This window comes from Polypterus senegalus, chromosome 1, assembly GCF_016835505.1.
Source record: "Polypterus senegalus isolate Bchr_013 chromosome 1, ASM1683550v1, whole genome shotgun sequence".
NCBI lineage: Eukaryota > Metazoa > Chordata > Cladistia > Polypteriformes > Polypteridae > Polypterus > Polypterus senegalus.
Window position 1 is genome coordinate 102900254 of NC_053154.1, and position 56324 is coordinate 102956577.

The 56324-nt window shown below is 39.7% G+C and overlaps 3 protein-coding genes across 9 annotated transcripts in view; 2 read left to right on the forward strand and 1 right to left on the reverse strand.

Moving 5' to 3' along the window:
* The first annotated feature begins 622 nt into the window (after positions 1 to 622).
* Positions 623 to 27432, forward strand: acp2 (acid phosphatase 2, lysosomal). The gene is made up of 11 exons (XM_039754911.1): positions 623 to 780; positions 18898 to 18993; positions 19112 to 19198; positions 22310 to 22462; positions 23217 to 23315; positions 23744 to 23833; positions 24513 to 24645; positions 24741 to 24829; positions 24959 to 25065; positions 26542 to 26717; positions 26898 to 27432. The coding sequence occupies exons 1-11, from the start codon at positions 679 to 681 to the stop codon at positions 27032 to 27034; spliced, it is 1269 nt and encodes a 422-aa protein (XP_039610845.1). The 5' UTR covers positions 623 to 678; the 3' UTR covers positions 27035 to 27432.
* A 456-nt stretch (positions 27433 to 27888) lies between these two features.
* Positions 27889 to 40802, reverse strand: ddb2 (damage-specific DNA binding protein 2). Of its 4 annotated transcripts, none has more exons than XM_039754882.1 (11): positions 40598 to 40802; positions 33937 to 34131; positions 33661 to 33788; positions 32977 to 33168; positions 31343 to 31485; positions 31095 to 31194; positions 30407 to 30584; positions 30181 to 30326; positions 29859 to 30014; positions 28551 to 28596; positions 27889 to 28268 (listed from the first exon to the last, which is right to left on the reverse strand). In XM_039754882.1, exons 2-11 carry the CDS (start codon positions 34058 to 34060, stop codon positions 28042 to 28044), a joined length of 1440 nt encoding a protein of 479 aa, XP_039610816.1. In that variant the 5' UTR covers positions 34061 to 34131; positions 40598 to 40802; the 3' UTR covers positions 27889 to 28041. The 4 variants fall into 4 exon arrangements, with proteins under 4 accessions (XP_039610816.1, XP_039610825.1, XP_039610808.1 ...); XM_039754891.1 differs by lacking the exon at positions 40598 to 40802 and adding an exon at positions 38664 to 38830 and having other exon boundaries at positions 33937 to 34084; XM_039754874.1 differs by lacking the exon at positions 40598 to 40802 and adding an exon at positions 38664 to 38829.
* Positions 40803 to 45838: 5036 nt separating this feature from the next.
* The window catches only part of pacsin3 (protein kinase C and casein kinase substrate in neurons 3), an 18189-nt gene continuing 7703 nt past the window's right edge, over positions 45839 to 56324 (forward strand). The window contains exons 1-8 of one of the 4 annotated variants that reach the window (XM_039754913.1): positions 45839 to 46255; positions 50084 to 50128; positions 52974 to 53074; positions 53732 to 53888; positions 54019 to 54254; positions 54641 to 54796; positions 55011 to 55186; positions 55477 to 55597. In XM_039754913.1, coding sequence (XP_039610847.1) covers positions 53021 to 53074; positions 53732 to 53888; positions 54019 to 54254; positions 54641 to 54796; positions 55011 to 55186; positions 55477 to 55597 — 900 coding nt within the window. In that variant the 5' untranslated portion in view covers positions 45839 to 46255; positions 50084 to 50128; positions 52974 to 53020. Of the gene's footprint in view, positions 46256 to 46280; positions 46756 to 50083; positions 50129 to 51487; positions 53075 to 53731; positions 53889 to 54018; positions 54255 to 54640; positions 54797 to 55010; positions 55187 to 55476; positions 55598 to 56324 lie in introns of those variants that run through there. The other 3 variants (XM_039754916.1, XM_039754914.1, XM_039754915.1) reach the window with 3 other exon arrangements.

A 56324-nucleotide genomic window follows, 5' to 3' on the forward strand; every position in this document is an offset into this window, starting at 1 on the left:
TGATGCTGGAGTAGTTGCAGGCTTTCAGCATTCAGTATTATTTACCCGGTTGTCCAATTTGTTGTTAATAGCCATTATTAGGATATGTTCAAGGGTGCAAAATGCACAGAAAAAGTCAAGTGAATAGGAAAACAACAACAACAAAAAAAAAAAAAAGCTAAGCATTTAATACTGTAACAACAATATATAATTCTCTGTGTTTTATAATTGTACAACTCACACTTCTGTCCTTTTCAAGGGAGGGAGGGAGAGAGAGAGAAAAGACCAGCACATTAAATGCAACCAATTATTGAAAATGACACACTGTTTATGAAATTGTTTGGAACAAACACTCCAGTCACCTTAGGCCCCAGAAACTGAGCTTGAGAAACTCTGGTTCTCATACTTCCTCGTCACTTTAACCAATGTTATTTGTGAACATGCATTAACATTTTTTTTTTTATCAGCGCACTGGCATGTGTACCATAACATTTTAAGTGCACCTACCAAAAGAGTACCTGGATGGGCGCTGTCGGTCAGAATTGTATGATAACCTTTAATCATAATCTAAGGTATAGCGAGAACTGTGACCTTACCAATATGGCCGCGAGGAAACTCTTTTCACGTACAAATCTCCCGACCTTTTTCCGGTGCGTCATAGCTGCTTTGGCAAGCATCAGGAATAACCAGCTTAGGACGATGGGTGCCGGTTTTGTTCGTAAACTGATATTTGCGCTCTTCTTGTGTTCAGCATTTGTAGGACCATGTGCCGAGTCCCGCCAGCTGCGTTTTGTTTCTCTGGTAGGTAGACATGCAATCTTTATCGTTTTCACTGTTCAGTAATGCGTCCACATCAAACTGACTGCAGGTCTAGGCAGTGTCCCTTACCGAGGAGTTCGACCTATACCTGCCTACCTCAGCGTGCTTGTCAGTGGCTCATAGACTCTAAACTGCAGCCTGTACAGTTTCTTCTGTAATTAACTTTGTAGTAGAGATGAGGGTATTGAGTGGGCATCGGGGTTATTGTTCAGGAGTGGCGCCAATGTTTAACTAGATAGTTCAAGAACTGCTTAGCTATGGCATTTGCGAGATTGTATTGTCCTCGCTGATAGAAAACTTAAAATAATGATGCTGTTGATACTGAATTGGATTTCGCATGTGTGTAGTTCATTTTTGGACATTTAATGTTTTTTTTTACAGTTAAAACATCCCGACTCTTTCACAAATGCAAATCCTAAGTCCCGGAACACTTGAAATTCATGTTGACTGGTAGTCAGCACGGGTGATTGACTAGCTATTTATGCAACTATTTAGAATCAAAATTCTAGTCGTCGATCGGTTTGTTTGGGAGTTGTTAGGTGGATTACCCTTGGTGAGCATAATTAGTGAAGGTGGTGTTCATGTAAGCTTATTGTATTTGAATATTCGAAGCCACGATGCCAGTATGCTAATATTAGGTAGTATTATACTTTGGCCTTAGGATCAGGATTAGGTACTGAAACTATGTGCAGTCCTTTATTGAGCAATAGCGGCCGTCCCGTTTTTTGTATTGCCAAACCACATGACTTCTCCTTTTTCAAATGATAAAAATCTGAGGCAAAAGGTCCTGAAGAGGAGATCAGTCAGTTGTACAAAGTGAGTACTTGCAGGAAACATATTTTGTAACAAGATATGTTTAGAGAAGCCCTACTGCCTTTGCCTGTCTAGAGGTTAGCAGCTTTATGGGCAAATTTTAAGTTGCAGTTGCGTTTTATTTCTCTTATATTTTTTTGTTCCCTTGTTTGCTTTACAGCATGTCATTAAGCTGGTTAAATAGAGACCTTAAAAGCTATCCTAAAATGCACATACATTGATCTGCACTTTGCATTGCAATGGTCTGTTCAGTGTTAGCACCATATGTATAGCCCATAGCTTTAAAAAGATATGCAGGTAGCAATTGATTCTGTAAATTCAGGAAAGAATGAGCAAGACTGATGATCTAGAAAGATCTAAAAGTGGCAAGTTGGAGCGTGCCAGACATACTGGTTCATTAAATGTTTTAGAAATTTGCGATCCTGCTAAGGCTTTACACATGAGACAGACATGGCATTCAAAATCTCAAGTTCCACTTCTGTCACTGAAAGCCAAAAATGTATATATACAGTGGATTAAGGAACACAAACATTTGTCACTGCCCTATTAAGAAGAAATCATGTGATTTGATGGAACTGCTGATTCGTGCTAATGGAAAAACAAGGACTTGTCAAAATCTTCTTGTCAAAGGATTAATCCTGCCTGATAGAAACTGTGTGGGCAAGTGGTGGGGATGTGTCTGCAAATCATTACTGATTAGGTATATACTTTCATGTCACTAGCGCACCCATGTGCAAATGAGCTTTTTCATCAAGGTAATATCTCATGTTGAAAGTTGATTAAAGTAATAACATTTTTCTAGAAGAATAGGAATGAATTTTGCATATTTGTTTTCAAGTATCACATTTCTACAGTTTTCACCTCATTTTTTAAACAACTGTGCATGAGTGATAAGTTTATTTTACAGATGCACCATAAGGAAAAAAGTGAAATATTAATAGTAATACATTTTGAGAAATCATGTTGTACTAATGTGTATGTTTAATCTATGTTCTTTTATATTTGAGTGTATACATATTTCTAATAAGACCAGTATTCAAATCTTAAATGTGGCTAATTTGACAGATTTCTATTAAGACATGTATTCAAATCTTAAATGTGGCTAATTTGACAGATTTCTAATAAGACGTATTCAAATCTTAAATGTGGCTAATTTGACAGCCCTGCTTAAAGCATCATTTGTCGTGTATTAAGAGTCAAAATTGAAATCTAAAATAAGTTTGAACATTATTGTCACAACACCTGGTGCGTTCTGACACTCAGTTTGGAAAGTTCAGATCAATGAGATGCAATAAAAGGAACTTTTTAGAGTATAGAACCACCATTGGCTAATTTGTACACTATCATTCTTTTGCTGTGCTTTTCTTATCTTGTTGAGCCTATTGTCTTAGTAAATGTAGGCTATTCAGAGTGCAAATCTGGGATTAAACACTGTTGGCCTCTGTTTGTGTGTCTTTTATTCTCAATTTGGTCCACAAGAGGCTGTATGTTTTCACTGTATACAACCTCCTAATCTGAGGCTAATTCCTGTGTTTTGTTGAACCTGGTATTTATTTAGGTTTTCCTCTTCAAAAGTTTAGACTGGGGATTCTGAGTTAGGTAACAGTTTTCAATATAATCGCAAAACAGAAATGAATCCATTGGAGAGAAGGCCTGTACTGGCCCACTGCTATTTGTGTTACCTGGCTTTGTCTGAAAATTTGTTTAAGACAATGGAACTCGGTTAAAATGTTGTTGGTTAATGGAGTGTAATAGAACTGCTACTGTATGTAACCAGTTGCTTTTCTTTATACAGTATTTGTAGTTTTTTAGCCAAGGGCTAATATTATTGGCAGGCAGTACGGTGTAGTGATTAAGGCTTTGGACTAGGACTTCAAATCATGAAGTTTTGGGTTCACTTTATGCTGCTGACATTTTTGTGACAATGAGCAAGTCACTTCATCTAGTGGTGCTCTAATTGGAAAAACAAAAGAAATGTATCTCAGATATCGTAGAGCGCCTTGAATAAATTCATCAGTCAAATAATAATAAGTAATAATATTACTGTATAGACTTGCGTTTGAGTTCTCCCATGGATGAGTCGGGGATTGATTTTACTATATTATTTCCGATATTTCATAATGTAGGTTGTATAAGTCGAATGTGAAAACAGAGATTATGATATGTTAATGCCCGCCAGAGAGAGTAGCCACGGCGCACACTGCCTTTTTTTCTATGTATTGTTCCTATGTGACCACACAGTAATACCCAAACTATTCCGAAACGACGTTTGTACTAATTTGTGTTTTTTGTATCACACCCTCATACACCATTATTGTAAGAGCATGCCTTATCAACGATGGAGTGTTCGATCAGAAGAAAATATGAAGCTGGTTTTAAATTAAAAGTCATTGAAGCGGTGAAAGAAATTGGTAACTGCGCAGCTGCAACAAAATTCGATGTGTCTGAGAAACTGATGCGAGATTGGAGGAAGCAAGAAGATGTAAAAGAAAAAAAACTAAGTGTCGTATTTTTGAATGGATGTTTCAAGACCCGACTTCTACATGAATATATACGGTATTAGGTCATTAGAGTTGCTCACTGTATTGTTGAACATGCTCTATATATTATCATTTTTAAATGTTTACAACTTTCATTGGTTTCTGTTGTACAGTAATTTTACAGTATTTTCGTGTTTCATGTAAATTACAGTAATTTTCATGTTTTTTGTCAGTTGTATGTCATCCCCCTGTAAAGGCCGCAGATCCAAATGTATATGGAAAGCAGTGCGTAAAGTTGATAAACTTACCGAGGGGGAAATAAGTATTGAATGCATCAACATTGTATTTTTCAGTAAATTTATTTCTAATGAGGCTATTTACAAGAAATTCTCACCAGACGTTGCTATTAACTCAAGATATCTACACATATAAAGAACTCACAATATTAAAGGCCATAAATAAAGGCATGTGTAATAAAGTGGAACAACACCAGGAAAAAGTATTGAACACATTAATTTAATACTTAGTGGAGAAGCCTTTGTTTGTAATAAAAGCTTCAATATGCTTCCTGCATGAAGAAACCAGTCGCCTGCAGTGCTCAGGCGTGACTTTGACCCATTCTTCTGAAGTGATTGTCTTTAAATCATGATGATTCTGGGGGATTCTCTTGTGAACTTTGATTTTTAGTTCCTTCCACAAATGTTCAATTTGATTTAAGTCAGGTTGATTGACTGGGCCATTCTAACAACTTGCTTTTCTTTCTCTAAAACCAATTGAGAGATTTCTTCGCTGTATGTTTTGGATTGTTGTCCTGTTGGAAGGTCCACCCACATCTCATCCTCCTCATCCTGGTGCATGGCAGCAGGTTCATTTCAAGAAGCTCTCGGTAAATGGCCCCATTCATTGTTCCTTCAATTACATAAACCTCCAAACATCACTACTGGTATAGTGTTTCTCCCCCAAACCTAGTATGTAGTATGGCAGCCAAAAAGTTCAACTTTGGTTTCATCTGACCAGATAACATTCTCCCAGTATTTCATAGGCTTGTCCAAAAGTTGTGTAGTAAACTTTAAACAACCCTTAACATGCCTTTTCTTCAGTAATAGAGTTTTATGGGGTGAGTGTGCATGTTGCCTGTTTTCTCTGTAACATTTTTACCTGCTGCTCCTGTGCTTGGCCAGGTGATGATGGAGTGATGTTCCTCTCACTTGCAGCTAATGGTTCTAGTGGTGCTTACTGGAAGTTTCAGAAGTTTTGAATTATGTCTGTAACCAGTTCCATTGATGTGGTTTACAACATTCGGGTTGCAAAGGTCTTGGGAGAGCTCTTTACTTTTGCCCATCATGAGATGTTTCTTATGTGACATCTTGGGAGCAAAACACCTTTTTATAGACCATCAATATGTACTAACCCAGCAGACATCAATTTTCAGATAGGAGGTGGAATTACTTTCTGACTACTTGCGACTTTCAGTTGGTTCCTTACCTTTCCTTGCCCTGCCTTTTCATAATGTGTTCGATACTTTTTCCTTGTTTCATTCCACTTTATTATTCATACCTTTATTTATGGCATTTTTTTGTTCTTTATTTTGCTTTATACAATTACTTGTATTAGGAATTGTAGTTTTTGCATATCTCTTGGGGGTCATGGCGCAGGGTCAGCCATTGGAGCAAGTGTGGGTTAAGGGCCTTGCTCAGGGGCCCAGCAGAGTAGGATATCTTTTGGCAGTAACAGGGATTTGACCCGCCAACCTGCCGGATATTGGCACAGATCCTTAGCCTCAGAGCCACCACTGACTTCTTTATATTTGTGGATTTCTTGAGTTAATATCAATGTCTGGTGAGAATTTCATGTAGTTTTCAGTGTTATGACTAGTGGCTGGAGGTCTACATAGCAGGACAAATATCCAAGACGAACGCCCGTATGTATCTAAGAGTGCTGGTAATCTACAGCAAAAAACAGAGCATGCCAACCATTGAGCTTTGCAAAACTTTCTTTTTCTTGTCCAGGATACCGCCCTGTCCTCTGTCCACCCTATTGGATAGTGGTGCTACTCAAGAAGCCCATCAGTCACTTCAGCTGCATGCTTCGTTTGCATAAATCCCCCCTGTATGTTAGCATAATATTGATAAATAAAACATTTATCAATACATAAAGTGTGTGAGCTATTTTTTTTTTTTTTTTTACAATGTCACTAAATCAAATTAGTCAAAGTGTTTTTAAACGCTTTTATTTAACTTGACTGCTCTGTCTGTCTGGGTATAATCTTGCAACTGACTTTAAACCCACTTTTGGCGAAGCGAATTTCTTCCAATTTTGCATACATGTTTAGTATCGAGGAAAATACAATAATCCGTCGAAACAAATTTTGCCATAATTAATGGTTATGCGATTCCAAATAATGCACACACAACAATGATGGAGAGAGAATATAGTGAGATATAGGAACATACAAGTGAGAGACGCATCGGGTTGCCCCCACTTGCCTCTTCCAGTGAGTGAAGTGAGTAAATATGTGTGCCGACTTGTTTACTCGTGTGAAGGAGTAGCCTTGATGATCATGGTGAGGAAGTATTGCTGTAAGCTTGCCGTTCTGTCGTTGATATTTTGTTTTCACATCAACCAAGCGCTAATCCCATAAGAGCCTAAACAGAAAAATAGAGAGCAAAAATGATACATAAAAAATGTTTAAAGTATAACGATTTTAATTACTTTACTTATAAATGCACTAAAAAGCAAAAAATATTGTTTCTTTAACCACAGTTTTCATGATTATATGTGACTAAATAAAATCATGGGACGCACATAAATTAATTCATTCAATCAATTGATTAATAAAAATCACTACTTTCATTGTAAAATATATTTAAAAAAACAAAAAAACATAGTGTTGTTTTAGCATTGTGTCCCCACCATGCTAAACAAGTTTAAAAAATAGTTTGAATCGATTAAGTGCGCCCCATGATTTTATTTAGTCACATATAACCACGAAAATTGTGGTTAAAGAAATTTTTTTTTTTTTGCTTTTTAGTGCATTTATAACTAAAGTAAATAAAATCATTTTAATAAAATATATATTTTATTTAAGATTTTGGGGTGTTTTGTTTTTCTGTTGTTTTGTTGATCAGGGCTTGAAGTGGGTAGATACACTTCTGGCTTAATTCTGTTTTCCTGTGGCTGTGTAGTGGCACCTCCTGCTGTGACCTACAAGGGGGCACCCCATTTGTGCCGCCGTTGGATTTAATGTATGCATATTATTCACATCAAAGTCCTTTAGATTAAGAACTAATGAAAAATGTACAACACAACTGGCGAAGGACCAAGAGTATTGGTGGTTGTTTGTTTCCACTGCAGGCACTGGGAAGAGCACAAGTTTAAATTAACAGTGGAGTTCAGTTGTACAGTATCTAAGAATTAGCCTCAGATTTTGAGGTTAAATAGCCTTGCACTACGACCATATTACTCTTTGAAGAAAACTCTATGCTAATTGATTTTCTTTTTCACAGGAAGCTGTTCTCTTTTTAATTTCAATCATGAAAACGGATTTCTTATCACTTTTTTCCTAGTCCTTAGTGTGTAAAGGATGCCAATCAAAAGCACTAGTTTTCTGTCAGTTTAGCTTTAGGGATCACTAGTGAATGCAATCCCTTCCACAATTCTTAGGGCTCAGTCTTAGAAGGGATAGACCTTTGTTTTGGGCTTGGGTTTTACTGAGGATCACCTAGGGTACTTTCCTCATTACATGTACAAGGCACGTCCCAAAGTGAGGAGATTCTGGATACATTGGAAGCATTTAAGTTTTCACCTTCTTGGGAGTGGCCAGTAGGAGCTAGAAGCTATTTCTTGGAATAGAGAAGGCTAGTTTGACCTGTTCAACTTGTTGCAACTACCAACCTTACCCGGAGAAGTAGGTGAAATGTGAATAAGCACAGGAGTAAGGAGTTGTTAAGTATTTAATGCAGCAGAAAAATCCATCAATCCACTATCAAACTCGCTGAATCCGTTCAGCTTTTTGTGATCTAGGGCCAGATACAAGTCAGGAAACAACTCTACAAGGATTGTCAGTCTATATCAGTACAACATTTTTTTGATCTTGGAGATTTTTGTATTTTTAAATTGTCATGCATAACTATTCTATATGCCAAAGAGAAGCTTTGAAATCATATACAATATAATTTTCTAATGGTTAATTTTACAAGAAAAAGAGTTTAAACTGAATCATAGATTTTTTTCACCTACGATTCACATGACTAGTGAAGCCACAGTCATTAAGTAAACCACAGGCTGCCTTGGCAATGCCACTGTGGCGGAAGTGGGTGTACTATGTCCCTTGAGGTTTTCAATACTTGTGCACCTGGAAAGACATACTGTACATAGTGTAGATCTGGGCGCTGCTTGGCTGCTTTCAATTTTTTTTTCTTAAGCTACAGGTTCTGCTTATTCAACTGATGTGGTATGTAACTGAAAGTTCGAGAGATGTAGTTCATAGCCACATCCTTTTTCCATTAAGCTCTTTGGTATAAGCTGTCTTAACTATTTCCACATTACAATTTTCATATTGGGGCAGCACAGTGGCTCAGTGGGTAGCGCTGCTGCCTCACAGTTAGGAGACCTGGGTTCACTTCCTGGGTCCTCCCTGCGTGGAGTTTGCCTGTTCTCCCCATGTCTGCGTGGGTTTCCTCCCACAGTCCAAAGACATGCAGGTTAGGTGCATTGACAATTCTAAATTGTCCTTGGCGTGTGTGTGTGTGTGTGTGTGTGTGTGTGTGTGTGTGTGTGCCCTGCGGTGGGCCTTACGCCCTGTGTTGGCTGAGATTGGCTCCAGCAGACCCCCGTGACCCTGTAGTTAGGATATAGGGGGTTGGATAATGGATGGATGGAATACTCATATTAAAATATTTAAACTTGTGCCTCTTCTGTTGTGATAAAGATAATAGTAATCCTCGGACAACAAGATAAACTAAGAAATAAAATGACAATAAGTAAACATCACCTCATGCAAATGTTAAAATTGGTATCTGTTCTCATTGATATTTAATTTAGAAATTAGAAATATGTGATTGTGATTACAACTGTGGGAGTAACCCCGAGGAAGACAGGAATTGTTCAGTCTTTATTCAGGCACTGGTGAGTACATGGATTCATGCGTTGCAAGGCAGAAGAGCACAGATTTCTCTTTTCAGTCTGCTTATATTTCTTTCCTCCCTCCCCTTTTTCAAAAAGCATAACAGCGTTTACCAATGCATTTCATCTTGTATTACACAACACAGAAACGGATGCCCGATTTGCGCATGTGTCAGATGGGGCCCTAAAGATGGAAAGGTCATTTTTCCTATGTCAAAAAGACGCGTTCCTAAAGAGAAAGTTGCCCTAGGTCAGCTTACTGCACCCTGTCACATGACAGACACTGATATGAATAACCTGCCATTACAGAAAAACAGCTTTGTCAGCTTTTAATCCTTAGTAGTTTACATTTTCCTTGACACAATTGATGCATGCTTTCAGCCAAACGCTAGCAGATGTGCTCCTAAAGCTGTACTTTAATATTTGCCAGTAGGAGTAATACATTAGAAATATTTAATGGTTAGATTAGAGAGTATTGCCAGTGTCTTCCTGTGTGTCTCTTTGACTTTTTTGTTTTAAAGCATAATTCCAGCAAACCTTCCAAGTAACATTTCATTCACATGTACTGTAAGAGGCAGTTTCCATTGCAAAAGTCTGTCCTACAGTTACTTGTTACCAGCTTGGCACTAAAACCGATCCTCATCCTTCACCTTTAGGTTGGTAAGTCCTCATGGAATGTCAATAAGCTTTTTCTGGCTGAGCTTGAGTAGGCCATGAGTGGCCCCCAGGCACTTTCTAGAAACACTGCTACTAGACTTGGTTCCAGGAGTGCACCCAGTATCCCAGTTCCAGGTGAGGTTCTATTCAATTTAATTGAGGGCCTTATTATGGATTGATTTTTCCACTGTGTGTCCACTTCCTTTACACTGGCTCGTGTGGTTATCCCACTTGGGTGTGGTTTGCAGCTGAGACTGATGTGGTTTAGATTCGCACCTCCAAATCTGAGGTTATGGTCTTCTCCTGGAAGAGAATGTAATGATTTTTACAAGTAAAATTTGAGCACCTACCCCAAATGGAGAAGTTCAGTTATTTTGCTGTCTTAGTCATAAGTGAGGTGGATGTGATCATGACATTTAAGAAGAAGTTGAAGCAGTGGCAGCAATTTTGGAAACGTCTAATTGGAGTTTCGTGATGAAGCAGGAACTAATTATGACAACCATTCAGTCTACATCCCCAACTTTCTCTATTGCCATTAGCTCTTTACAGTAACTGGAAAAAATGAAATCACAAGAAATAAAAAAAAGATTCTTAGAAAGAATTTCTGGGGCTTGTTAATGCAGGAGGGTCTCAGAAGTAGAACCGCTATATGTATCCCACAGAAGGTGAACTAGGCACAACCCACAGAGAGAAGACCTTGGGGCAGACCTAGGACATGCTGTAGGGATTCCATCTCCTGATTGTCGTTGGATCATTTGTATATTTCCCAGGAATGTGTGGAAAAAGTTTCTGGGGATGAAGAGGCCTGTGGAGTATTTCATGAAGCATGCTTCTGAAAGTAAGACATAGCTACATACAGCTTACTTGATTAAGGTTCAGTTTACAAACAAGACTCAATAAGTTCCATAAACGCAAAGTGTTTTTTGTTAATTAAACACAGGATTTAGCAAACCCTGATTAAGCACGCGTTTGAAATATTTAAGCAGTCTCTAGACACGACAGTTAAGATGTTTGGGAATCCTAAAGAACATTATCTAGTGTCATTGATACAACTTTGAGAACTGCATTTTACCTCAAGTGGATTCACTTATCCCCAAAACAAAAGCCTCCTTGATTTCATGAAAACAGCTTTAGCTTAAGGGATACTCCGTGAACCTCCCAACACACCAGTGTCTTTTGAAGATTTTTTGTCTAACCAACACTGGACAGAAAAGCTCCAAATAAAAAGAAAAACAAATTGATGCAAATCATTTTTTCAGTGACCAGGCTCTTGATGCTGTGAGTTTACATCACAGTGAGTGGCTTCAAGTAATTGCATATAAAGTTGTTTATTTGTAAATCTTTAGTATTTGAAAATAATAAGGGGTATGTGCTGTCTTTTAATATTTTTTTGAACAATCTGAGTTCCCTCATTCATTGGATGTTCAAAGAAAGGGCACTGCATGGGTGATCCTACAGGGTTGTTGAAAACAAACATTTAGTTTTAAATCTTCAATATTAGTACCAGACCCCACACATGCATTTTTATAATGAGTCTTTCTATTTTTCTAGACGTGCAACTAAATCTGTGGAATATGTTACTCTTTGTTATTATGATATATAAGGGCGGCATGGTGGCGCAGTGGTAGCGCTGCTGCCTCGCAGTTAGGAGACCCGGATTCGCTTCCCGGGTCCGCCTTGCGTGGAGTTTGCATGTTCTCCCGTTTCTGCGTGGGTTTCCTCCCACAGTCCAAAGACATGCAGGTTAGGTGGATTGGCGATTCTAAATTGTCCTGTGTGTGTGCTTGGTGTATGGGTGTGGGTGTGTGTGTCCTGCAGTGGGGTGAAGTGAGTAAATATGTGTGCCGACTTGTTTACTCGTGTGGATGATGCCTCAAGGAAGGAGTTCCTCAAGGAATTTAATGAGTGTCCATTCTCTCCTCTCTTTGCTTCTTTCCACTTCTTACTTTGAGAAGTCGGGTGCATGTGGTTTTAAAGGAAGGTAGAACTTTCTTCTGATTGGATCAAATTCACTTCTACTTACAAACTCAGTGTTTTTTAATAGGTGGGTTCTTCTGTCCATCTTATTTGTAAGCCCTTGAATTATAGGTCTTTGTCCTTAGTTTGAGTTCATTTTGTGCCTTCTGGCTCAAGGGGTCTGCAGGGGGCTGGACTTGCACTTTTGTTATCAGATGAAGCCCAGGCAGATCCTGGTACAAGCTGGAGTTCAGTCACTTATTTTGGAATGACCATTCAGCCCAACAAAGCTCGCCAGTCCTATCCACTTGTTTCCTCCAAGAAAACATCAAGGTGAGTTTTGAAAGTCCCTAACGTCTTACTGTCTACTATACTACTTGGTAGCTTATTCCAAGTGTCTATCGTTCTTTGTGTAAAGAAAAACTTCCTAATGTTTGTGCGAAATTTACCCTTAACAAGTTTCCAACTGTGTCCCCGTGTTCTTGATGAACTCATTTTAAAATACCAGTCTCGATCCACTGTACTAATTCCCTTCATAATTTTAAACACTTCAATCATGTCACCTCTTAATCTTCTTTTGCTTAAACTGTAAAGGCTCAGCTCTTTTAATCTTTCCTCATAATTCAACCCCTGTAGACCTGGAATCAGCCTAGTCGCTCTTCTCTGGACCTTTTCTAGTGCTGCTATGTCCTTTTTGTAGCCTGGAGACCAAAACTGCACACAGTACTCAAAGATGAGGCCTCACCAGTGCATTATAAAGGTTGAGCATAACCTCCTTGGACTTGTACTCCACAGATCGTGCTATATAACCTAACATTCTGTTAGCCTTCTTAATGGCTTCTGAACACTGTTGGGAAGTTGATAGCTTGGAGTCCACTATGACTCCTAAATCCTTCTCATAAGGTGTACTCTCGATTTTCCATTATGTATTCAAACCTAACATTTTTACTTCCTATGTGTAATACTTTACATTTACTGACATTAAATTTCATCTGCCACAAATCTGCACAGTTCTCTATGCTATCCAAGTCCTTCTGTAATGATATAATGGATTCCAAATTATCTGCTAATCCACCTATCTTGGTATCATCTGCAAACTTAACCAGCTTGTTACTTATATTCCTATCTAAATCATTTATATATATTAAAAATAGCAGCGGCCCTAGCACTGACCCCTGTGGAACACCACTCTTAACATCGGCCAGTTCTGATGAGGTTCCTCACACCATCACCCTCTGCTTCCTGTGTCTGAGCCAATTCTGTACCCATCTAAAAACATCACCCTGAACTCCCACTTCTTTTAACTTGATGCATAATTGTTGCTAAATTTGCATAAAATTTAGCAAACCCAGTTTTGTAGTTTCTGGTTTATAACATACACTGGGAAATAATAGCTTGCTTAAGTTTAGGTAGGATCTGATTAAAATAAAAAGTTGGTTGGCATTAAAAACACATAAGCCACAGGGGTCCTCCAGCACTGAATTGAAGAACCTTTAACTTACCTCATTTAACAGTTTGTTTATTCAGATTCTGAATAAGTTAGATCTGTACTCATTTTGCTGACCATCAAGTTTAATAGACCTCTGATTGTCCAGTGTCATCTATAGGTGGATTCACGTATTTTGACCTCACTGGAATTGGACTCTGTGATGTGTGAAAGCTGTCTATTTGGACTGTGCTTTTAACTACTTGACATTGTGAGGTCCTGTTAAAAATGTAGTTTACTAGCATATGTCATTGCATTCTGTTACTGCTGTTATAGTTCACTGTTACAAAAATGTTAAACAGAAATTTAATAAGATCTGACTCTTTGAAGTAAGTAAAAATTGTCAAGTGCTCCAACTTTCAGATCAGTTAACTAAAGCCCTCAAAGCACCGGAATATAATGCCATGCATACATTTTCTAACTAGTTTTTGGTTAACATTTTTATATTAACTGTTGCCTATTGGCTGTGGGAATATTAATATATTTAAAATGCTTATTTCTTATTCTATGTTCTATCATGGTGTGGATGGGAGGAGAAATGGAGTAGGTTATTCTGAAGGAACACAAGAGTAATGATTATGAAGCTGGAAATTGGAGGTGTGATAATGAATGTTGTTAGTGCATATGACCCACAAGTTGGGATGAGAGAGAAGATTTTTGCAGTGAGCTGGATGATGTGATGAACAGTGTACCCAAGGGACAGAAAGTGGTGATTGGAGCAGATTTCAATGGGCATGTTGATGAAGGGAACAGAGGAGATAAGGTAGGTATGGTGTCAAGGAGAGGAATGAAGAAGATCAGAGGATAGTGAAATTTGCCAAAAGGATGGATATGGCTGTGGCGAATACGTATTTTAAGAAGAGGGAGGAACATAAGGTTATGTACAAGAGTGGAGGAAGATGCACACAAGTAGATTACATCCTATGCAGAAGAGTCAGTCTGAAGGAGATTGAAGACTGCAAAGTGGTGGCAGGGGAAAGTGTAGTTAAGCAGCATAGGATGGTGGTCTGTAGGATGATGTTGGAGGTCAGGAAGAGGAAGAGAGTGAGAGCAGAGCCAAGGTTCAAATGGTGGAATTTGAAAAAGGAAGACTACAAGGTTGAGTTTAGGGAGAAGGTGAGACAGGCACTGATGGTAGTGAAGAATTACCAGACAGTTGGGGAAACTACAGCAGAAGTAGTAAGTGTGACAGCAAGAAGAGTGCTTGGTGTGATATCTGGACAGAGGAAAGAGGAATGGGGAAGTACAGGAGAGTATACAGAGGAAGAGGATGGCAAAGAAGAAGTGGGATAGTCAGAGAGAAAGACGAGTACAAGGAGATAAGGCACATGGTGAAGAGAGTGGTGGCGAAGGCTAAAGAAAAGGCGTATGATGAGTTCTATTAAAGGTTGGACACTAAGGAGGAAGAAAAGGACCTTTACCGATTGGCTAGACAGAGGGAGAGGGACTGTGCTGGGAAAGATGTGTAGCAGGTTAGGGTGATAAAGATGGAAACATACTCACAAGCAAGGAGAGTGTGTTGAGCAGATGGAAAGAGTACTTTGTGAGGCAGATGAATGAAGAGAATGAGAGAGAGAAGAGGTTGGATGTTGTGGAGATAGTGAATCAGGAAGTGCAACGGATTAGCAAGGAGGAAGTAAGGACAGCTATGAAGAGGATGAAAAATGGAAAGGCCGTTGGTCCAAATGACATACCTATGGAAGCATGGAGGTGTTTAGGAGAGATGGCAGTGGAGTTTTTAACCAGATTGTTTAATGGAATCTTGGAAAGTGAGAGGATGCCTGAGGAGTGGAGAAGAAGCGTACTGGTGCCAATATTTAAGAATAAGGGGGATGTGCAGGACTGCAGTAACTACAGGGGAATAAACTTGATGAGCCACAGAATGAAGTTATGGAAAAGAGTAGTGGAAGCTAGGTTAAGAAGTGAGGTGATGATTAGTGAGCAGCAGTATGGTTTCATGCCAAGAAAGATGCATTGTTTGTTCTGAAGGTGTTGATGGAGAAGTATAGAGAAGGCCAGAAGGAGTTGCATTGTGTGTTTGTGGACCTGGAGAAAGCATATGACAGGGTGCCTCGAGTGGAGTTGTGGTATTGTATGAGGAAGTTGGTAGTGGCAGAGAAGTACGTAAGAGTTGTACAGGATATGTATGAGGGAAGTGTGACTGTGGCGAGGTCTGCGGTAGGAGTGACTGATGCATTCAAGGTGGGATTAGTGCTGGGCGGTATACCAGTTCATACCGAAAACCATTTTTTATTTTTGTTATGATATGGATTTTTCTTATACTGCAACACTGGTTTAAATTGCCTAAACAACGTTCGGGACGTGGCACAGCGGGAAACTGTTAAAGGTGGGACCTTTTTCACTGCTACACTGCTAAACAGGCATGCAACGGAGAGAGAGCTGTAGCAGATGATAAAGGTGAACATGATGACACACAAGAACTTTTGCTGGAAAAAGGAGTTGTGTCTGTTGTCTGGAGATACTTTGGATTTAAAAGGTTGGATGTGGACCATTATATTGAAATGTGTGAATACTGTTTCTATACTACTGAATAATACTGCAAGCCAAGTTGTACTTGTTTTATTTTTTTCAATACAGTGTAATGTACCTGGGTACTGTGTAATAGTGTGACGACATGTTGACTTTATTCTCGACATTTCTACTTTATTCTCGCTATTTGTTGAGATTAAAGTCGACATGTTGACTTTATTCTTGTAATTTGTTATTAATGTAGAACATTTGTTATCAAACTAGAACTTCATCATAAAATGAATATTTAATTTACTAGATTTTCTCAAACCCCGTCATAAGTTATGTAGCACATTAAATGCTTTATGTTGTGCCGCTACTGCTTCTTAAACTGACTTCCTCATGCACTAAGAGGAGGCGCAGGCAGCACACAGAATACATAGAATAGTTTCATGATATTCCTGTCCCTGAACATTTAGAATGCTAAGATAAATACTTGATATAATTTTCATGATGAAATGCATCAAAGCATGTATTAATCATGTGGGGGCACGGTGGCGTGGAGGTTGCACTGCTGCCCCAGGTGTTCCCTGCTTTGAATTTACATGTTTTTCTGGTGGGTTTACTCGGCGTGCTTCAGTTTCCTTTCAAAGTCATGTAGGATGTCTGGTCTTGTTATGCTATATTGACCCTACTAGTGTATGTATTGCTCGTATGTGCTGGCGCCCTGTTCAGGATTTCCCCCTCTCTTGCACACAGTGCTTGCTGTGATGGGCGCGACCCTGAATGGATGTCATAATTAAACATGTATAGCAAAGATTTTTTTTGAAAATTCTGAACACTCCGTGGTCTAAGTTTATAACTAGTTTTAATTTCATAAGGATGTTTATCGTGTGGTGATTGGTTATGTGGAGAAAGAAGAAGGAAGGATAGGATGAGATTAAAGTGGAAATGTCGAGAATACAGTCAACATGTCGACATGTTATTCTTGACAATTAGGTTTTTATTTCTGTATTTCTAATACAGTTCCGTAGGGCTATATCACAAATAGCATTATAAATGCAAGTTGCAGTTTTATTATTTATGTATATAGCTTAGCTTGAAGCAAGGTCCATATTAATGCAACTTGCCTAAATGATGGTTCAGTTGGTAAAGATGTCATCACCAAGCTGCACTTGTTTTATTTTATTTTTATTTGGTGAATATTGTGTAATGCACTTGGGCTTGAAGTCTTGAAGTAATAATAGTATTACTGGAAGTTGCACTATTATTTATTTTATTGTTATTAGTTTAAATATTATGCAGTTTAATGATGTTAAAATTGTTTAAAAAGTCACTTTAATGTGTCAGTGGACAGAGATTAACATTAACAGAAAGTGTAGTTGGTTTACAAAAAATATTCACTCTTTATTCCTTATCTAAGACATGTTCAGTGCAGTACAACTTTTGACAAGCATCTCTGGATATTAGACTAAGTCTAAATGCCTCTTTGGATGGTTGAAACAAAATTTTAGTGTAAGTTGTTTGCAAAATTTGTTCAATAAAAAGGTTCTATATTTTGACTGCATCTGTCATGCAATGTGATTCCTTCTCTTCATTAGTGCCACCTCTTTGAAAACTATCACTTTATGGGGCCGTGCAAACCTGTTTTAATACTTGTGTGCAAATTAAAATGTTTTTTTTGTACAATTCTCATGACAGTGGAATGTGTTATTCTTAGCCAGTCTATTGCAGTAATTCCATTGGAAAATGTGGTTAACATCTACTCATGCATGGGAAAAAAATACCGTTGAATACTGTGAAACGGGTATAATTTTGAAAAATACCGTGATATAGAATTTTGGTCATCCCAGCATTAGGTGGGATTACATCAGGGATCGGCTCTGAGTCCTTTCTTATTTGCAATGGTGATGGACAGGTTGACAGACGAGATTAGACAGGAGTCCCCGTGGACTATGATGTTTGCTGATGACATTGTGATCTGTAGCGATAGTAGGGAGCAGGTTGAGGAGACACTGGAGAGGTGGAGATATGCTCTGGAGAGGAGAGGAGTGAAGGTCGGTAGGAACAAGACAGAATACATGTGTGTAAATGAGAGGGAGGTCAGTGGACTGATGAGGATGCAAGGAGTAGAGATGGCGAAGGTGGATGAGTTTAAATACTTCAACAGTACAGAGTAATGGGGATTGTGGAAGAGAGGTGAAAAAGAGAGTGCAGGCAGGGTGGAATGGGTGGAGAAGAGTGTCAGGAGTAATTTGTGACAGACGGGTATCAGCAAGAGTGAAAGGGAAGGTCTACAGGACGGTAGTGAGACCAGCTATGTTATATGGGTTGGAGACGGTGGCACTGACCAGAAAGCAGGAGACAGAGCTGGAGGTGGCAGAGTTAAAGATGCTGAGATTTGTACTGGGTGTGATGAGGATGGACAGGATTAGAAATGAGTACATTAGAGGGTCAGCTCAAGTTGGATGGTTGAGGGACAAAGTCAGAGAGGCGACATTGTGTTGGTTTGGATATGTGCAGAGGAGAGATGCTGGGTATATTGGGAGAAGAATGCTAAGGATAGAGCTGCCAGGCAAGAGAAAAAGTGGAAGGCCTAAGCGAAGGTTTATGGATGTGGTGAGAGAGGACATGCAGGTGATGGGTGTGACAGAACAAGATGCAGAGGACAGAAAGATATGGAAGAAGATGATCCGCTGTGACGACCCCTAACGGGAGCAGCCGAAAAAAGAACAAAAAAAGGTTTTCATGCTTTAATATCCAAAAGTTAAATTACATAAAGTGTTGAGTAGCTCATAAGTCTGGGACAGTGGTAGACTTCCTGCTAGGATCCGTATGTGCAGTGCAGTCCAGTCCAGTCCAGTCCAGTCATAGAGCCCTTTTGAATCTGTTTATAGATGCAGCTATACTTTTACAGGTCAATGCCACTCACTAAACGGAGACAATATAATGAGTATCTGTGTTAATCACCAGAACATGCCAGGGCCCACTCATTCTTATTTGAGCACTCGCAATAAAGCAGTTGGACGTGGATTTATCTGGCATGTGCACCAATAAGTTAAAAGTCTTGACCCCAAGTCACATGCTACATCTAAAGTATCTGTTTGTTTGCAGTTGTATCGTCATGGTGATCGTTCTCCAATCAAAAGCTTTCCTACTGACCCCCATCAGGAAAGTGCTTGGCCACAAGGCTTTGGACAACTTACACAGGTAATTATTACTATTTTTTATTTATTGATTTATTTATTTTTTTGAACTTTTTCCATTGTTGCATGGCTGGTGTTTGCAAAAGCATTCAGCACCTAGTAATACTTAACTTTACTTCAAGGAGGGGATGAGACAGCACTTTGGACTTGGACAGACCCTGAGGAAGCGCTACCAGGGATTTCTGGGTGAGCAGTACCAGCGTCAGGAGGTAAGGGCTCATTTGTGTTCTTGCATTGCTTTGGGTGTATTTCATGTACATGTGTCGTGCAGCCAGATTCTGTATTTAGCTGAATTATTACTGGCCTTGCATGGCAAAAACTCGAGGTACAATTTTTACTAGTGTTCATTAGTTTGGAATTGCCCAGAAATTTAAGTAATCATGCTTAAGTGGTTAACTGGTTATTAGAGAAACCTTTGTAATTATTAGCACAGCTGAAACAGGTTTTTTCTGTTCAATAAAGCTGCTGGGTTGCCTTTCGTTGATAATGCCAAGTAAGGGAATTCCTGAAGTTTAGTTCTGGTTTTAAAAATGGCCAAAACTAAGCAGCTTTTTCAAGAAATCTGTCAGTCTGTGTTTTTAGAAAATGAAGTTTATTCCACGTGATGGACTGCAAAGAAACAGTTTATTGTCTACAAAAGTGTCCATTACTGTTGTGTGAGAAAAGGGCAAACTAGATAGAATTAGGATAGAAAAAAAAGAGGACTGACCATGTGCATAAGTACATCAGAGCCATTTTGAGTAATGGACGCCTTACAGGACCTCAGTTGGCAGCTTCCTTAAGTAGTACACACCAAATACCACTGTCATCTGCAACACTTGGGGGGTAAAAATGGTTACAATGGGCAAAAGTACACATACAGTGGGTACGGAAAGTATTCAGACCCCCTTCAATTTTTCACTCTTTGTTATATTGCAGCCATTTGCTAAAATCATTTAAATAAATTTTTTCCTCATTAATATACACACAACACCCCATATTGACAGACAAAAAAAAGAATTTTTGAAAATGTTGCAGATTTATTAAAAAAGAAAAACTAAAATATCACATGGTCCTAAGTATTCAGACCCTTTGCTCAGTATTTAGTAGAAGCACCCTTTTGAGCTAATACAGCCATGAGTCTTCTTGGGAAAGATGCAACAAGTTTTTCACACCTGGATTTGGGGATCCTCTGCCATTCCTCCTTGCAGATCCTCTCCAGTTCTGTCAGGTTGGATGGTAAACGTTGGTGGACAGCCATTTTAGGTCTCTCCGAGATGCTCAATTGGGTTTAAGTCAGGGCTCTGGCTGGGCCATTCAAGAACAGTCACAGAGTTGTTGTGAAGCCACTCCATTATTTTAGCTGTGTGCTTAGGGTCATTGTCTTGTTGGAAGGTAAACCTTCGGCCCAGTCTGAGGTCCTTAGCACTCTGGAGAAGGTTTTTGTCCAGGATATCCCTGTACTTGGCGCATTCATCTTTCCCTCGATTGCAACCAGTCGTCCTGTCCCTGCAGCTGAAAAACACCCCCACAGCATGATGCTGCCACCGCCATGCTTCACTGTGGGGACTGTATTGGACAAGTGATGAGCAGTGCCTGGTTGTCTACCGCTTAGAATTAAGGCCAAAAAGTTCTATCTTGGTCTCATCAGACCAGAGAATCTTATTTCTCACCATCTCAGAGTATTTCAGGTCTCTTTTAGCAAACTCCATGCGGGCTGTCATGTGTCTTGCACTGAGGAGAGGCTTCCAACAGGCCACTCTGCCATAAAGCCCTGACTGGTGGAGGGCTGCAGTGATGGTTGACTTTCTACAACTTTCTCCCATCTCCTGACTGCATCTCTGGAGCTCAGCCAAAGTGATCTTTGGGTTCTTCTTTACCTCTCTCACCAAGGCTCTTCTCCCCTGGCTTGGCCAGATGGCCAGCACTAGGAAGGGTTCTGGTCGTCCCAAACGTCTTCCATTTAAGGATTATGGAGGCCACTGTGCTCTTGGGAACCTTAAGTGCAGCAGAAATTTTTTTGTATCCTTGGCCAGATCTGTGCCTTGCCACAATTCTGTCTCTGAGCTCTTCAGGCTGTTCCTTTGACCTCATGATTCTCATTTGCTCTGACATGCATTGTGAGCTGTAAGGTCTTATATAGACAGGTGTGTGGCTTTCCTAATCAAGTCCAATCAGTATAATCAAACACAGCTGGACTCAAATGAAGGTGATCTCAAGGATGATCAGAAGAAATGGAAAGCACCTGAGTTAAATATATGAGTGTCACAGCAACGGGTCTGAATACTTAGGACCATGTGATATTTCAGTTGTTCTTTTTTAATAAATCTGCAACAATTTCAAAAATTCTTTTTTTTGTCTGTCAATATGGGGTGCTGTGTGTACATTAATGAGGAAAAAATTAATTTAAATGATTTTAGCAAATGGCTGCAATATAACAAAGAGTGAAAAATTGAAGGGGGTCTGAATACTTTCCGTACCCACTGTACATTGGATGGTGGATTTCTTGGTCATTCCAGTCATTTTCAGTTTTATTTGTCAGATTCAGATACAAATGTTTCTATGAAGCTTTGTCTCCAAGGCCAAAAACCTGGCGTTGTGTTTTCATTGTTGTAGATGACACTGGTATTTGGTGTTCAGACCACCAACAGTGGAAGTGAAGGTTGTTTTATGTTGATCTTGGTCAATTTATGGCCATTAGTTACAAATTTAAACTTGTCTCTTCATTGCTGTGGTATCCCAGCTGGAACATGAGACTGAGAGACCCCACAGCAGGGCACCACAATCTTGCCTGCCAACAAAACTCAGTCAAATGCCAAGCTAGGAAATTACAAAGGTGTAGCTTATGCTGAAAGTTTTAGTGGCACCAGAGAAGAGGAGAAATCAAGTTCCTTGGAGGGTTGGGGTCGGGGAGCAGACAAGCAAACCTTTAAGAACCCACACTTGTATAAAGTAAATGTCAAACCTCCAGAAGCTACTTGTCCAAGCATTTTCTGGAAGGGTTTTAAGAATCGGCAGATTGTAATACAAGAGAGTAGGCTAATCTTTAGGATCCATTTTTAAGCCTGCATCTTATAACAGATGACATTCCTGAAAGTTGCAGGTGTACCCAGGAGTGGACATAGACAAGAAAATAACCTGGAGAATGTGTATAAATGAACACATTTAAGTATATAGTTATGTTGGTACAAATGGAGAAGAATTTTTAAATACATCTTATGATGCAAAGGCTTCTGGACATCTGTGGTACATTGCGATATCTGTGCTATTACTGAAAAGTAAAATTGCAGAACTTTTCTCTTTTTGTGAAAAGCAGTTATTTGTGTGTAATTATTCTGCAGATCTTCGTTCGCAGCACGGATTATGATCGGACCCTGATGAGTGCCGAAGCCAATCTGGCAGGGCTGTTTCCACCCAATGGAAGCCAAGTGTTTAATTCCAATATCAGCTGGCAGCCCATTCCAGTACACACAGTCCAGGAATCGGAGGACAGGGTAAGTTCTTATCGGTTCACTTCCGAGTTCTGATCATTGCTGTGTGTTCTCCAAAAAAAAAGGGCTTGTGTTAAACCCAGTAGCTTCAAAGCATAATTTAGTATGTAATGAAACAGGAATAATGTGTGTCCCAAATCTATTATGGGGTCAGTTGGAGTTTCTGTGACACAGTATTGCCATATTTCTCCCTGGAGCCAAATAAAGATCTCACTCTCTCTTTCTAACTCTGTATCTCTGTCTCTCTTAACTCTGTCTGTGCTAAGTCTTTAACGTCCATTTCTGGCTCTTTGTTTAGGGCTGGAAAAGTGATAACTTATCTTTTGCAAAATTTGATTAGATATTTTGTTTTTTGTCCTGATTGTTTTAATGTGTTCAGGTAAGATGACTTTTATCAGGCTCCACGATTTGTGCATACCTTGGAAAGCTGCATGAAACCAGTGCCGGACATTGTGTAGATGTGCACATATGATAAGCAGCATACACACTTTTATAATACCAAAAAAGTACATGTTACATTAAGAAAGGTGAAGAATGTGCAAGTCACAAAGTTCCACACATGGTTCCTTGTGTAAAAAATTAGTGGGCTTTTCAAAGAAGAGGCTGATGAGTTATCAGACAATATTGGTAACCTGGCCGGCATCAGTGCCACTTGCTTGGTGTGGTGAACCTGACATTTTTGTGCATTAACTTAAGAAAGGCCATTTGTCCATTGGACACACTTCCCCATGTCACCAGTATAAATCCTTTTTTTCAGCTTCTGAGCTTTCCGTTGCCTAACTGCCCCCGATATGACCTTCTTATAAACGAGACTAAAAAAACAGAAGAGTATGTGAACCTGACCACAAGCAACAAGGTAAGAAGGTGCACAGCAGATGTTGCCTGTGCCATCTCTCATTTCATACGGGGGCTCTCTGTGCCATACTGTTTGTAAATTGCTTGTAATAAGAAGAATTCCGTTCGTACTTGGGTTCCTGTGTCTTTCTGTGTTAGACTTTTTCCCTATTATGCTGGATGATTTCCTTTAACTAACTGGATATTTGTAAAAATAAAAAACAAAAATATACCTTAAAACAAACCAATTAACTCAGCAGATTCCTGCAGACATTTACTTTTTGTCTACTGCTGGTAATTCTGGAGCATATTCAGTATTGGGGTATTTTACTCCTGCCTATCCATTAATACCTAAATGACACAGTGTTGGCATTTCTCATCATAAACCCTTGTGTTTTATGGTATGGATAAATGTGTTTGTGTTTTCTTGACTGTCTTGTATTTGTTTAGAAATTTCTGGAGATGGTGGCAAATAAAACTGGCCTGAATGATGTGTCTCTTCAGTCAGTCTGGAGTGTCCATGACACACTTTTTTGTGAGGTGAGGTTATTATTACACTCAAATCTGGTCAAGTACATTTTTACTAGAAATGTGTTATATTTTTCCGAACTAATGCAGTTTAGTTAAAACTGGTTTTATTTGATAGCCAGGCTGCATATACAGTAACTTTGGGGCTTGTCAGGTCCACTTGAAATTTGAACAATTTATTCTGAATGCAGACTAATCCTCAGTGGTTAGGCTTTGAAATATGAGCAGCACATTTTGAGTAGTTCTCGAACCCTCATGATTCAGGTTTGTGAAGGGGATGGAGCCTTCCCTGGCAGCCTTGGGTGTATGGGAGGAAGTATACGCAGCAGCTAACAGATATTTATGCCCAACTTCGTGCAAACTGCTCCTCACCTGGCTGTGGATCAGGAATGAGGTGTAAGTATGGAGAACTGTTTAGTGAGATGAAGTGGATGAAAATTTTAGGGAGGATTCAGATGTAAGAAAAATCAGCGAGGTTGGCCCATTTGGGGGTAAAGATATCCCTGTTTTTGGTATATTACAGTTATAAAGCCATCTTCTTAATGTGTGACAAGGGCTATTCAAACATTCATCGGACCTTTCATTAAATGTTTATTTTTATCCAGTATTTATATATACAACTTGCTACCTTTAAGATCTTGCTTTGTCCAGGGATATGTTTAACTGATTTTGATCCAATATCATTTTGTAGCAAGTCCATGGCATGACCATGCCAGATTGGGTCACAACAGAGGTGATGCAGAAGCTGAAAATACTTAAGGATTTCAGTTTTTCTTTTATGTTTGGGATTTACAAGAGAGAAGAAAAGGCGCGGCTGCAAGGAGGTGAGTTTCTTTACCCTTGGTAGATGAAGAGCATTTATTCTAATCTTTTAAGCAATGGAGATGACCAATGCCTGTGTTCAACGTCTTTTTCTCAGGTGTTCTCCTTGGACATATTTTAAAAAATATCAGTGAAGCTGCTAATGCATCAGCCTCTGACGCCCTAAAGTTGATCATGTACTCGGCGGTGAGTTTCAACTTCACTTTTGAGACTGACCGCTGTCAAGCTTCATTAACACTTCAGTCCTCTGTAGGACAGTGTTCTTTAACATATGTCACACCACAATAAAGTTGTATTTCTACATTTGCTTCCCAGCATGACACCACTGTAGTGGCTTTGCAGATGGCACTGGATGTTTACAATGGGAAGCAGGCTCCGTATGCTTCTTGCCATATCTTTGAACTATATAAAGAGGACAATGGGTAAGTTAAGGAACTTTTTTTTCCCCCGATGAGAGTTTTATGCACTTGACCATACACTGGCTAAGGAAAGTGCAGAGCAATTCATTTAACAAAGTTAATGGTGAATGATAGCCTTTAATACTGCACTGAACAGTCTGAAAAAGAAAGTATCATGATTGTTACCCTTTAGGCCATTGTTAAATATGTTGTTCATATTTTGAAACTTTGTGTGCAAATTCACAGTTTGCTTCACATCAATGCAAATTTGTGGCTGGGTGTCTCACTTCTGTAACTGCTAGAATGTTTTGCATGTATCGGCATATTCTGTGCTAACATTTACAAGAGTCCATATGCTGTATAAGCTTTCTGCCTGCCTGCTAGAAATATAATATACTGTATATTTTAAAATATGTTGTGCCGAAGTAGTGCTCTGTCTCGAGGATGCTCTGGTGCTGCCTGTACACAACCCTGGACAGCATTAGGCAGCTTTGAGAATGTTGTGGGAAAACATGCAACTTTAAACTGTGTTTATGTACTTGTTTTGTTAACTGCAGGCCATTTGTATTGGCTAAAAATGTATAAATGTTTATTCAGAAGTGATGGTATCTCATTTCCTGCCTTTGTATATTTGTGGTGTAAAGCTGTATGTAAGTTCTGCTCTTTCTCGCTGCATCCTGAGGGTACGCATTCAAACTGTCAGATCTGTTTGACGTCAGTACAGGCCCAGTTTTGTTGGCATAATTTGATGTGTGAATGGTTATAATAAAAACAGAAATACTCTGCAGTAGTTGTTTTTGTAGCACTATAATTTAAATGGAAATTGTGGGTATTTTGAGCTAGGCGGAGTGGTGGCTCTGAGGCTAGGGATCTGCACTGGCAATCGGAAGGTTGCCGGTTCGAATCCTGTAAATGCCAAAAGGGACTCTGCTCTGTTGGGCCTTTGAGCAAGGCCCTTAACCTGCGATTGAGTAGTGAGAAAAGCGCTATATAAATGCAAAGAATTATTATTATTATTATAATAAGATTGTTTTAACAAAAATGCAATCATTTACCATTTATGAAGTAAATTTTTTTTTTTCTTTGGTTCATCCTGAAGTTCAATTTTTGAGGCTGTCCAGTTAATCTTGTATGTGTTCTAATTGGTTGAGGAATATTTATTGTCACCCTTTGTTAATCTAAATTTGAAATGGTAGCCTTGATGACCATTTACTGTGTCTTGTTTTGGTCATGCTGCTGTGAAGGTGAAGTAACAACTTGAAACTACAGCCTTGTGCTTTCACGTTCAGTTAATCAAGATGGTATATCCCACTTTCTACTCCTTTTTATTAAGAGCAGATTTGTAGCTTATCTGTTGTGGTGACCGAGTTTTAGTTCTGATGTGAAGATCTATACAATTCTCCCAACGTTTTTAGATTGTGAAAGTCATGGTGGTAAAATACATTATTTGCGTCTGTGACTTTAAAGACACCAATTTTGCTACATTATGTACCTCTCTAGAACTTTCACTGTTTCCATGTATTACCGGAATGAGTCGGACCACGAGCCATATCCTTTGAAACTACCCAACTGTGTCCAGTTCTGCCCTCTACAAGATTTTATTCATCTGACCAAATCAGTTATTTCCATGGACCAAGAAAAGGAATGTCAGCTGTCCAGCAGTCTGCAGGACACAGGTGTGTCATAACTTTGCAGTTGTCATCTTCAAAAATATTTTAGCTGTCGAATCTCTTATGTTGTACGTAGTGGTTCACGGGTGTAACTGATTTCAGAGGTGTATTACTAACTGTAGTCATGGGCAAGAAATCAAGTGTGGAAAACCCAACACTGTTCTTTGTCTCTTTTTGATATTGCAGAAGTAATTGTGGGTCTGACAGTGTGTGGCTGCCTGCTGTTCCTCCTCATTCTGTTGCTACTGACAGTTCTCTGCCGTCAGAAATCAAACCCGAATGGGTATCGGCATGTGCTGAGCGACAGCGAAGACCATTCCTGACAATCACTTGCACTGCTTGGCAAAGCAGAACTTTCCGACAGTGAGGGAGACCTCTGACTCACTAGATGTCTTGGACATAAATGTGGTTACGGAGACCTGGAGGATTTATTTTCCACCTTCCAATCTAGAAGTGCACTTTGCCTCTTTTGACTCTTCACTCAGGTGTGAAATGTTGCACAAGTCTGAGTAACTTTAGCATCCTGCAGAAAATGGTGTGGGGATGAAGTACCTAGTATGAAATGTGTATGGCAGAAAACCAAGACAACCACCTTCCTGTGTAAATTACTTTTTTATGCAGTACATATTTGTACCAGGGTACATTTTAGAGTTTATATATAAGAAATGTAATTTCTTTTAATAAAATCATTGTTTTGCCTTTAAAGAGCTTATTCACAAAAGTGATGTTTTGCTTTTAAAAAAGCCCCTAGATAAAAGAATAAGGGTAAAGAATAATCCTGCCTAACCCAGCCTCAGTTAGTCTTTTACCAGTGACAATCTACGCACTCTCGACATACAATTTTGAATTAAATTGGGACCAATATGAATCTTAAGAAATGGCATAGGTTTGTTCTATTGTGTTAAGTAACTGGTTTAACTATTTTAAAGCCAGGACAGTCCTAGCCCCAATTCACTAGCCTGACCCCAGTTTGTCTATAGACGTGTGTTGTTATATTACTTTATGAAATATCAGGATAGCCTCAGGCTGGGGGCCTCTACCAGATCCATACAATACATCTGAGGTTTGTTTATTCCTTTAAGATGATTTTTCATGAGTATATTTCCTAATGGTAAATACTGAAACTCGCCTTATTTTACCCCAAACCACATCGCTCTGCTACAAATCAAACCATGGATATACATGTGTTACATCTATGCCTTAAACTAGCTTCTTTTTATTTTTACAAAAATAATACATATATATGTTCATAAAAAACAGACAAAATCCCTGGAACTTAGATGTTTAGGCTAAATACAAGAGTACATATAAAAAATAATTTAATTTCTAATTAGAGACGCTTCCCTTTTGGCATATTCATATGGTCTTTGGTTTTAGTCTTGCTGTTAGTCCCAGCTGTCGTCATGCGCCTGGCCAGCTCAGTGCTTCTAGCTTCACTTTGACGATGCCTTCTCGGAGTGACGTTACTTCCCAAGTCTTGGTTCTGCATTGCTGTCAGCAGAGTTTCTTGTTTACCTGCCACCACATCTTCATGGCTCCAGATCAGGATATTAAATCCTGGAAGAGAAATAAATGAGTGGGGACTCTAGTTGACCCATAGAACTGGCCTGCCAGTATAAGCCCCCTGAAGCACCATGACTGTGTTAGAACTGCTTTAATTAAAGGGTTGGTGATGTGTAATGTAGCCATACATTTGATATTAAAGAATAATCAGGGCAAGTCTGTTAAGTGTTTTAGGAAAAAAGTGATCAGAATAGCCTTCACCTACAGAACACTGAATTACTAAAAAGGTTAAATGATTTTCTCTACACTTGTATATCCTTTGCTACTATCACTTACCCATTCCAGAGGCCAAAGTGTCTCCTAATGGATTAAATTTGTTTAGCTTTTAAAAAAAAAAAAAAAGTTTAATCATTTTGCACTTTTCATATTCAACAATAAAGGTACATTATTACCAAAAACAATGAGAGCTTACTGAATTCAGCTGTATCTTTAGAATTCATACCAACTGATGTAATATGAAGATCATTAAGCCAGATATGATTTAAAATGCTAATTACAATGTTATTCCTGGGTTTAAAATGAGTGGATAATTAATAATATTTACCAAAACAAAGTTTAAGTCCCATCTATCAATGCTGGCAAGAGTTATTACAAATAACCTTATTAAAAGAAAAGAAAAAAAGGCTTCGATATGTACATTGTAGCCAGCCTGGTATATTTAAGAATGCTGGAACATGATGAGATTCACGCAGATTTAAGGAGGAGAAATTACTAATTAAGAAAAAAAAAAGTTTACAAGTTATTTGACCATTCGATTATCTTCAGACAGATTAGGCTCAGGAGTTCTCTCTTTTGGTTTAAATATGAATTAATCACTAAATACTGTTATTTTTGTCTGGTATACTAGAATGAGGTTTGTTTTAAAAAGTGTTCTTCTTTTCAAGATGTAATTACACTGGAATTCAACTTCACCGTTTTGTTCTAAATAACTGTTGATCTGCATCTCTTTGAATGTATAAATATGTGTAGTGTCTTAAGTGTATATATATATTTTTTATTATTTCTGCCCAGTACATGTAGTGTCTTAAGTGTATATATATATTTTTTATTATTTCTGCCCAGTACATACCATGTAAAACTATAGTTTTTTTAATTTATATTTGTTGATCAGTCCGATTTAAACAAAAATAAATAAAAATGGCTATTTTGTGGTTTTCATTGATACCGTAAATCCTTTTTAAGCAACCCTCAAAAAAAGTTATACTCTATCAGTTTCAGTTGGCTGAGAAACCATTCAAGAACTGTATTAATTATTCAGCCAATTTGTTGTTAAAATCAGGAATGCAGCTGATAATCTTTGCACTGTTTTATGATTATCTTTTGCCTGTCTTGGTGCTGTGTTTTGAAATGGCTGTCAAAAGCACTTTGTCTTTTAGAACAAAATATTTGCAGGAAAAGAGGTGTTGCAAGTTGTGATATTGGCAGTGTCAAATAGTTGAAGTGCATAGTTAAGATGCCCAGATGCCCTGGACTGTTTTTGGGTTAGAAGGGAGTTAAAGCACTGATGTTAAAAAGGCCTTTACATTGTGCTGTAGGAGTGCCTACTTTACCTAATCACTGCCTCCTGCTAAATGGTAGACTTACCGAAACAATTCCCGAAGCACGGGAGCTGTATAGCTGGTACACTAGTTTGCCTGTGCTTGTGTCAAACATGTCAATGGTGCGTAGTTCCTGGGCACTGCTTTGAGCAGTCGGGTATCGTCCAACCACTGCTAAGTCATACAGAGGATGCCAAGTAGCCTGAAAAGAAGGTTACAAGTCAGCCTGACTGGTATTTTTGCCCTTGGGATGCAGTCTGGAACAATAACTTTCTTGATTATTAAGCTATATAACTTTTTATTGCAGATACCTTTTGTAAAATAAAGATTTTACAAGTGTCTTATCTGGGGAAAAAAAGTACTCATACCTTGATAGGTGTGAGATGCTGAAATTGTCTGTGAGGATGGTTGATGACAAGCTGGGGAGATGACCAGTTTGCACAAGTGTACAAGCGGACCTCATCATATTGATCAGTAGTGAGGAGCCGGGAGCCATCTGTTGGGTTGAAATATGCTATGGCAACAAAGGGAAAGAAATGACATAGATATGCATGCCCCATTATCTGCACAGAGTTACTGGAGGCCCCTTCTTACCAGAATTAACAGGCTTCTGATGTAAAAGCTCATTTAAGAAGCTGTTCTTGTCTTTTATATTGCGAATATCCCATATTCTGACTGTTTGGTCCACTGATGATGTGGCCAGCAACCAGTCGCAGCGAGGGTTAAACTCCACATGGGTTATCTTCTTCTTATGCAGTCGCTGATTCCAAATCTACATTTAGAAACATAAGGCTGTTCAACCAAGGGCTGCGTTCTCACTACACCATACACGTTTGCATCAGATACATTTATTTTGTTCCAATTGTAAAAAGATAATGATTCAACTGGCATAATAACTTTTACTAATATTTTAAATAGTCTATAATCCAATAAATGTTTAACCTGCGGGTAATCACTTCATTTATTTTCAGAGCTCAAAATATTTTCTATTGACAACCCAAGATACATGGAGTGTTAAAGCTAAAAGTAGTTCTTGCAGTTATAAATATTATAAATTTAAGTGCTGGTTGTTCTCTATTTTTGTCTTATAGAAATAATTGTGCCTATGAAACATGTTCCACAATGGCCCATTAGCATAGCTTTAAATATGTGGAACTATGAACATATCTAAAAGATGGCCTGCACCAGGCAAAAAGGGAGATATAAATGGAGGTGGTATGGCTGAATGTACCCTTGAGATACCATGTCCTATATTATCCACTTTAGGTCCCTGGTAGCTCACCTTGTGACCATCAGTACTCAGCAACAAAGCATTTCCCACATTGTCACCTGTCACCACAAGTTCTCTGCTGGCAGACACATCCAGGCTGCAGTACCAGAAACTTTTAAAAGAAAGAAGAAGATTACTCACAGGGCATAGCTTCTTTTGTATTCTACAGTTCCCAGAAATCGGAGAACAGCATTATAATTGAGAGTTTTAATGGTTCACATTACAAAAAAAATCTCAGAATGTTTAAAAGTTTCTCTCACCATAAATCTGCAGTCCTGGAGAAAACCTGAGCTGTTCTTCCAAATTCCTGCAGGCTCAATGTGCCATCTCCTGACACAGTGAAAATTCTGTTGGAGTTTGTGGGGCTGAATTTGATACATCCAATAAAATCTCCAGCTCCTTTCTGCAATATATAGGCCAATAAACATGCCCTGCATCATTTTCCAATGATGACCACATTTTATTCATCTAGGAGCTCACCACTCAATCTACTGGTAAAGGCATTGCACTATGGGCTTAATCCAGACCTCTGAATTATTGTATGACCTTGGCCTACCTGTGTGCCAACTGTAAAAAACAGAAAAATGGAAAAGTACTTAAACTCTGGTTGTCAAGTGCCTAAGGATAGTGATCAAACATTGGAAAATCGTTCGACAAAAACAAGACCATTCAGCCCAACCGAGCTCACCAATCCTATCCACCCAGTTCCTCCTTCTTAGAGTTGTACTGTGCATCACACTACTTAGGAAGTTTTTCTTCATACAGAGAACCATAGACACATGGAATAAATTCCCAACATTTGTGCCAAGTTTACTTTTGACAAGTTCCCGGCTGTCCTTGTTGACCTCTTTTTAAAGTGGCAGACAGTCTCACTCCACAGTACTGATTCCTTTCATAATTTTAAACACTTCAATGTCACCTCTAGTCTCTGTTTACTAAACTGAAATGGTTCAACTCCTTCGATCCTTCCTCATAATTCATACCCTGCAGTCCTGGTTGCTCTTCTCTGAGCTTTTTGCAATGCTGCTATGTCTTTTTTGTAGCTCTAATACCAAAACTGTGCACAGTACTCCAGGGTCTTCACTAGTGTTTCATAAAGCTTGAGCAGAACCTCCTTGGACTTGTAGTCTGCACATCGTGCTATATAAGCTAACATTCTGAGAGCCTTCTTAATGGCTTCCGAACACTGCCTGCAGGTTAACAGTGACAGCTCCACTTTGACTCTTGAGTTCTTCACATAAGGTGAACTTTCTAGTTTTAGACCACCCATTGTATATTCAAATCTAACGTTTTTAATTCCTACATTTTATACTTTACATTTACTGACATTAAATTCCATCTGCCCCAGCCTGAATGCTGTCCAAGTCCCTATGTAATGATTCTAGATTATCTGACAATTCACCTAGCTTGCAAGCGTAACCAGCATGTGTTTTTACATTTCTATCAGGATCATTTATATGTATTAAGAACAGCAGCAGCCTCAGTCCTGACCCCTGAGGGACTCCACTCACTCTTAACATCACCCAATTCCGATAAGGTTCCTTGCACCATCACTCTCTGCTTCCTGTGTTTTAGTCAATTTTGCATCCATCTACATACTACACCCTGATCTCCTACCTCTTCTAGTTTGATTTTTAAGCTCTCATGTGGGGTCTTATTAAACAAATTCTGAAAATCAAGATAAATACCATATGCAATGCTGATTGTTGCTTCCTCATAGAGTTCCATTAGTAAAACATCACCTCCGCTGTCAGAACCCATGGTGGCCATTCCCTGAACTTCTGTTTATTTAATGTGCTGCTCAACTTTCTCCCGAACAATTCCTTCCACTAATTTACCTGTGACACCTATAGAAAGTTAATGTGTAAAATAAAGCTAGTGTGTACTGTCTTACCCCTGGTATCAATGTGGTTTTGTTTAGAACCTCGTAATCCCATAAGATGATGTCACCTCCTTTTGAGCCAACAGCCACAGTGCTTGGGTGAGTTGGGTGCCACTCTAGGCAGGTTACACGACGGGTAAATGGACTAGCCACCCGGAAGAGTTTGTAAGAAGACAGCGAGCGGACGAAAGGTTGTTGTAAGCACTGCAGAGAAAATTACTTTAGTTATTCTCCATGCCAAAGAAAGTCAACCAAGACCCAGATACTTTAGAAGTCACCCTACAAAATGACATTTTCAGTTTACGGTCTAGCGGTCAAGTCAGTATCTGAAAAGGTTTTTATTTAATCTCAAGGCATAAACAAACCTATGGAGTCATCCATAGATATGAAGAAGGCATTAATTTAGCTAGCCGATTACACGCAGGTAAAATGCTACTGGCTAAATAATTCATAATTTTTTTAAATTCAGAATTTTTTATGGTTTCAAAAAAATGCAATGACTCTATTCCGTTTTTATATTTCTTCTCATCACCTTCATATGCATAGGCTATAACTAAAAATGAGAAATTGACCATTACAAGATTCTTGACTGCCAGATTCATAGCTCTTACAACAGTTGAGAATTCTTCTCTTTTCTATATGCTATGAGAATTAAAGCTTGTGAGTGTTACATTCTTCTGATACAACAGTTCACACCTGGCGTAGCTGGCCACTGTCGTTCTGACCCAACGTCCTCTTATAGACATAATGCACAGTGTTGTTCTGTGTGGCTGGATATCGAAGCTGGACTGGAGTTTTTTTTGCCTTTTGCTCTTGATCACAAACTGTAAAATAAAACAGGGAAACATCAGAATTTGGACAGTGATACATTATACACCATGTTCAAAACAGATCTCCTGGGTGCACTCAGCAATCTTAAGACACTCGGAAATGCTACTGAAAACATAATACATGCAATAAGCCAGTTTGCACCTTCTGCAGAGGTTTTATTTTCCACTGGCTTCAGTTTCTGTCTTTTTGGTGGTTGCTCTCCAGCTCCTGCGTCTTCTTTTTTCCTTCCACCCAGCTGGCGTCGTTCTGCAGTTTTACGTGGCATTTTCACTGGTTACGTTTCTTCAGCCTAAAAGGATTTGATAAGATTTGGAAAGTCTCTGCAAGCAGCTTTCTCTGTTATAAACAAGGGAAAATAGTAATGAATGTAATCTGCTTGCAAGACCGCAGAGAAACACTGCAGTGAAGACAAGTATACATATGATAGAGTGTCAAACTTACTGCACTTCCTTAAGGGGACCAGTAAATGTGGGATCTTCTTCCAATGGTACCCATTAATGAGAGACAATTCCTCTACTCTTGTTTCTTCCCATGTTACACAGGCATGCACATTATCTTAACTACTGACTCTCAATTGGCCCAATAGGAGTTCAATTTTTGGGTTTGTGTGCATATACACATTCATATTCTGTCCTGCCTCCTGCTTTGATTCCAAAACTGCTGGGATTCATTTCATCTACTCTCTATAGCGTAAAACTAAATAACCTGAGGTCAGAAAATGGACTAGGTGGGTAATTTATTGCCTTTACTGAACTGCTTGCTTGTCAATCGGTGTCCATATTTATCATGTATCTCAGAGTAGGAAAACTCGCTCAGAAATCTCGAAGTGATGCAAATGTGATCCTACTCATAGAAGTAGGAATAAAAACATTTTATCAATTTTCCTAATACAGGAAGCTACTCCTAACTTCAACATTTTGCAGAACTCATCAGCTGTCTTAACTCGTAAAAATACACCTTTGCAATAATGATGATCTCATGTATGTCACAACCAGTCATTTCTCAAATTTTGCACCAAACTTTGAATCCTCTTAGAAGACTCAAGGTAATACACAGATTTATACATTTCCCCACCACTCCACGTGAGGTAATATTAAAGCAAGCTGCATACATGCAAATTGGCGCGTACATGAAGGTCATCGCCCCAAGTGTGAATGAGCACGGCTCAGTGGAAGACAATGGGGGACATTGGAAGAGTGAATGTGACTTAAGCTCAAGAATTGCTGTGGTTAGTTTCAGTAACTGTTACTTTTAGGAGGCATTTCCAATTGCCACAACAGCGGGAAGGTGATTCTTCTTGAAATATGACGGTGGGTCATTCATAGTTAAATACAGGTGCTGGTCATAAAATTAGAATATCATGACAAAGTTGATTTATTTCAGTAATTCCATTCAAAAAGTGAAACTTGTATATTAGATTCATTCATTACACACAGGCTGATGTATTTCAAATGTTTATTTCTTTTAATTTTGATGATTATAACTGACAACTAATGAAAGTTTCACTTTTTGAATGGAATTACTGAAATAAATCAAACTTTGTCATGATATTCTAATTTTATGACCAGCACCTGTATGTGTGGCCATAATTGGGCTTTACTCTCATTCAGTGTGTGCACCCTAGTCTTTCTATCTCAGCACTCATTACAGTATTATTCTTGATATTATTGCGAAAAGTCAACAATTCCATGCAGCTCAGAACAATACCCTACCTTACTACATTTTCCTTATTATCCCTCTTCTACTACTACTTTATATAGTTATTTTTGTGATGAAGCTGCACCGTTTGTATCAGAACACTACAAAATCTCATAATGAGTGCCCATTTGTGGCTCTGGGTGTCATGCTGTCATGACATCATTTATTCTCAAACATGTCCTACCCCTACATGTGAGTGTGTGTAGCACGCTTCGTAAATACTTATTATGTCCTACTCTGACCTAGGAAAAATTGGAATCCTAGTCACCCTTTCAGCGCAAATACTAGATGTAATTCTGAGATGCTTGATAAATATGGACCCTGGTTTCCACAAGAGAGACAGTTGCAGAAAAAATTATGAGCTTTACATTTCAGTTTAATATCAGATCAGGAATCATAAAACAAACGACTCTATACCCATTGGCACGTGACTCCGTGATTGGAAATTGATTGCTTTGAAGTCTGTCAACTGTGTAATCAATGGATTTAGACAGATACACAAATGTTATTACTTCAACATGTGAGCTTTCCATTATGAAGCACAAAAAACAAGAATATCTTTTAGCTATTCATTTATTTTTAACAATTAAAATGAATTGTTTCTTTCTCTCAACCTTCTTATTTCATCATTTGGGTGCTGGAATCTATTCTGGCACCATAAGGTGCCTTTTTTTGACTTATATTAATGACATTGATTCCAGTGTAGCTAGTTAACTTGTGAAATTCACTGGTGATACTGGCGGAATGAGAGACACTGAGGAGGCAGCAAATACAATTCAGAACGTCTTGGAGAAGCTTCAGAACTGGCTGAACATGAAGTTTCATGTAGCAAAGTGCAAACTGCTACACGTGGGCAACAGGAACACCACTTATAAATACAAGATGGGTGACAAGGCCCTCAAGGATGCAAACTCTAAAAAGGACACAATGTTTTCACTGTGCAGTAGCAATTAAAAAGGCAAATAAAATGCTAGATTATATCGTATGAATCGTTGAACATAAATCAAGGGATGTTCTGTTCAAACTATATAATGCACTTGTAAGACCACACATGGAGTATAGTGTGCAGTTCTGGTCACCGCAGTACAAGAAAGACATAACAGCACTTAAAACTATACAGAAGAGATCAATCACATGCTTCTGTGGATTTAAGGACATATCCTACTCTGACACACGCAGCGAATGAAACCTGTTTAGTCTCAAGCAGAGGAGACTGCATCAGGACCTAATTGAAGTTTTCAAAATTCTCAGAGGTACTGATAAGCTGAAAGAATTCTACTAGACCTACTTTAACAGTGAATTACATACTCAGTGACATCAGCGGAAATTAAGGGAAGGGACGTTTAGGACTGAAGCCAGAAAACACTGGGATCCTGAGGTGGCCCATCGTGTGGTGGGTGCGGCAACGCACTGTATCAGTGCATGCTCCCAACCTCTCCTCTGTTTCCAGAAATCACTTCTTTATGCAATGAGTTGTGGGAATGTGGATGGGTGGATGGATAGATAGATACTTTATTAATCCCAAGGGGAAATTCGCATACTCCAACAGCAGCATACTGATAAAGAACAATATTAAATTAAAGAGTGATAACAATGCAGGTAAAACAGACAATAACTTTGTATAATGTTAACGTTTACCCCCCCAGGTGGAAATGAAGAGTCGCATAGTGTGCTGGGGGGGGGGAAATGATCTCCTCAGTCTGCCGCTGAAGCTGCTCCTCTGTCTGGTGATGATCCTGTTCAGTGGATGCAGTGGATTCTCCATGATTGACAGGAGCCTGCTCAGCGCCCGTCGCTCTGCCACAGATGTCAAACTGTCCAGCTCTGTGCCTACAATAGAGCCTGCCTTCCTCACCAGTTTGTTCAGGCGTGAGGCGTTCCTCTTCTTTATGCTGCCTCCCCAGCACACCACTGTGTAGAAGAGGGGACTCGCCACAACCGTCTGATAGAACATCTGCAGCATCTTATTGCAGATGTTGAAGGACACCAGCCTTCTAAGGAAGTATAGTCGGCTCTGTCCTCTCTTGCATAGAGCATCAGTATTGGCAGTCTAGTCCAGTCCAATTTATCATCCAAGGAAGAGACATTGAAACCGTTTAGCTACTAACTAAACAAGCAATCTTGATAGACTGAATGGTCACCTCTCTTTTGTCAAATTTCTTATGTTCTAAAGCAGGAACCGACCCAGGGCTGGGCATAAGCCCATCACTGGGCACACAGATGCAGTCAATCAACCTAATTTGCATGCTTATGGCAGATGGGAGTAAATCTGGGCACACATACAAAATGAACACAAGACACGCAGAGCATGTATATAGTGAATGGACTTGAACTGAAGACTCTGCTAATCACTTTACCCCCATCCAACTGCAATTAAAAATGTCTATAAAGACATCATCGCTATGTTAAAACACTAAATAATAATAAAACTATGTAAATGATAGCAAATGTACACTGTCATTGACAAGTGTTTTAAAGAACATTCTGGTTGAATATTGGTTATTATATATAGTTTTTTAGTGTATATTTAGTGCTTTGTAAACATTTATGTATCGGTGCATTCATTATCAAACTTCCAAATTCAGTTAAAAGTCGTAAGGACTTATATTTTTTGTTACATTTTTATATAAAACTGTGATCCATTATCAAAGCAACTCCAGCATCTGTAAAGTCTTAATATTCATATCTACATCTGGTTGTTTGGCTGGAGCATATCGTCTATGTTAGCAGGAGCAGAAAAATGTATATAGACAACGGTTAAGAAAACGAGAAACAACTGGTCTGATTAATAAGGGGATTCAGTCTTAAAGCTAGATTGGCATCCGATTACAAAAACTTCACCACCACAAGAAAAGGATGGTTCTGAATCCAAACCACTTAACGGTAACCCGACCATTTTAATAACCTATAAGGTAAAGTGAACTTCTTAGTACTCATGTCCAGACCGTTACCTGACTGCGCAAGGTCAGCTGCAAATCCGACCACATAACATGTGAGGAAGGAAGAACATAAATCATCTACATGTTGTTCATTCTGTCCTTTATACAACTATGGAGCTGTGGACACTGCCATTACCCCAAGTACGACTTCTTCCCCCCACCTCGCCAGCTTATAAAATAAGGAAATTATGTCATTGCCACCAGCCCTGGAACCCAGGAAGAGCCACATACCTGTTAAAGGAGCAACTGCTCCCAGATTTGCTTTCTGACACAGACTCCACCTGCATATAACAGAGCTTCGCGGGTTCCGCGGCCACCCAGGGTATGTTTTTATTTTGGAGAACGCGCGGCAGCGGCGTGCTCAGCCGGGTACTTCCGCTGTTACACAACCATGTCGCGATGGCGTCACGAGCTAACCCCTGAGCTCTCGGCCAATAGACTCGACGCCCCAGGGCGCTAGCTACTTAACCACGCCCACCGAGTGTCGTAGCAACGCATCGATTCACTGCCTTAAAGTAGAACGAGTTCTGCGTCACCTTGCAACCTTGCTAATGACGTTGCTTTGGTCAATGGAAGCTCACATTAAAAAAAAACCTTCCAATGATCACAATCTCTCAGTAAAAACGCATTTTATATTAGTGCTTGTACTACTTCGCAAATGCTGTACCTGCACTTCCTATTATGTGCCTAAAAGGGTTCTTCGGCAATTGTGCACTGTGGAGTAATATAAAACACTGACTATTTGTAGTCATTTAATATACAGTACCTAATTCTCGTTTCGGTTGCTGACTGGTCAGACTTGTTTCCAAGTCATGCCATTCAGTTCTTGTAATATAAGAACCTGCTTCTAGAGTTTCAGGGGAGGAATAATTGGGAGCAAGGAGGACCTCATTGTATAGACTGAAACTGGCACGATCATAGACATGCACATAATGGTCAGTCCTCTTCAGTTCTTAACAACTCACTTGGCTGCCAACTTGAAATCCTTAATCTTTAAAAATGTTATCAGGCCCACAGCAACCCAGGGTGGGTTGTAGTTGCTGGCAGCCTTGGCCTTTTGACAGGGAACTGCTGAAAGAGATCTGTGGTTTTGTGTGTAGAGAACATTGAATACAATTAGTCTGTCTTAAGTGAAAACCTCTATAACACTTCGGAATCTCCTCAGAGTTCCTAAATGTACCAGAGTACACACAACTAACGATCATCTTTCTTTTTTTTTTTTTTTTTACGAAATTACGTTTATATAATACGGTACTGGTAGAATTATCATATAGTAAAATGTATTCTTTTATATCTGATCAACATGCAACATGTTGCCACTCTATGGGTCCATAAACAACAATACAGTTTATACAATACAATTCATCTCTCACTGAGCATTGTAACAACCCAAGGTAAGGCAGAAGAAGGACTGACTCCTTCCTTTGCCAGGTTCTGACCTGCCACACTGTTCATCACACCTCCTCTCAAGCTCCTTCATCATGCACCGCTCCGACCTCTCTTGCCTGTTCTCTTACTGGTTGTGTCCCTATGGTAATTTGTAAAGTTTGCTCATCTATTTTACTCTTGTATCAAGTACTTTACCAATTAACTGAACCCAATATTTTATTTCCGCTCCCTGGATCGTGGTGTTGATATGATGGAAGGTTTTTATTTTTCAATGAACCTTACAACTATGTTCTAAAGAGCCTTTTGCATTAATAGGGTTAACCCTAGCAACTTGGTGGTTCTAAATAAATTACAGTAAATTGAACATTGCCATAATAATGATATCAGGACCCACTACTGGAAGTGATGTTCACTTGTGAGCAACTGCTTTAGAGATGATATATTTAGCCTGCTCAGTTTCCGCACAAAGATGCATCTATATGGGTGTACAACTTGACAGTTCAAAGATGCTAGTCAGGTGTAATGCCCATCAAGTGAAAGGCCTGGGTAGGCTGAATACAGATACACTAGAGTTTGGCAGTGGAAAGTGTCCCTTGAGACACTGAACATAACTGGCTGTGAAAGAGTTACAGTTTGTGCAGGGTGCTGAAAAGTACTGACTAGATATGGCCAGACTCACCTCTACTCACAACATCCAAGATGATTGATTGATCTACTTCTCTGTAGCTTTTCAATAGGAGAGGTCCTAAATAAATGAGGGAGTGAATTCAACTCACACTTATGAAAGAGCCTCTTCTGCGTCTCAGGAGAAGTCAGGGGCATGAAGTCTGAATGGAACCTCTTGAAGATCTCAGTAGTGGAGGGAACTGCAATGGAATGTGACTAAAAGGTGATTGGTTTTCTTTCACTGATGAAAAAGGCAGGCCACAAGGGTTAATGGTTACAGGATTAAAGCAAGAGGTCAGGGAAAAAACCATTTAAAACACACGTCACAAGATCCAAAAACTAAACTAAACTAAGGAGTTAAAGTTCAATACATTAAGCAAACATCATAGTTAAAATTACATGCAAGATTCTAGCTTCCTAAAAAGATTTCTTCACTAAAAAAAACGCTTCATCAAATTTTGCTTGCACTTCCAAAAACTTGGATGTCAACACTAGAGTGCCACCATCTTAAATAGTGTTGTTGCGATGACGTTGTGCATTAAAAATCTGACATTTAAAGGGTAACAACTGGATGTCATTACTAACAACAGAATGACTGTAGACATCTGAATTGTAGTACAAACCATTGCTTGTAAACCAAAGCACAAAATGGAGGTGTGGTGACAGCATGCACATAACTATCAAAAGAAGAAAAAAATATTTTTTGGGCAAAATAGTTGCAGAAATAGATTAATTGAGGAAAAGTACTAAAAAAATTGGGAGTGAGTCTCCCAACAGCATTGTAACACCAAGAATATCCTAGACCTGATGGTAAGATCATTAGTTAATTGACAAGGGTTTGCCGAAACACGTTCCTAAAGTAGCATGTTAAATCCTACATAATCTATGCTGTAGCTATCTTCCTGTGGGTTATCTCTTGCGCCAAACGCAGAGTCAAATTGATAGATCACACTTAACTTATATAATGGCAGTTCTCTGAACATTTAGAATGCTGCTGCTGGCGGGTCACAAGCTGCTACTGTTTATAATGGCCGTGGGTTGCAGTGTGGGTTGCGAGAGGATCACAAATTGGGTTGCAGCTCTAACAATCACACATAGGGATTCACAAAGGGAGACCCATTTATTAGTTTTTCAGCATCTTTTTTCAGCATCTTTAAATGTTATAAGCGATTACACCCTTGCAATGTTCCTTAGATGGAAGAAACCATCCATCCATCCATTGTCTAACCCGCTGAATCCAAATACAGGGTCACGGGAGTCTGCTGGAGCCAATCCCAGCCAACACAGGGCACAAGGCAGGAACCAATCCAGGGCAGGGTGCCAACCCACCGCAGGACACACACAAACACACCCACACACCAAGCACACACTAGGGCCAATTTAGAATCGCCAATCCACCTAACCTGCATGTCTTTGGATTGTGGGAGGAAACCCACACAGACACGGGGAGAACATGCAAACTCCACGCAGGGAGGACCTGGGAAGCGAACCCGGGTCTCCTAACTGCGAGGCAGCAGCGCTACCACTGCGCCACCGTGCCGCCCTGGAAGAAACCAGTCTTGGTAATATTATTAACTGGGGGGCTTCACCCCCTGCTTGCTTCGCTCGCCAACCCCTTCCCCCCAACTGCCAGCACTACGTACCTTTGTGAAGAGGGGGCTGAAGCACCCCAAGGAGACGCAGTCGCTCCTCTGAAACCCCTCTTAAATGGTGATACAACGGGAAACAAATACAGTAAAATATTGCTGCTGCCACTGTGTTGCGTGATCTGCATCTTGTGCGTCACTTCGAACGTTTTAAAAGCCTGTACAGCAGCTGTCCTTTTGTCTCACTGCCTTGTCTCTTTTCTCCCCCAGACATCCTCAAACACTATTCGACCTCTTTTCGCTGTTCTGTTATTTCACCGAGTAATAATTTCCATTTGTTTGTGCTAATGCGATCTTTACTATCATTTTTTTGAGACTTTTGAATTTTCCTACTTCCATTATTTCTATGTGTATCACACCAAAGTTTTTGAATTCTTTACAATGTTCTACAACCAGCCCCGGTTGTGGTTAAATCTCTTGGCACAAAGTCTAATCTTGGGGGATGGGCTGATTATTACTTTCCTTATTTTCAGATTTACACATAGATTATTTTTGTTCTTTTTTGCTTTCTTTTTTGCATTCTCTCCTCTCCAATGCGTTTGGGTCTCTTTTCGACGCGCTGCTCTTTCTTCTTCGCTTAGTCGTTGACGTGTCATCTAGAACGTATACAATTTTTAAGAGCTCAGAGCACAGGAAGTGAGTCTGCCAAAAGCATTCCAACAACTGAGTGGTTAGATGACAACAACAACAACATTTATTTATATAGCACATTTTCATACAAACAGTAGCTCAAAGTGCTTTACATATTAAAGAATAGAAAAATGAAAGACATAATTATAAAACAAAATAAATCAACATTAACATCGAATAAGAGTAAGGTTCAATGGCCAGGGGACAGAAAAACAAAAAACTCCAGACGGCTGGGGAAAAATAAAATCTGTAGGGATTCCAGACCATGAGACCGCCCAGTCCCCTCTGGGCATTCTACCTCATATAAGTCAAACAGTCCTCTTTGGATTTAGGGTTCTCACTGAAGGGCTTGATGAAGATGGTCACGTAGAGTTCTGCCTTTTAATCCGTCCATCATTGTTGGAGCATCATGAAGCTTTGAGTAGGTGGAGGTGGCGAGGCCACCACCACAAAGAAACCAGAAAAAGAAACAGAAAAGAGAGTAGGGGTCAGTAGCGATTTTAGAGCCACCTTGAATAGTTGTTTTGAGGAAATTGAACATACAGAGTATCAGGATTAAGTTAAATTAAGTTAAATTGAAGTTATAGAAAGGCCATGTTAAAGTAATATGTTTTCAGCAGTGTTTTAAACTGCTCTACTGTATCAGCCTGGTGAATTCCTATTGGCAGGCTATTCCAGATTTTAGGTGCATAGTAGCAGAAGGCCACCTCACCACTTCTTTTAAGTTTTCTTCTTGGAATTCTAAGGAGACACTTGTTTGAGGATCTAAGATTACAATTTGGAATATAAGGTGTCAGACATTCCGATATATAAGATGGGGTGAGATTATTTAAGGCTTTATAAACCATAAGCAGAATTTTAAAGTCAATTCTGAATGACACAGGTAACCAGTGTAGTGACATCAAAACTGGAGTAATGTGTTCAGATTTTCTTTTCCTAGTTAGGATTCTAGCAGCTGCATTCTGCACTAGTTGCAAACGATTTATATCTTTTTGGTTAGTCCAGAGAGGAGTGCGTTACAGTAATCTAGTCGACTGAAAACAAACGCGTGAACTAATTTCTCAGCATCTTTCAGATGACCGTGATCCTTTTTGAAAATGGTTGTAAGTAGGGCGTGACTTGCAAAAGTAACCGTCTTATGGGACTTGCTTCCAAAGGTTGTAAGTATGACGTGACTTGACCGTCTCGCGGGATGTGAAAGTGTCTCTCTGTCTCTTGTCTTGTTGCAGGAAAAAACGTCTTGTTTTGTCCCAAGATTTTTTTTTTATAATAGAGAGGTATGCAAAGGGTTTAGAGCCTCTGGGTCATCAGGCACAATGGATAAATACAGTTGTATGTCATCAGCATAGCTATGGTAATTTACATTATATTTTGACATTATCTCTACTAACAGAAGCATGTAGAGTGAAAATAATAATGGTCCCAAAATTGATCCCAGCAGTACATCATACAGACTATCATGCATTTCTGATGGACAATTGCCAGAACTGGCAAAGAATTTCCGCCCAGTTATATGCGATTTAAACCAGTCTAAGGCACTTCCTGAAAGCCCTACCCACTGGCTGTTTTTGCACATATTTGAGGGGTCATCAGAGTTAGCCAGGCTTGTAAGTATTCACTTTGTGAATCTGAAGATGGGTTAGGATGATGTACACCATGGTACGTTCCGGACGTTGTTTCAAGAGTATGGAGATTAAGATTGCTATTTTTTTTTTATTATAATTCAGCCCATATATTTGCGGAGTGAGAGTTATGTTTGCACACTTGGCATTTAGTAGAGTCTGCTATGTATGGGCATTGGACTCTGCCATGGGTGCTACTCATCTCTTTTCCTGATTGTGATCACTCATGTAAAAGGTGATACAAATTTCAGACATCAAATAGCTGTGCAATTTCGTACAGGGTTCGTAGAGTGGCAAATACTGTCCAAATGATCTTCCAACAGAAGCGTACATCGCAGTCAGCTGCTAATCATTGCAGGAACTGTGGCTGAAAGACGGTGCTCACAGACAGGGACTGTTGCTGTGTGTCACACTTTGTGACAGCAAATCGCTTTGCCAAATGGAAAGAATTGCTTCAAGCAGTCAATGCAGACGCACAACAAGCCATTTCCAAAACGAATACTCAGAAGGGAACTGCATGCCATGGATATATGGAATAGAGTACCGTGGAAGGGGCCCTTATTAACAGTCATTCACAAAGCCATAAATGATGGACTGCTGACTCTTGGAAATGTGTTATGTGGTCTGATGAGTTGTGTTTGTGCTTGTGCTCGAATGGTGCGAGATGACAGGTCCATTGCAAACTCAATGAAGCCTTCCATGGGACTGTGAGCACAGTGCTGTGCTGATCAAGTGAGAGACTGCCCTCTTATGTTCTGGGTGTGTTTCAGTTATGAGGAAATGGATCCTCTGCTTGAGGTAACAACAGACCTGAACCAGAAGGACCAAATTGGGCTTCTGGTCAACTTTGTGTTACCTTTTGTGTTTCATCAAGTGAACACTGAATGGCTACCAGGACTTCCAAGATGAAAGACATTTCGAAGCATTCTTATGTCTCAAATGGCCTGCAAAATCCCCAGATTTCAATCCAACAGAAAATCTGTGGGACTATTTGGAGCCATGTTGGTGAAACGCTGGTGGAGCCATCACACCAATCTGGCCAAACTGCTATTAGATAACATTTAGCGAGACTCATTTTTTTCTCCAGTCAGCCTATTTTCAATTCAATATTTAATATATTCCACATATTAAAGGTGGCATTTCAATTAAAAATCGGTTAGGGACATGTTTGCAGCATTCGTCTTACACAGTTGTCAGTGCAAAATTCTTTCTTTAAGATATTTTCATTGAATAGTTAATCCATCCGCTGAGAATTTTTCAAGAATGAACAAAGCAATTCTTGCGGAAGCATGGCTTTAACAAATTATACTGTAGCGGGAAGTCATCCGTTGCCTACAAGTTATCGTAAGCGTAATTTTCTTATCATCACATACACCGGGCCGGGCTCAGTTTTTGCTGATAGGATCGATGATGTCGTTACGTCACCACGGGGCGTTTAGAAATCGTCTCCATCGAGACCTCGATAGCGTCGGTGTGTTGTACGCCTTGTTTTTGTTCCGAAAGGTCTAGAAGGACACAGAAGTAAGAATAACAACACATTCTTTCCCCCATAGCCAAACCTGTCAAAGTCAGCATACGAGTCTTCAGAGTCCAGCAGCGCGCACCCGTACCTGCCCGGCGCGCCCCTGTCAACTTTCAACCAGCGCGCCCCCGAGCTCGCCGAGAAGTCCGGTCGGCGCGTTCGCATTCCTTTTCTTTCCAGACAGCTCAGCGTCTCGACGGTTAAACTTCGCTAATTGGATGAATGCAAGGAGCGGATCCGGAGGTCACATTCGCAGGATACGCGCTTCCGCAGGTGCCTCAGAGATTCCGGCAGCTCCGAGCGAAGACAAGAGTACAAGGAGAAAGAAAGAGGAGAGCGAGCAACAAGGTGAGGGTGGAGGAGGGAAGAGGCCGAGCGAAATCCAAGCCCCTTTTTGTGTGCGCGTCGCAGCGGACCATTCTTTTCGCGGCGTGAACCTTAACGGCGACGCGCAACAGGCGTGAGCCACCGATCCAAAGTGGATTAAAGGAACTTTATGGCGGGGGTGGGGTCCCCTTGAGTGGATGAACCGAGGGGGCTTCAGCATTAGTCTGTAAGGAAATAGCCTCTCACAATTTTTAAGGGCTCGGAAGGTACTTTTAGAACAGAAGTTCTTTCACATATGTCGAAGGAGCCGAATCTCCTCAACCAACATTAATCTGGACAAGGGGTGTTTATGAGGGAGGCCAGTGTAGTCGGCAAGTGACAGGTGGCTGTTTACAGAGCTCCTCACAGAAATGGTTTAGTTAGTAGGTGATCTGCTCACTGTACACCAGTCTGGACTACTGGAACACCACTGAAGGAAACAAGAAGGAAGAGAGGAGTGTTGCAGTGATTCGTCACAAAAGGTAATTTAGGCTGGGTACATGAGGCCAGCCACATTTTGTCCATCGTGGCACTGAAGGAAGTGTATGAGAAACTGGACGGTGATTTTAGAGGTGATGGGCTAGACACAGTTGGGCTTTCACTATGTAGCAAGATATGTGGAGGATTTTCGGATAGTTAGGAGGTGTGTTGCCCCTCTGTTCCTCGTCCTTGTCTCTTGTATCCTGTTTTCTTATTCAGATGCAGATTCTGGATCGTCTGCTTACTTGATCCTTACATCCTTGTTGTTGGGCCGCCAAGAAGCTCGCTGTTGAACAAGAGCCTATTGTTGCCATCCCCACGCTGGGAATGTGGCGTGCGCCACAGGCTTTCATGAGCTCTGCATGTGGTGGCAACAGACGAACAGAGAGCTTTTTGAGACATTGGGTGGTGGTGGTGATGATGGCAGGGGGGGCGGGGGGTGCTTGTTGGCAGCTTGAGAAGGAAAGGGAGGGGTGTGAAGGTGCCTGTGACCTATTCCAGAATCCCACATTCCCCTTGATGATGGCATTTTTTAGGTCCTCAGGTGCAGCAAGGTGATTGGAGAAGCTGGAGCTGACTTGGGTCAGCAGGCCCGACTTAATCGGGGGGAGAGGGAAAGTGCAGAGATGTTTAAGGGCAGTTAAGTTGGATGACTCTAAATTGTCCCACTTCAAGTGAATATGTGTAAACATGGCCACTGATAGACTGGTGTTGTGTGCTGCTGCCGCTAGGAGAGGCGAAAGGTTTAGAAAATGGATGGGTGGAAAAGGAAGTGCAATAAAATTCTACCGTATGCTGACGATACACAGGTTTATATTCCCGTCTGCAACTCTGCAATAAATCAACTGCACAACTGTCTTTCTGAACTAAGATCCTGGATGGCTAATAATTTTCTTGATCTGAATCAAAATAAAACGGAGGTGCTTATAGTGGGTCCATCAGCTAAAGCCCAAATTGGTCTTGGACTTCTCGGCTCTTACTGTCTTTTGCAAACGTCAAGTCCGCAATCTTGGTGTTATCTTTGACAGTAACCTCTCTTTTGAGAAACAGATTAATTCTGTAGTAAATAATTGCTTTTTCCAGCTTCGTCTATTAGATAAGATCAAGCCTTTCTTATCTTATAGGCATCTTGAGAAAGCTACTCATGCTTTTATCTTTTCTCGCCTTGATTACTTCAACTCGCTGTATTCTGAGATTAGCAAATCCCTGATACACAGGTTACAGTTGGTCCAGAATGCTGCCACTCGCTTTCTGGTTGAGGCAAGAAAGTATGACTCTGTTTCTCCTATTTTAGCTTCTTTACACTTGCTGCCTGTCAATTTTCAAATTGATTTTAAAATCTTACTGCTAGTTTTTAAATCTTTACATGGGCTTGCTCCTGCCTGTTTATCCAAATTCTGTGTTTTAAACCAGCCATCTAGAGTGCTTAGATCTTCTGGTCAGTTGTGTCTTCTTGTCCCTCGTACCAAGTATAAAATTAAGGGGGACAGACAGAACTTTTGCAGCTGCTGCGCCTCGCCTGTGGAACTTTTTACCTCATCATATAAAGGAGTCGTCTTCGATTGAACTGTTCAAAACAAGATTAAAGACTCATTTCTATTCACTTGCATTCCGTGACCTTCAGTAAAACTGAATTGTGATTATATAACATTACTTCTATTCATTATGTATTTTATTTATGTTCATTTATTTTATTTCTATCTTTGTTTTTTATGTTAATTGTATGTTTTTCCTTCTTTTATTGTAAAGCACTTTGGCCACAGCATTTCTATGTTGTTTTAAATGTGCTATATGAATCAAGTTGACAAGTATGCTAAAGCCAGGTGCAGCCGGTCAGAATTGGTGAAAATAAAGGATTGCTGATCAAGAATGAAAACCATGCCTTTAAAATGCAGTGAGATATATTTAATCTCACAGTATGTGTGTAATTGTTGACATTAAAATAACCAAAGATGTTAGAGTGAACGTTCCCAACATTGAGCACTGGAAGATTAGGCCTTGGTGGGGAAGAGGAGATCTCAGGTATTGCATTTGTCAGAATGGAACAAATATTGTCATCTTGTGATGCACTAGCCTTTTGGGGTAAGTATTGCACAGCTTTGTGGGTAACCAGAAAGGTTGTATAATGATTGGCAGCTGAATGTAGGGGACCAGTTTGGTGGTTTTGTAATAATGTCGACATTTGGTATTTCACATCTCTGGACAAATTTAGGCATTGGACCAGTTGTAGTGTATGTCTTAATGCTGCTGATGAGATTATCAGCAGTAATCAAAATAAGAGTCACCAAAGGCAAGAAAAAATAACTTTTTTACGTCCACAAAATATTGATATGACTGCATACTTCTCATGTTTCTACATTTTCTTTATATCAAAATGAAGATGCCATTTAAGATAGCTGCATTGGCTATTTCCAGTCAGTTCACTTCTTGCTTCAAGTACAGTTATTCTGGCTGCTGTTGCTACACATTAAAATCTGCAAATGGCAGATGTGAAAGGGAGGATCTGCGACTCATCTGCGCTGTTGAAGTCCGCTCTGGAAGGTAAAGTGACACGGTGTCGTTAAAAACATCTTGACATAAAAGGTTTGTCTGCATTTGCCAGGCTGGAGGGGCATGGTGCCACTTTCTTCTTCACTGAATATTTTGTACTAAGGTTGACATTGTAAGAGGTACACATTATCCATCCATCATCCAATCTGCTATATCCTTACTACAGGGTCACGGGGGTCTGCTGGAGCCAATCCCAGCCAACACAGGGCGCAAGGCAGGAACAAACCCTGGGCAGGGCGCCAGCCCACCGCAGGGCACACACACACACACACACACCCACCTACACATCAAGCTCACACTAGGGACAATTTAGGATCGCCAATCCACCTAACCTGCATGTCTTTGGACTGTGGGAGGAAACCCATGCAGACGGGGAGAACATGCAAACTCCATGCAGAGAGGACCCGGGAAGTGAACCCAGGTCTCCTAAGTGCGAAGCAGCAGCGCTACCACTGCGCCACCGTGCTGCCCGGTAGACATTATTTTGTGTTAATAGGGTTTTATCTAGGAATTGAGACTTGCTTTGAAAATTGGGGAAATCTTTAAAGAAGACATGCTCTTCCAGTATGAAGATCGCAGGATAATATGCCACACTGAGCAGTGTGATCTGGGTTCAGCTATGGACTTGGCTGTCCAGCATGCTTTGCAGTGAGCTGTAAAATTTGGAAGGTCAGGACAGATCTGCTTATATTTGTGTACATTAGTGCATGTAGGTTGTGTGTTGTGCTTATGGATGTTAGACGGGAGTGCCTGTCATTGACGCTGGTAATCTCTTTGCAGGCCAGTAGCTGAACTCCAGCGGACATCACTTTTACGGCCTTTTGGGTAAGTTCTGTTGTTTGTATTATTTTCTGCATTTAAATGAGTTCCTAGTTATCCTTGGACCTGGTCGTCTTTGTGCTGCTGCCTCTTTGCTCCTCATCTTCACTTGGGATATTTATCTGAGAGGGAGCTTCATCGCTCAGTTACACTTGCACTAGCCTTCATTACAAGCAGCTATCAAAAGAAGCACAGATGCACAAGGTATCTGACCATAAGGGAGAGAAAAATCAGAGGTGCTGCTGAGTGTTGTGATCACAGGGTTTTGATTTTTTTTTTTTAATATTTACATTTTTACAGTTTGAACGAAATGGGTATGTTTCTTTTGCTACACAGCAAAGTGCACCAAACAAACTTCCACAAACAATCAATAAAGGTCAAAATACACAAAGTGGTTGAAATATTCAGCTGATGTGTCTCTTGGGATCCTTAAGTGCAGGAGGCAGTAACTCATTGAGTATAAGGAGGCTGAACGTGTCACATACATTATTTCATTATATTCTTATGTTTATTTGTTGTGGTGTTTGTTGTACAATATTGACGTGTTGAACATGCAAGTAACTAGCATACCAGGTAGAAAATTCTCTGTCTATCCCTCTACCTCCTGCCAACCCTCCTGATACCAGTAAACCCCCGATTCTGTAAAGAATCAGAAATCCAAGAATGGCAATCACTTTCTGTTCTCTCTTTGGGAACCCATCTTTGGAGGGATGAAAAATCATGGAGGGTGGGAGCGTCCTGGGTAAGTTTTCATTTAATTAAATAAATGTATTTGTAATAAAATTTAACCAATTTATTAAAACTAAAATTGAAATTTAATTGTTATATCATTTAAGTCCAAAATGTCTTTGAGTTGCTGCACTCATAAGTAAAAAAAAAAAATATCGGAGAGCAAAGGTTTAAATGAAGTAAATTGTAAACAAAAAATTCATAAAATAGTAAATTCAAAATAATCAAAAATTTCCTCATAAACAACATTTTTGGTAAAGATGGTTTACTGTCCTTGAATCAGCTCTGCCTGGTAGGGAGGAGTTAAAACCTTCACTTTTAACGTCACACGAACGCCGGACTCTTGAAAAGGCAACATAAAGTTGTCCATGTCCAAATACAGGCTCGGATAGGTAAATCCCTACAGGTTTTATTGTGTTGTTTGGGCGCCACCTACTGACTCTGGAAAGCCTCTGGGTTTGACTCTGGGGCACTGAGGTGCTGTGCACGTGCGCTTTCGGCTCCACCTAATTCCCTGATGGTGACGGCGGCCGATTCACGTGCTGAAATGACCATGGCAGCGGATCCCGGCTTGGAGCTACATTACTAAACGAAGGTTGTATGTGCGGTGGTGTGCGCGTTTGCGTTCGGGCGGCGGTTGTATTGTGCACTGCTTGCTTCTGGCATCCGTGCATATATACAACCTTCGTTTAGTAATATAGATTATGCTGGGACAGGAATATGGCATACTGTCCTTTTACGTGTTATGTGCTAAAGATGTTTTAAGGGTAAATCTGTTTTTATAGATGCTGACTTTGGAGTAGACCTAGAGATTGGGTATTGTCTTGTAATGTAGACAGCGGTGCAAGTGAATATTTCCTATCAAAGAAAAGCTCACAGTGTCGAGTCCATTTAATTGTGGAGGTAGCAAAAGCATCAAGTTATCCACTTGTCATTTTACCAGTTTAGAGTTGACAGGGACCTGGGGCCCATGCCATTGACATTGGGTGTAAGGCAGGATTTATCCATGGATCAGATGTTTATCCATTTTGGGCCTAGCCAATTTAGCATCATCATTTAACCTAATATGCATGTAATTGGGATGCGGGAGGAAAACTGGATATGTGGAAAAAGTACAAACTTGACACCGTCCACTCTGAGTCCAGCATTTAAATCCAAGACTCGGCAGCACTATCCTCTGCCCTGTGAACAGGGCACTGACTGAAAGTTGTTTAGAAAATGAAAACCGTGCAGTCAATGTGGACTGTTGGATTTCTTTTTTTTCTACCCTTGTGGTACTTCGCTATACAGGTTTGGGCACAAGCTGTCTTGCAATTGATAGAGATGAAGTTGGCAGGGAGAGGACTTCTTTAGTATTCAGTATAATAAGCAGCAGTGCTGACCAGTAATAATAAGCCAAGCCAACTAATTTGAATGTGTTGGTCAAACCTTCAGAATTTTGTTGTAACAGCAGATTCACTTGTGCTTGCTGCTGTAACAGAACTATCATTAAGGTTGTGTCAGCGTTGTTGCTAAAGGTCAAGTTAGACACTTTTTAGAAACATTTTGTAGCCCTTTTTGTAAAGTCGGGTACTTTTTTTTTTGTAATTTGTTAAATATTTAAAAAAAGGTAGTTTATTTCCTGCATGGAATTGCCTGTTGTATAGCTTGATATTATCCGTGTTTCTGTACTGCTTTGCGTTTTCTAATCTGCTTTATCCCCCCTTTGCCAACTTCATTGCTTCTTTTATAACAGGTATTAAAGTTTATTCATCCCTAGAGCCTGTTCATGTCACTTTTGCAAAGATTAAAATAAAGTACGGTAAAAGAGGAAAAAAAAAAGGAAATGTGAAACCTAAGTACACACAGAAAAAGTCTCCTAAACCAAATGTGCACATTAGTAAATGTAACAGCAGGGACAGCCTGCCATGTTATCAGTTGACAAATGAAGGCTGGCTGCCTCTCTCTCTGTTTGCTCTGGGTCAGTGCACTAGTACTTTACTCTAGGGGAAGGTAAATATTTGGGTGGCAACTTAGGGATTCTGAATTAGGACACTGAATGCTCCACCTCCCTTCTCTCTTTTTCTCGCACGCGTTTTTTACTCACCTGCTGTCTGTCCTCTCCGCCACATTTTATTCTTAGATTCACTGGAAGCCGTCACAATTCTGTGCTGCAAAGACGGCCCCGGGATGTCACCTGCCGGGGAAACTGGGGATAGAGGCAGGGATGAAAGTTTTTGGGAGGTAAGTAAACAGACGGCTGTGTGTGACCAGTGTCTCCTTGAAATGGTTAAACAAATCTACACTTCCTCTTATTGTGTGGAAGAAATAAGTGCCTTTTTCAAAGTGTAGCATTAGTTTTCAGTTAAATATATAGATTTTTCTTGAGTTTTTTAATCTTTGCTGGTATTTTCATGATTGTGAGTGCTGTGGACATTTTTATGCTTGTTGCTTTCCTGTTTAGATTAAACGCCACAGTCCTAACATTTGCAGTGAAATGTTTGCAGAGACTAAAAGTAAATAGGCAGATTCCACAACACTTCCAGGAAAATAACAGGCATAGTTTACCTGGGACATGACAACACTGGTCTTAATAGTGCAGTCAGAGTCATCTATCTTATTATGCGCTCAAAACCTTGTTAACTGATTAAATATAAATCAATTAAAATGAGAACATGTTTATAAAGATGGGGGGAACAGATGATAGATAGAACAGGCCTACTTTGTTTGCTAGTGACACAAATTCCTTTATAGTAGTTCCCACCTTATTTTTGACGCTTGCACTACTATTTTTTCCATGCCGAAGTGATTGAAAGAATTCTCACAAGTGCCAAAATATCTGTCACCACTGGTCAAAGGCTTAAAAATAAGTAAAACTTGTTCTTTTCTTTGCTTCCTCAGCCAGGGAATTATAAAAGCACCGTGAAGAGAACAGATGATGGGTACAGACTGTGCAATGAGTTGGTTGCCTGCTTCCAAGAACGTGCCAGAATTGAAAAGAAGTATGCTCAACAGCTAAGTGAATGGTCTAATAAATGGCGGACTGCCATAGGAAAAGGTGAGCAATACACCTATTTTGTTATGTTCAGAGAGGGTTTGTCCCCTCTGTGGCCTTATGTCATGTTTAACAGAAGTGAGTCCAATACCTTTTTTTTTTTTTTTTTAAATCATCTTCTGCTTTTTCTCAGGGCCACAGTATGGCACACTGGAGAAGGCTTGGCATGCCTTCATGAATGCTGCTGACCATTTGAGTGACATCCATATGAAACTCAAAAACAACCTGTTGTTGGAAGATACAGAGAAGGTGCGGAACTGGCAGAAGGAAACCTACCATAAGCAGCTCATTGGTGGGTTCAGAGAGACAAAGGAATTTGAAGATGGATTCCGTAAGGCTCAAAAACCATGGATCAGACGGCTAAAAGAAGTGAGTACGAGTATCAAATGGCATGCAGAATTAGAGCCAGTTGCAGGTTTTGGTGTAAATTCTAAACCAAACTCTAGATGGTTTCCTTTTGAAATGTTACTTGCAAAGTTTTAAAATTCCCTTTACTTATTGGGGAAAACCAAAAACCCAGTTACACTTGATTTTGGTTTGAGTTTCACTAAAGAGCTGGCTCACAGAGCTCTTTTTTTCTATTTGCTGATTTTTTTAAAAATTTTTTTTAAGGAAACTATTCACTTACCTGTCTGCGGAACAGTAAAAATGTGCTGTTTTCTGGAAGGAGATGTATGATAAATCCTTGTGTGTTTCCTTAGGCAGTGGTGAATAGCCTTTAAAAAAAAAAGTAATGTAATCTTGTTTTCTTGTAGGTTGAGTTGGCCAAAAAAAGTTATAATCAGGCCCGTAAAGAAGAGCATTCATCAACAACCAGAGAGGCTCATGCTAGGTCAGATCCTTCCATTTCCCAGGAGCAAGTATCCAAACTGCAGGATCGAGCTGAGAAGTGCAAGGAGGAGTCTGAGAAGGTGATTTTAAGTGGATAATACTCTTGGTGTGAATACTGAACCAGACTTTCTCATTTAATAGTACAGATGAAATGCCTTATTGTGCATTTCCTTTGTTTTAGTGATACTAGTTTTCTGTTTGCCACTTTGTTTGGCTTGACATTTTGTATTGCTGGTGAAGCATTCTTCTGTTTTATCCTTGCATGAAATACATCCCCTCTTAAACATTTTGCAGAATAAGGAGCGTTACGTGAAGTCCCTTGATGAATTAAACAGGTACAACCCACGTTACATAGAGGATATGGAGCAGGTGTTTGAGAATGCACAAGAGGCTGAGAAGCGTCGACTTAGGTTCTTTAAAGAAGTCTTTCTGGACATCCACAGCCATCTAGACCTCTCCAGTAAAGACAAGTAACTATCCTCAATCTTTCTGCAAATGAATTTTAAATATACTAGTTCAGCAGTGATGTGATATGTGGTAGTCAACATAAGGGAGGAATACAAAAAGGGCTGGGAGTCCTTGTCATAAGTGCATCTATCTATATTCTCCATAGTGCTTCTGCTTGGCACTTGTTTATTCCAATAAGAACAGGACCTGCTCCCACTTTGCTGTGTGCTCTTTGGGCATGCCAGGTGGTTCCTTCCTGTTTATATTAGTCACTCCATTTGTACAAATACATCTTTACTTTTGTTGTTTCTAGTTTTCGTGTCGTGTTTCGTGATCTTTATCAGAGCATCTTGACAGCAAGTGATCAGGAAGACCTGAAGTGGTGGAGGAACACCCATGGGCCTGGGATGAATATGAATTGGCCACAATTTGAGGTAATAGTTACTTTAATAATATTAGATAAGGTGAAACTTTTTTTATACATCTTTGTATGTTAAAATGGGAATATTTGTCATTGGAATGTATGTGATAAGACTTACTGAAAAGTTTTTATTAACTTTGAAGCTCATAACACCTACTGGACTGAGCCCATAAATCAGCTTGACAAAACATCTGATAAACTGTCTGGTACAATGAGTATTTCTAAATGGGATTTTAACATTGTTTCCAAGCCTGCTGAAGTTGGTGGCTTCCTTGATGCCCAGTGTGCCACCTGAAATAAAACCATTGTTTTTCACCAGTGGATGGAGTGGTGTGCTGTGGTGGTAATAAGCATAGGTGAATTGAGAGGGGTGAGTTGAACCCAACTGGTGGAACACAGTGTCTATCAATTTCTAAAAATTAACTGCCAGTAAAATATGAAATAAATAATCAGTAAATAGGATGATAGAAGGTGCTGTACTAGTAGATATGAGGAAATATGTCAATAAATTGCAGATGCACAAACTACAGAAAGGATGAAAGTGTTTAGTGGGAAACGTAAAGAGATATTAATATATAATATGAGCAAACGTAAAGTACTGTACAATGGAGTCCAAGTTATCAAGGAAACTACAGTTGTAGTTATTAAGTGAGAAGCATGTTGAAATAACTAAAAACAAAATAATATAAAAAAAATTATTAAAAATAAAAATTGTAGACTGGAGATTTTTTTTATATACA

What these genes read in the sequence shown, in the direction of transcription:
- acp2 (XM_039754911.1), top strand. Translation starts at nt 679, where the DNA reads ATGGGTGCCGGTTTTGTTCGTAAACTGATATTTGCGCTCTTCTTGTGT. An exon ending in GCTTTGGACAACTTACACAG is followed by an intron (nt 18,994 to 19,111) that starts GTAATTATTACT and finishes CTTTACTTCAAG; the next exon opens with GAGGGGATGAGACAGCACTT. An exon ending in AGCAGTACCAGCGTCAGGAG is followed by an intron (nt 19,199 to 22,309) that starts GTAAGGGCTCAT and finishes ATTATTCTGCAG; the next exon opens with ATCTTCGTTCGCAGCACGGA.
- ddb2 (XM_039754882.1), bottom strand. Translation starts at nt 34,060, where the DNA reads ATGCCACGTAAAACTGCAGAACGACGCCAGCTGGGTGGAAGGAAAAAA. An exon ending in AAACCACATTGATACCAGGG is followed by an intron (nt 31,486 to 32,976) that starts GTAAGACAGTAC and finishes TATATATTGCAG; the next exon opens with AAAGGAGCTGGAGATTTTAT. An exon ending in GTGCTTCGGGAATTGTTTCG is followed by an intron (nt 28,597 to 29,858) that starts GTAAGTCTACCA and finishes TTTTTTTAAAAG; the next exon opens with CTAAACAAATTTAATCCATT.